At 37.0% G+C, this 72089-nt stretch overlaps 1 protein-coding gene across 5 annotated transcripts; it reads right to left on the reverse strand.

The window, feature by feature from the left end:
* Nucleotides 1-18439: 18439 nt before the first annotated feature.
* On the reverse strand, nt 18440-40893 carry LOC121372224. Of its 5 annotated transcripts, none has more exons than XR_005957900.1 (4): nt 38839-38979; nt 36375-36473; nt 22893-23090; nt 18440-18827 (listed from the first exon to the last, which is right to left on the reverse strand). XR_005957900.1 is itself a non-coding variant. In XM_041498513.1 (3 exons), exons 1-3 carry the CDS (start codon nt 40876-40878, stop codon nt 18716-18718), a joined length of 342 nt encoding a protein of 113 aa, XP_041354447.1. In that variant the 5' UTR covers nt 40879-40893; the 3' UTR covers nt 18440-18715. The 5 variants fall into 5 exon arrangements, 1 of the variants encoding a protein (XP_041354447.1); XR_005957901.1 differs by lacking the exons at nt 36375-36473; nt 38839-38979 and adding exons at nt 25877-25935; nt 33908-34061; XR_005957898.1 differs by lacking the exon at nt 36375-36473 and having other exon boundaries at nt 38839-38989.
* Between the last annotated feature and the right edge of the window lie 31196 nt (nt 40894-72089).

The raw sequence follows: 72089 nt of genomic DNA on the forward strand, positions 1-72089 counted from the left end.
ACGTGACTTCTGAACCTAAAGAGTAGTCTACACCATTACCTGGTGCATCGTCGATGACGTAACAGGACAACGTATTACTAAACAGTTGTGGTTATTTTTTTCTAATCACGTAACCGGTTGAGGTACAGTTATTCCACTAATTTGTTTTAAGTCAGGGATGTTTCCAAATGATTCCGTAGGTGTACTAGCCTTGTAAAGGCATTTTGCAAACATGACGTCACATGTAGGCTCCCTAAATACAGAAGATCTCTAGACTTAGACACGGTTTTAACGTGTTCCTATACCTCTATGGTTTCGAACACGCCTACCCCGAGTCCGGTGGTCTGACTCGGGGCAGGAAAAACCTAACTATTATGATAATTTAGAAATTTTGAAATTTAATGCCAAAATAATAAAAAACGAGATAAAGGGAAATTAATAACTTTTGATTGCGTCCTTAAAAAAGATATAACCTTATTCTACAATAATTATCAATAGATTAATTTGACGCAAATTTAGATGGGTAAGTCTAAAATTAAATAAATTACCTATAATTTTTATTTTATTTACTCCCCAGAGGTAAGGAGGAAGGGTAGGAGGGTAAGCCCAGCCCACAGAAAAGTTGTATTAAATTTAATATTAATTATTTCAATATAAAAGATTATTATAAAAGATTACCAATCCTATTTCGGGCCTTAGTGTGACCAGGAGGGGAGAGAAGATCTCTAGTACTCCTAACCATTGATAACATCTCAGCAGACAATGTATGATGTTCTGATGAAAACTAATCAACACCACAAAGTCTAACAAAAATGCTGTGTGCTATTCCAACTTCAAGCATACCATTCACTCGAAGATGTACATTTCTAAGAGGCGTGACATCATGCTGATGACAATAAGATACCGCTGTTTTTCTGAGTAATGAGAAGCCATACAGTCGTTTTGCAGTCCAGTGCGTATCAATAAGAAAAACGATGTCAAACAGGAGCATGTGACCCGAAATGCTCATAAGCAAGCTATGCGCATAAAGCGTGAATAGCACGTGCAACTGACGAAACGCCTTTAGAATATCGAGTGAATGGTTACACAATCATCTTCATGACCAGACTTCAAGTAAATGCAATTCTGTATACATTCATTTGGTGCACATGGACGTTTTTCCGGTAGTATAATATATATAATTTGTTATTACATACCCATTCAATCATAAGTCGTAAGAAAACGTTTTGTACATCACCTTTAAAATAAAAACCAAAGCAGATATAACATTATTATATTATTTATATGGGTGAGATTTAGCCCAGTCGGTTGAGTGCTCTCCAGAGGTGCTTGCGTCTCAGGATCGAACCACCTCGGTGGATCCTTTCAACTGATTTGGAAGTTTTCTTGTTCCAACCAGTGCAGCATAGCTGGTCAAAGGCCGTTCTATGTGCTTTCCTGTCTGTGGGAAAGTGTATATCCCTTGCTGCTAATGGAAACATGTAGCGGGGTTCCTTTGATAACTACGTGTGAGACTTACCAAATGTTTGACATCCAATAGCCGATGATTAATTAATCAATGTACTCTAGTGGTGTCGTTAAACAAAATAAACTTTATATTATCGTCGTTTTAGCCTTTTCGCGGCCAACCAAAAATCATAAATGTGCTCTGCTGAGAAAACGTACTTAACCTGGAAGTGTTACCCAAACTTTTTCTGAAGGCCTTGGCATATAGAACAAGAAAATTTAAGTTAACTCTCTAAAAGATAAATGTATGCGAACTACCCGCCAGATGATGATGATGATGATGATGATGATGATAACTAGTTTAACGTGCCCATATACCACTAGGGTTTCGAACACGCTCATCCCGAGTCCGACCTCCGATATGATCGGTGGCCTGACTCGGGATGGGGGGGGGGGGGGGGGGGGTTGAAAATGGGCAGAATTTTGAAAATAGCAATTAGTAAAAAAGTTAATAGATTAAATAAAAAAATAAAAAGGTTACAAGCCAAAAATAAAAAAGAATTGACTGCTCGGCCGAATATTTACATAATTTGGAGCATTTTAGAAGGACAGTCCAAAATTAAATAAGAGAAAGAAGAGAGGATCGGACTATTTAATAATATTTAAAAAAAGAGAATAATTTCGACATAAAATTTTGAACGCAGATCTAAAAGTTTAAAGTCCGATCGATATGTCCACGCGAGTGGCCTCGTTAAGGCCGTTTGGGTGCACAGCTTAAAGGGACGAGATGGGTTGCATCCCGTCAAGAAAACCCCTAGATTGACAGTCGATAGACGTTGAAGGTGTAGTACTGTGCTGAAATACAGATCTTGAGAAGCCGGATCCGTCTGAACGAGAGAGAGTATCAGACTAGGGTATAGTCCAGTCGTCATGGGTTGGTATAGTGGTGCGGACGGGCCCGACTCCGGAGGATACGAGATGGTATCACTATAAAGCAAGGTAAAGTCTAGAAAAAGAGTAGTAGGGGCCGACCCCACTTCCTATTTCTTCTTAGAGTGGGGAGGTCAATCTTCCAGTGCTGCTAGGACAAGCTCGGACATGTAGAGACTAAACGCGAACAATCGTGGCGTTCTGCAGAATGGCCGTCATACGAGTCACGAAAAAAAACAAGTCGACAGTCAGACGGAGAAATAACGTGGAGGCAAGGTATCTCGCTAAAAACAGAATCCAACCTGGTGGTGCAGGCTGTCGAAACGAGAAGCGTTCTAGCGTTCAATCAGTTCCAATGGCCGCATACATCCCAGTAGAAAACTTCATTTCGCTGACAAAAACAACGAAATGAAGGACCCCCAAGTCGAGCACACGAAAGCACGTGCAGTGTGCACAAGCGAAACAAACACGTCTTACCGCGTGGAGCTCCAGACTGGGAATGCACCCGCCAGAGCCAGGACTAATACGTTGTTTTCGCTTCCTTTTTATTGTACGAGTTTATTTGGCGCAAGAACATACCATTCGACCGCTGGTATATATTTTTGCACAAAATAAACTCGTGCAATAAACAGGAAGCGAAAACAACGTATGTGAAGTTCTGTATATTTATTGCTTTATGACTTTGTGAGAAAATTCCAGTTAGCTAGTATATCAAATTTTACAATATTACAACAGCAAAAAATAAATTAAAAAAAATAATATATATATATATATATATATATATATAATAATAATAATAATAATAATAATAATAATATAGATTTTATTTCAGATCGGTGATCTATAGAACAAATTTAAACATCACATACAAAACTTATTACATAATGTACAGTAGCTTGTGCCAGCGATTTACACATACAGATTTGACGTACACATTTGTACACCGCAGGTGTGCAAGTTGGTCGTTTGAGGTTGTTTCGATTCTGCTCTTCAGCGTATATGCTGTTGAGCGAAGTAAAGCACCAAAGCTTTTCACTCGATGACTGACAAACATCTTGCTGGCACTGTATGGTCGTCGTTGTCCGATTATCCATCGCTATGCATTGTTATAACATATATTAAGATCTTTCATGGTATTCTGTGTAAATTTCACTCATAATGCACACGCGTACAAATTACTACAATAACTCACAAATAATTGTGTTTTAACAAATTCTGAACATTTTGCAAATCGCCGCAACAACATATTTGCACGTACACAAAGGCCTCTATACTGTCGTTTAATGTCTTTATCGTCTTTCATGTTTTTGCATATAATATGACCTAGATATTTATAGTTGTCAACAACTTTTAGTACATCACCACACAAATAAATCGAAGGAACATTAATCAACTTCAGAGTTTCTGGTTCAATACACATACAAAAAGTTTTCATTATATTATATATACTATCATAATCTTCTGCAAATTTCTCGCAAATCGTTAACATTTTTCTTAATGCTGAAATAGATGAGCAAAGATGTGACATATATTATCATCAGCAAAACTGAAGTTATTCAGAAAACCCCCACCAACATTACACCCAACTGCACATTTCAACAACTGTAGGTTAAGGTCATCAATATATATATTAAATAATAAGGTTGACATTACCCCCACCTTGCCAGACGCCATTTGTTACATTAAACTTACAGGAAATATATGCACCCCATTTTACACAAAGCAATTGGGTTAAATATCATGCCTTGATAAAGCGAACTACAAAAGCCCTTTTTCGAAAGTGTCATATATAATGTCCAGTGATTTACTCGGTCAAAGGCATTTTTCGTATCCAAAAAGCAAACATACACAGGACTACCTTGTGAAATGTAAAAGTTAATAACTTCCTTAAAAGCAAATAAACACATATCAGTGGATGTCCCACTTTTAAAACCAAACTGATAGTCCGATGTACTCAGGTCTGTTCGTTATAACAGTACATTTAATATTTTTGATATCACAGTTGCTAATGCATTTGGACGGTAATTGTCTTTATCTGTTACGTCTCCGGTTTTGTTTTTCACAATAGGAACAAGACTAACACCTGTCATACTACTAGATACATGCCCGTGTACAAGCATGGCACTGCAACAAACTGACAATAGAACAAATAATCTCTTAGACGCATATTGGAGGTGTTCCGCTAACAGACCGTCATTCCATGCTGATTTCCCACCGCTAAGTTTAAAAACGAGCTCCATTTACGTTCATTTTAGCAACATAACTTGAATCATTAGTAATATACTCTTCAACATACGCTCGATGATGCTGACCCGTCACAGAATTCAGAAGTTTTTTTAATAATGTTCTTTAAACACACCTGCAATATTCTCTTCCCCGGTCACACCATCCACAGTTGTTGCCAAGAGAATTCGTTTATTATTTTCTATAGAAATATTTTTCCTATTAACGTCCGGATATTAGATATATACTTAAACGTCTTTGCAGTTCAAACGCCATAACCTGTCCCGGAATATCTTTGTTAAATCAAACAATACATTCAATTACCACCTATAAAAAACCAAAAAAAAACCCCCAAAAAACCCAACATTTTCTGTAAAGTTTAACACGCCATTAAAGTGAACCTAACCATAAATATCCTTATTTATATCACAATAATATGGCAAAATGTTTAAGAATATTCACGAACATTTACGACTCCGCTTTTAACGTCACAACCAGGAAATCAAAGTCAACCTGTCTGTCGAGTGTCTCGTTATGTTAACTTTACTTCTACGATATTTTAAAACGATTGCCCTGAATTGGCAGCCATTGTTAGGCGCGGATCCAGGATTCTTTAATAGACGGGGCCCAAAACCCGTTTTTCGTTGTTTTAAAAAAACCATATTATTTAAAGGTCATTGACAGGTGGACGGGATATGTTTGCATTTTGTGGTGTATTCTGTATTGTTTGACCAAAAATAAGTGGAGCGTGCCGTGCCCCTTGGTTTAGCTTAGTAACTGGTTTAACGTGTCCATATACCACTAGGGTTACGAACACGCCTATCCCGAGTCCGGCCTCCTCAGTTGTCCTCTAAAACAACACGATTAAGTAATTTAGAAGACGCGGCGAACACTTTAATCTATAATACCTAGGGCAGTAGTCGAGGTAATATTAACCAAGCCACTACCAAAGGCACAGACCAGACACCTGCCCGGTTAAATTACATAAAAATATAAAATAATTAAAATATGGATAAAATATACATATACATCAAATTAACCTATCAAATTTATTTACCAAAAAAAAAAAATCAATAAATCAATAAATCAATCAATAAATAAACAAACAACAACAACAAAAAAACACACACAAAAAAAACAAACAATAAAAAAAAAAAAAAAATAAATAAAAATTAAAAAAAAAAAAAAAAAAAAAAATAAAAATAAATAAAAACAAAAATAAATAAATAAAATAAAATAAAATAAAAGGAAAAAAAACCCCAACAAAAAACCCACACAACCAAAGCCAAAATTAAAAGATACACATATTTATAACATGCAATTTTCCGGAAGGGGGAGGGGATTACTGCCAGATAAGCCCCCACCCAATACCGAGCAATACACTTATACTCACACACTTGCATACCAAAAACATATAACATATATACACAGCTAAAAGAAATGTTCCCATCCAGCCACCATAAAAGTTTGGTAGAGCTGGTAGAGACATATAAATTGATTAAAAAGAATAAATATGTTAAATAATATCTTTAATTATTAAAAAGCGATTAACCTGGCCCCGGAGAAACGCAGCCACGCGCGACCAACCAGTTACCAAACATATGTTGACATAGCCGGCAGAATCGTACGGACTGCCCGGCCTCGGGGACATAGACAACCACTTATATAAATAAAGATAATCAAAGATTTTAATTTTTTTTTAAAATTGAGTTAAAATAATTAACATACAACGAGACACGCGGCCGATCGATAGCTGTAGGGCCACTTGGGCCCCCCTCCTGAATCCGGACCTGATTGTAAGATGTTTCCGACTAACAGAGCCTTTTTGTCCACTAAAATTACATATTCCTTACATTTGTCTTTGTTGAGAATATCAATGTGTGTACATCCAATGTGTTTGCGATAGAGTGATAATGTTTGTAGCAGACACTGTTGGTGTATTCCTGATATATATATATATATATTTGGATTTCGAAAAGAATACCTGAGCAATAAATGTTTTTGTTGTGAACAGCAATAGATGGATGATTGAAAATGACAACAAACAAAAAAGGATGCACAATCATTGATTAGTTTTAATTTATCTACGTATGAAATACATGTGGGGTCACAATGGAAAGTCAATAGCGCGTATGAAGGTTATTCATTTATGGACGACGTGAGATGCGTTGACCAAGGTAATCCCAAAGATTCTCTATTGGCAATAAATCAGGAGACAACGCTGGTCATTCAAGCAAAGGGACATTATTGTTCGCTAGATACTGTGTTGTAACGTGCTGCGTGAGCTCGGGCGTTGCTGAAATGTATGCATATCCCGATGCTAATAAAAGAAGGGAATGACGTAATTTTGCAAGACGTTATCCCGGTAGTAAATGGCATTCATTCTGCCACGGCAAACATGGAGTGCTGTTCGGCGATGATAACTGATCCCACCCCACATCATGACACTCCACCCCATCGATCCGTCTGGACAAGGCAGTCATTGTGGTAACGTTCTCCACGCCTACGCCACACCCGCAACCAACCATCAGCATTCCTTAAATGGAAACGGGATTCGTCAGAGAATAGCACACCATGCCACCGTTGTAATCTCCAATGACGATACCTTCCTGCCAAACGTCGACGCTCATTTCGATGTCGATCAGTCAGGATAGGTCCAACATATGGTCGTTGAGCACGCAGCCCAGCAGAGCGAAGACGACCCCTCGTCGACTTTGAACAGTTGATGCAGTCTTGGCAGCTGGCAGCATTCGATCACGAATATGGAGGCAAACAATTTGGCGATCTTGTCGTGGTGTCGTAACACGTTGTTGGCCTGGAAGTGGACGGTCCCTGGTGGTTCCTGTCTGCTGGTATCTCCTGTGAAGTCTAGTGATTGTTAAATGGTGGCATCCAAACTGCTGTGCGATGACTCTACTCGAAATACCGACTTGAAGCATGCCTAAGGCACGTTCACGTTCCTAAGCTATCAACCTTGCCATCACTTGTTTAAAGTTCCCTCAAAGACTACTTCATAAATGAAAGTGGCTTTTCAGAGACCATCTTTTATAGCCCTAATCAGCATGATTTGCACATTCAATTTACGTTTTTCATGCTATGCATGCAATATGTTGTGTTTTGGTGTTGTGTTTCATGGAATGTTCAGGCAATCGTTTTTGTAAGTTATTCGTCTTCATGCATGTTCTATAAGGCAGTACGGTACTTATTCATTGATATTTTTAATGCTGATATACGCCCCATTCACATTTGTTATCATCAACTGGCGGTACGTTTTCAATGTTGTTCAGTGTGTGTGTGTGTGTGTGTGTGTGTGTGTGTGTGTGTGTGTGTGTGTGTGTGTGTGTGTATATATATATATATATATATATATATATATATATATATATATATATCATATAATGGTATGGTGGGGTTTGAAAGTATCATGACGTTCAACATCTAAATGTTACAATGTACTTCGTAATACATGCAAAGTGTTTATATGGTGGTTTTAAATTTTATGTAGGTATGTAAAATTTCTTTTAGACGTCAGTATATATTCATGTCAGTATGCATACAATGGTTCGCTGCACACGAGCGAGTTCATATTAACTAAATTATGGAGCACTCATATTATTAGCTGGTCGTATAAGAATAGCAGCTCATTTAAATATGCCAGAATTAAGAGTTTTGCATATCAGACCCATTAAAAATAACTTTGAAATAGATAGCAAATATGAATTAACAGTTTCGCATATTATACCCGTTGCAAGTAATTTCAAGTGGATGTGAACAATAAATTGTATATTCTACTGATATTTTAACAACAGTAGCCGAAGACTCCAAGACGCCAGTATTAGGTATATAATAGTTAAAAAGAAAAGAAAGCAACACCCAGTGTCTCTGGGGGCAACTACGATCTCAGACTACCATGATCAGACCTTACCATCGCTTGCATCAAGGTCATAACATGTGATATTTCTGTTCTGCCTCCTTGATGAATAAAAATCCTCTTTTATAAAGGTCAAGCAGTTTGGTTGTTTTTAGATGCAGCATATCATATCGTAGGTATGAAAAGGTTAGAACATTCTTCACAGGCTTTCATTAACACTATATAGACGAAGCGCCAGATATAGATCCATGGAATCAAACACTATTTTGCCAAATGCCCATTCGACTCTGCACTGTGCAGAAATACGGTCTTGTCGTTCAGATAAGTCTTCTATTAACAAAATTACACCATTAAAATATGCACCATATAAAATCATGACATTTGTCCCTATAGTCTTCCTGGCAGACAAGCGTGTGTTGTGGGTTTTTTTGTTTTTGTTGTGTTTATTTTTTATTTTTTATTTTTTTATTTTTTTATTTTTTATTTATTTTTTGGTGGGGGGGGGGGGGGTAATTCGGACGATAAAATAGATACATCCGCAGCGCATGCGTGTTGGTGTCATCTCTTCTTCTTTGTGCTTTCCAGCGTTCAAATGATGAGTTCTTCGCTTATTAGTCTGGGTGGGGTTTTTTAAAAAGTTTTGCGCTTAACGTTAACTAAATTTAATAGAGCAGAAATAAGACAACTCATTAGAGGGAAAACTTCTCAGCCAAGCCTAGTCTGTACCGATACTCCATACCTACTCCTAGCATCTATAACAGGGGTTTCCAATGTCGGAAGTGGTACAGTTTCATCGGATACGGCAATACTTGGCTTGGTACATTTCGGTTGTCACAGGATGAGGTGTAGCCTACTTAAGCTGGGAAAGTGTTTCCCACGATCGGTTGAGCGAAATTACAAAGGTCAGTTAGCTTTTTTTAATGTGAATAACGTCTGTGCTGAAGGTTAATATGGAGTAGGCCTATAGGTATTGAAGAGAGTCATTGGCTTGCGAACATGTAGAACAATCCAATCCAGATACAAAAAAAACCTTCTCTTATGGAAACAATATATACCAAATCGAGTTTGTTTTGTTTAACGGCACCACTAGACCACACTGATTAATTAGTCATCAGCTATTGGATGTCAAACATTTGATCATTTTGACACGTAGTCATCGGAGGAAACCCGCTAATGTTTTTCATTAGCAGCAAGGGACCTTTTATATGCACTTTCTCACAGACAGGACAGCACATATCACGGCCTTTGATCTGTTGTGGTGCAGTGGTTAAAACGAGAAAAAAACCAATCAGTTGAATGGATCCAGCGAGGTGGTTCGATCCTGCGACGCAAGTACCTCAGGCGAGCACCCCACATCCACTAGATGACATTTTGGGTGATATTTTGAGTGTGCTCTAACTGTAGATGTATGCGCTGTACAGGAGCAGGACCTTTCCTAGCAATGTTTCAAGGCGATTACATTTTCAGTATCAGTTTCATGCACGTACAAGAATCTGTTCTCAAATCAAGCCAAAGGGAGGTAGGGGAGGGTTCTCAGGTTGAATGAAAACATTTTAGTGTTTGCCGTTAAAACAGCAAATCATTTATTTTATTTTATGCACAACAGACTATTAAAGCTTAACACCATGTGACATGTTTATGTGTTTTTCCCCTCCAAATCTGTACGACACAACGTTTTTAAAATCGTATCTCTGTACGAGTCGGAGTCTAAAGTATACTTTGACACGGTTATGACTAGTCCCACGACGCCTACCTCGGAATAGTACTGGATCACTGCCAGTATATTTAACCCACATCCAGGACGGATCAAAAAGTGCACGACATTTCAGCATCAATATAGTGGTTGCGGTTTTCCTTTCTACTAATATAATTTATTAAGCTCCATCCGAGACAACATGACTACAGTGCCATTAAACAACAAACAGCAAAACTTACGTTTTGAGAAATTCACTGGAGTTGCCTCCCTTTATTTGGGTCTGTGTTACCACCTCAACGATTGGTCACTGTCGACGTCGATAAAAGCGTCTATGGCGGTCAAACAACTTGAACGATATTGATAACAGTATTTGCGAAGAAAACAAGATCAAGTTTCCAAACGGTGTCAGTACAATCTATATCGGTAGAAATAAAACAACGCTTTGTCAATAAAAGTCTCCGGTTTGTTGTTCAGCTGCATGCATGGTGCTTCAACGTCAATATCTTATAAAGAAGTGGTCGATAAAGTAATTATATACTAATAGATCATTTTAGTATCTATTGAGAAACAGGACATACAATTAAAATCATTCCAAGGAAAGTTCGGAGTAAAATACGTTTTAAAGCCTAAAATAATATATTGTCCTTCCCACAGGGAACGCTTTTTTTTCATACTATGGAATTTACCACAAGTTATTTATTTCTGAGCCAATTGTTTGCTAAATTGGACACAAGAATAGTAAAAAAAACCAAATTGTTATTTGCAAAACACTTTTACTTTTTTCTTACTTCAACCCAGACTGAAATTATTTACAACAAACATTTTTGTGGCAGGATGAGAAGGGCTATAGTACTTTGTTATACTACTGTAAATGTTCTCGGTAATACAAGCCCTTAAACCATAAAGCCAGTGTTTGATGATATTAGAGGTAGAATTAAGTAGTATACTAATGCCCATTAAATACCATTTATCTTACAACTCGATGTTTTAAGAAAATGTATTCGACTCATGTTCAATCGTAAAATATGTTTCGAGACAACTCGTTAGTTTAAAGTTTGTTTTGTTTAACGACACCACTAGAGCACATTGATTTATTAATAATCGGCTATTGATTGTCAAACAGTTGGTTATTCTTACATTTAGTCTTAGACAGGAAACCCTTTTATATTTGATATTAAAGACATATTGTCACAGACCACTGACCTATTTAATGGCCTAACAAAGTATTACCTGAACCAAAATAATTCGATTTGTCCGTAAATGTACTTTATTCAACCATCTTCATAACCACCATACTCCATTTATTAATGACATTTTGTAAAAATAATTGAATTATGGCAAAGGTCCATAATTCAAAAACTAAAATTGCGAAGAGGGTTGGCATGGATTTCACTCCATCGTGGTTCAGTTAAGATGATGCGATAGCTAGATTTGGTTTCCAACAATTAATGTAATTTTTATTTATTATCCATTTTTAGAGAAATAAGGTCCTTTAACAGTATGTATGCCTTTAACAGTGTAATTTTGTAAAGTTTGACGCATAGTCTTACAGGGGAAACCCGCTAAATGTATTCCAATAGCAGTAAGGGATCTTTTATATGCACCATACCAAAGTCAGGATATTACATCCACTGCCTTTGATATACCAGTTGTGGTGCACTGGCTGGAACGAGAAATAACCCAATGGGTCCACCAACAGGGATCGATCCTAGACTGACCGCGCAGAGACAACTTGTTAAAAAACATGAGTGGTATCTAACGACGACTCTTGTAGTATTATCTTTATCTCAGTTAATAGACCCGATATTTGTGCTGTTTTCATTAATATGCGCTGTTCATTCTTTCATTCATTTGTACTTATTTTCATACTTATATCCAATTAAGGTTCAAGTTGTCCTGGGCACACACCTCAGCTATCTGGACTGTCTGTGTACTGCTGGACTGTCTTAATGACACCCCGGCACGAAACATACATCTGCTTTTGGGTGTCAAACCAAGGTAGCTAATGTCCAGGGGCCTACTTCACAAAGGCTCTGTTAGACAACAAAGCATCCTGTTTGTTGTAAGTCTTTTAGCATTGCACTGCGAGATCGCAAAGTTGCGAGAGTTTAGTGAATTAGACCCCAGGACATAGGGGGTTAGTGGTTAATTTGCGAGAGAGAAGTCAATGTAGTGACCTGACACTATCTACTAAATTGTCAAACTTGCTCTGGGTGGAAGCCGGTACCGGAATGCGAACCCAGTGTCTACCAGCATCTAAGTCCGATGGCTTAACCACTAAACCTCCGAGGCCTGTATGTTCAGTCTTTGAAAAGTGCAAATAAATACCTTATGCCGTGTGTTTCTTAACTAAAGCTCCAAACCAGGTATCACAGTACTGTAGGTTTTAACAAAACATTTCTGAAAATATCTCATAATTCCTGTAAGGAATGATTTATGTACTGTCTTTTAAAATTAATTTTATTACTGTGCGCGTTTTGTGTGTGCGGTTGTTGTCCATTCCAACCTATTCACGTGCTTATATCCAATTAAGGTTCAAGCACGTTGTCCTGGGCACACACCTCAGCACACTCCGTAGCTATCTGGGCTGTCTGTCCAGGACAGAGGGTTAGTTTTTTTTTGAGAGAAGGGTGTAGTGGTCTTACACCTACCCATTGAGTCGATAGATGTTGCTATGGGTTGGAGCCGGTACCTACGAACTCGGCACCTCCTGTATGCATAAGGTGCTTACATATTTGTCTTCTTTTCTGTATGTAACAGGTGATTAAACAAAGCGCAAAAGACGTTCAACAACAAACAAAAACAAAACCCATTATCGTCTTCTTCTTCTTCCCACATGATAACTGAGATTTACTTCTCAATTATTTGTTTGTTAAGAGATAAGGCTGATGGAGGAAAACAAAGCTAATTCAAAACGATTCATCAGACGCTGACGCGCCGATCAATAGGGTAACGCACATTTGTGGCCTGCCATTGATTATAACGGTAACTAATACCGCTCATTTGGCTCTCGTCATTTATTTAAGGTACAACAAAGGGCAAGAGTTTCAAACGATCAAAGATGACACGGCGCCGCAAAACAATGATTTTTATAATTCACGTGGGCGTGGAACTAACATGTAACGATACTGACAAAGTTTTACAATTTCAAATGGATTTGACAGAATGACTATTCTAAGCATCCAAAACAAAACTTAATGAACAGAAATTGCTATTCAAAGCAAATAACTGTAAGATTCAACCAAACATTTTGTACAATAATTGTAAAAGAATATATACCTTTAATGAAACCCTGCTAAGATGGCAAAACTTAAATATTAAAACCTTAGACCATATTAATTACTAGTACTGGCCTCGGTGGTGTTGTGGGTAGTCCATCGGACATAAGGCTGGTAGGTACTGGGTTCCAGCTCCGATACTAGCTCCCATCACCCAGAGCGAGTTTAACAACTCAATGGGTAAGTGTAAGATCACTACACCCTCTTCTCTCTCACTAACCACTAACTCTCTGTCCTGGACATACAACCTAGATAGCTGAGGTGTGTGCCCAGGACAACATGCTTGAACCTTGATTGGAAAATAAGCACAAAAATAAATTAAAATGAATGAACGAGTCTGGGCCGCAGAAATTTGCAATGACTTGGGATCTTTAAGTGCACTATTGCATTGACAGGATAGTACCAGTCGTGAAGCACTGGCTGCAACGAAAAATAGACCACTGACGGAGATCGATCCCAGATCCATCGCCTATCAGGCAAGCGATTTACCAATGAGCTACGTTCCACCCCAGAAAAAAGCGCCAGTGAGACTGTTACGATGCATCAAAGAATCAATAATCACAATCCGTTCTAACATCTTTCGGATTTACTGAACTGAACTGAACTGAACTGAACTGAATTGTCATGTTGTGTCGACAAAAGACTGGGTGAACTGAACTGAACTGAATTGTCATGTTGTGTCGACAAAAGACTGGGTGAACTGAACTGAACTGAATTGTCATGTTGTGTCGACAAAAGACTGGGTGAACTGAACTGAACTGAACTGAACTGAATTGTCATGTTGTGTCGACAAAAGACTGGGTGAACTGAACTGAACTGAATTGTCATGTTGTGTCGACAAAAGACTGGGTGAACTGAACTGAACTGAACTGAACTGAATTGTCATGTTGTGTCGACAAAAGACTGGGTGAACTGAACTGAACTGAACTGAACTGAATTGTCATGTTGTGTCGACAAAAGACTGGGTGAACTGAACTGAAATGAACTGAACTGAATTGTCATGTTGTGTCGACAAAAGACTGGGCGAACTGAACTGAACTGAACTGAATTGTCATGTTGTGTCGACAAAAGACTGGGTGAACTGAACTGAACTGAATTGTCATGTTGTGTCGACAAAAGACTGGGTGAACTGAAACTAATTAAAACGTAAACTTTCTTTTGTTTAACGGCACCACATTTATTTTATTTATTTAGCATCGGCTATTTGGTAATTTTTACATAATTATAGTCTTTGAGAGAACATGCGCTACGTTTGCAATTAGTAGCAAGGGATCTTTTACATGCACTATCCCGCAGAGAGAATAGCACATACCACGGCTTTTGATATACCAGTCGTGGTGCACTGGCGGGAACGAGAAATAACCCAAATGGGCCCACCGACAGGGATCAGCCATAAACCGACCATGCATTACCGGCGCTTTACCACTGGGCTACCCCCCCCCCCCCCCCCCCCCCCCCGAAACAGAATAATATGACAATTGCAGCATAACCAGTGAATCGGTTTATTTCAGACTATTCTTTCCGATTTACTGAATTAAACTGAACTGAATTGTCACTGTGAGTATTACTCACATACAAAGACTGTTGTGTCAACTGACTGACTGGACTGAAACTAACGAAGAAGAAGAAGTTTGTTTTGTTTAACAACACCACTAGAGCACATTAATTAATTAATCGTCGGCTTTTGGATGTCAAACATTTGATAATTCTGACTCGTAGTCATCAGAGGAAACCCGCTACATTTTCCCTAATGAAGCAAGGTATCTTTTATATGCACCATCCCACAGGCGTGATAGCACATACCACGACCTTTGATAAACCAGTTGTGGTGCACTAGCTGTAACGAGAAATAGCCCAATGGGCCCACCGACGAGAATCGATCCCAAACCGAAACTAAAGATTAAAAACAATTCTGCGGACAACAATCTACGCGAACGTGCTTCAGGGTCAGCGACATTGAAACAAAATAATTTAGCTGCCAACTAAGATCAGACGTGCCGCTTCCGATTCTTCATTAGTAATCGCGGTAATTTGAAGACATTAATTTGCTCGTAAACGTCAAGACTGGAAGACCAATCGATTAGAGACTGCATGTTGAAAGAAAATTGGAGTGATGGAAATTTATTACTATTCAAGTCACAAATTAAATGGCGTCTAATTCGTTTCTAGTCTAGTGTTTATAGATCTTTAAAGATGTTAACTGTAATATGACTCCTCTATTTAAACAGTGAATCTGTCGTTATATCCATAATATTTAATTATATTTTTTTTATTAAAAATGAAAACGCCCAGTACAGCGTTCGCCTGATGCGCGGACGGTTTAGGATCGACCCTGTCGGTGGGCCCAGTGGGCTACTTCTCGTTTCAAAGAGTGAACCACGACTGGTAAATCAAAGGCCGTGCTATCCTGTCCGTGGCATGGTGCATATAAAAGATCCATCGCTTCTGGAAAAATATGATTTATTAATCATCAGCTATTGGATGTCAAACATTTGGTAATTTAGGGAGCAAACCCGCTACATTTTTCCATTATTAGCAAGGGATCTTTTATATGCACCATCCCAGACAGGACAGCACATACCACGGCCTTTGGTATACTAGTAATGGTGGACTGGCTGGAACGAGAAATAGCCCAATGGGCTCACCGATGGGGATCGATCTTAGACCGACCGCGCATCAGCAGAGCGCTTTACCAACTGGCCCGTAAAGAAAATGTTGAATAACGGGAGTTTTATTGATTTGTATCACCTGATGAAATAGGATTTCAATTAGTTAACTAACTAAGTTAACTGTCGAGACTGGCAACAATTAAACAGTGATGCATCTAAACAGCCAATATTGCCAATATAGTACCGTAAGTATGATGCAGGTATGTCATGTGTCATCTGGAATAATGGGATTACACTTCGCTGAAAGACGGAAGGAATTTGTTGTACAATTTGTTAAGTTAATCTGATTTCTACATAATTACTATATGTAGCATAATGATAGGTTCAGACTACCAACTGTCATGCATATGCCGAAGTTGGCCAACTCGCCGATCTCTCGCTTTCTTCGACTGTCTAGTTGCTAGTCTGAGGGCTCTTACAACTTGTTTCTTGTCGTATACAACGATTAGTTGACAGAAGGAAAGAAATATTTGTTAATGACATCTCAGAGCATTTTAAAATTTCGATTATTTTGTGGAGAGAGAGAAAAAGAGAGAGATCAATATACAGACAGATAGAGACAGGTAGACAGGCAGACAGACACAGACAGAGAGACAGATAGCCAGACAGACAGAGAGATCAATATACAAACAGACAGAGAGACAGACAGAGAGAGAGAGACAGACAGACAGACAGACAGACAGACAGACAGAGAGAGAGAGAGAGAGAGAGAGAGAGAGAGAGAGAGAGAGAGAGAGAGAGAGAGAGAGAGAGAGAGAGAGAGAGAGAGAGAGAGAGATCAATATACAAACAGACACAGACAGACAGAGAGAGATAATATACAGACAGACAGAGAGACAGAGAGATAATATACAGACAGAGAGAGAGAGAGAGAGAGAGAGAGAGAGAGAGAGAGAGAGAGAGAGAGAGAGAGAGAGAGAGAGAGAGAGAGAGAGAGAGAGAGAGAGAGAGATCAATATACAAACAGACAGACAGACAGAGAGAGATAATATACAGACAGACAGAGAGACAGAGAGATAATATACAGACAGACAGAGAGAGAGAGAGAGAGAGAGAGAGAGAGAGAGAGAGAGAGAGAGAGAGAGAGAGAGAGAGAGAGAGAGAGAGAGAGAGAGACGAGACGAGACGAGACGAGACGAGACGAGACGAGACGAGACGAGACGAGACGAGACGAGACGAGACGAGACAGTGACAGTGACAGTGACAGTGTCAGTGACAGTGACAGTGACAGTGACAGTGACAGTGATAGCGAGAAGAGAGAAATGGTACAAGACAAGATTGCCATTACTAGTCTATTGTCATAAACCAATGCCTCACGACTGGTGTATCAAAAACCGTTGAATGTCTGTGGTAAAGTGCATATAAAAAAGCCGTTGCTGCTAATGAAAAAAGTCAGCGTGTTTCTTCTAAAAACACGTGCCAAAATTACCCAATGTTTGACATCCAGTGACCGATGATCATTGAATCAATGTATTCTAGTGGTGTCGTTAAACACAACAAACTTGACGGAGCAGTGATTAAGCCAGTACTTTAAGTCTCACTATAACTCAGCAGTCAGTGGCCTGGTAAGGACGGCGAGTGATCGCAATTTGTTCACCTAATGTGATATGATACGATGGTACCAGTCAAACTGTTCGCAAGCACTCGGTTTCCTGAATACACATGTATAAGCCACTTTTGTCCATTTGCGTGAACCGAGGAATTGGAGCGAAACTTATAAAAAATAATAAAATTAAAATTCATATAAAAACATATTATTCAGTTTTAAACACATACCAATTAAATAACTTTTTTGGGGGGTATAAATTTCAATGTAAATAAAACTTTTCTTTACAAATTACCATCATATTGCATAGGTTAATAGAACAGCCAAAGTACTGCATTTCCGTGTGCTGCATTATTGATTATTTCAGTGAAAGTGCAAAGTGAAACTGCATACATTGGCTGTTCTAGCATTTTGTCTTCACCCCAGTATTAAAAATGATATTTAATCTATATAATTTGATGATAATTTGTTAAGAAACTTGTTTTTATTTACATAGGCATTTAAAAAAAATAAAAATTGATTTGGTATGGATTTAAAACTTAATAATAAAATATTGTTATACGCATTTTAAGTTTATTCATTGCAGAGTTACATGGCAATTCATCGGTCTCCTTTTGACGCAAACGAACTATACACAAGTTTTTCTCTCAGAAGCCAGGACAATTTTACCACCCATTTTAATTGTTTTCTAAAAAAAACCCAGTTCTTAACAAACACACACACACACACACGCACACACGCAAGCACGCACGCATGCATGCATATACACACACACACACAGAAAACAACAGAAAAATTAAATGAAAATTCATATTTTATTGTTGTTGTTAATAATTCAAGACATTGTTTAAAATTCTTTTTATTTCATAAAAATGTATTTGTCACAATAATATGTATTCCATCAATATACAGGTTGCAGAGAAATACAAACGAAAACACATTTTCCAATTTGGTTTCATAAGAGACGGTAAAACCTTTTTTAAAAAAAAACAATTTAGTTAGTTAGTTTAGAAAAGAGTTAGAAATAAACGTTCTCGTTAAGGACAGTACTCTATGAGTTCCTGTAATGAGCACTGGTTAAAACAGCACTCGCAGGTTGCGGTGGCCCCGCTTCGTTTCTCGAGATATTCCATGGCGGTTTTCTTTTCCAAAATTATTCTTTTCAGTCTGCTTATTGCGGTCAATGGATCTGCAAATAAATAAATAAATAAATAAATAAATAATAATAATAATACGAAATACAACATAATAATAATAATAATAATAATAATAATAATAATAATAATAATAAATACAACATACTACTACTACTAATAAATACAATATAATAATAATAATTTAAAAAAAATTAAAAATAATAATGGTTAATTGACTTTAAAATAATCAAATAGAAGTCTTTCCTAAAAAAAAAACCCGAGACAACCTTCCCCATAAAAAAATAACAAAACAAACACACACGCACTCACACACACACACACTCACACACACACGCACACACACACGCGCGCGCACGCACGCACGCACACACACACACACACACGCCACCATCACAGCAACAACAACTATAATTGTAAATATTATATTGTAGTGATTTAAACGGGGTTTACTTTCATACACATTGCACTGAAACTTCGTGCTTTGCATTCACATCCACGTCTGGTTGTGTTATGTACAGCCCTGTTTATAGGAAAGTGTAGAATAGTACACCGTTAGATGTCATATATTTTACATCGAGTTGTTTGAAAACGCATCTAATAAGCAAACGCGTCTTGGTGACGTTTTAAATCAAACACCTGTACGATAAATGGTATCTGACTAATATCATTCTAATTTTTTAGGCATCCCCAAATGAAAAAGAAAAAAGGCTAAACATTTTAAAAATACAACTACATGTATTTTATAGCACATTAAACAAACGCCTCAGAGCAATCAGTTTCATTTGTGATAATTTCATTGACGTCCGGGTCATTATTGTGGAGCGGCAAGTCAGATGTATTCAAAGCAAACTCCCACACGTATGCGAAACATAGAGGTTATTACCCTCGTATTTCGGTATCGTCAATATCATATGTTAGGAATACATTATTTTTATTCCTAATATATGATATTGACGATACCGAAACACACGAGGGTAATAATCTGTTTATCATATAATCTCAAACTTAATACACCGTGTTTTTATAAACTGTGTACTCAACTTTAATTTCAGTTCGCCATTACTCGATATTCAAATAATAGCGTATAAATTCGTGACTTTGAATCTTTTTGAATGGAAACGAACATTTGGTAATTTTGACATATAGTCTCAAGAGAGGAAATCCGCCCCATTTTTCCATTAGTAGCAAGGGATCTGTTATATGCATCATTCCACAGACAGGATAGCACATACCACGGCCTTTAATATTAATATACAAGTCGTAGTGCACTGGCTAGAACGAGATATAGCCCAATGGGCCCACTGACGGGGATCGATCCCAAACCGACCGCGCATCAAGCGAGCGCTTTACCACTGGGCTACATCCCGCCCACGATAATTATGAATGTAGAGTTCAGCCAGACCGAGCAGGAAAACGTCCGCTAGACTGGTTTATACGCTGGACGTTAAACCAAATGGTCATGTTGAGAACCAATCAAATACTTCGCGAACATTAGTTAAACGTTTGCTCCTGAACTTGGGACTAGTGTGTCGTCGTAGTACGTTTGCTTACATATCAATAAAGGTAGTGCCATGATCTGATAAATTTACATCTAATGTGCAAAGTTATCAAATGCTGAAAGTATATGATATGAAAAATATCACATACTGTTATTACACTGGATACGCTATCAATTATATGATAAAACAGAAATATCACATAGTATTGTCTCCAACGGGTGTCTAAGAAGTATAAGGTAATCCTTTCCTGCAGAACGATAATTAGTTTTACTAAGGGGCGAAAATGATTTATTTTCACTTACTTTCTACATTAAGAACAATATTTATACCATGTCACACCAAACAGCCATACTGAAAATGAGCGACTTCATATTATTACTAAACTTTCTACTATAATTGCTGTAAAAGGACATCATCTAATAACTAATTACAATCTGACCATGCAACATTAATTTGACAAATACAGATATAAGAAGCGAACAAGCGGATATATTACTGGAATAAGATCTTGAACCAGACGTGCGTGAATAAATAATGTATTCTTTCCGGTGATTAGCGAAACCTGAACTAAGATGCAACGCCCACTGGAAATACAATTTGTTTTCGTATTGCAGTTTATTGATATCTGTACATGTGCATTGTGATGTACGAATTGCAATGTTTTTGCTGAATTTGTGAAAAATGAAAACAATTGGTTGTTATAAGAATATTTTCATTAATTGTTAAATTGTTGCGTTGAAAATATACGCCTGCACGGCCGACTTAAAGGCCAATTTATCGAAGTTACTGACTCTGTTTTTATGGTCTGATCATAGCGATTATTTTTGTCTTTTTACTTCATTGTGTCTTTCATGAATGTGATTCTTTTGTAGCTCTCTACACTATTTTTATTAATAATTTTAGAATTTTAAATGGATGTTGGTCATCATATATCTTGATTTTAACGCTCAAAAGCCAATGTTGTTTTGTTTAGTTGTTTTTGTGGGGTGCCGTTAAATAGTCATTTATCGTCTTCAGATTAGCATAACATGTATTTTGAGTTACTACAAACACCGGGCAACCATTCATCGTCATCTAATTAGCATAATATGTAATTTGAGTTACTACAAACACCGGGCAACCATTCATCGTCATCTAATTAGCATAATATGTATTTTGAGTTACAACAAACACCGGGCAACAACTGATAATTTACGCATAACTGAACAGTAATGCTAGAATCAGACTACCAACTATCACGACGAAGTTGGCGAACTCGCCGATTTCTCAACTTCTAGCACTGTACAGTTGCTAGTCTTAGCACTCTTGCAACTCGATTCTCGTCATATACAACTCCTACAGCCGATTAGTTGTTAATCTGAGCGCACCGGTCGTAAGTCGAGAATTGGGCAAATTACAACGCAACTGTCGAGTTGGCCAGCACCGTCGAGACAGTTGATGGTAGTACTAAACCAAATAACTTCCGGCTGGGTCAAAGTTCGAGGTGCACTTTTGACAGAGCAGTTAATACCACAAGTCCTGTGATTTGTGATAAATGTGAGTGTGCTGGTTGTAAAAACATAAATTACTTTGATCTGGGCAAAACATGTATGCAATTATATTTCATCTAGTACCACTGTGTTAAGTAGACTTGAGCTTGAAACATGTATGGGGTACCTATAAAAAATGTAACATAATTTTGTGAGGAACTAGAGTAGTCATAGACGCCACCCGTTATATCTGAAATAAGCAGCATGACCCCCAATTTTGTTTCTGATTCACTTTAAGGGTAAGTGGTGATAGTATTTATATATATGGTGTATATATCGATTTTCACGCTGCAGTTAGGAGGTTTAGCCACATATATTACTATTGTAGTCTATGGGATATGATTTTGTGATATACACTCTGACAGCTCGTGACAAGTGAACATATTTCACTCGTCACATAAATTTGATAATAACTGGTAACTCGTTAATTATTCTCAAAATATGTCTCAAAACCTATATACTTTTTTGTATCCTCTTGTTTGAAGGAAGGAATGTTTTATTTGACAACGCACTCAACATATTATTTACGGCTATAATGACACAGAAAACCCACTGTTGCCGCTCCACGGGCTACTCGTTTCGATTAGCAGAAAGAGATCTTTTATATGCACTATCCCACAGACGGAATAGGACATAGCATTGTCTTTGTTATGCTAGGGGCGGGAGGTAGCCCAGTGGTAAAGCGCACGCCTGATGCGCTCTCGGTCTAGGATTAACCTCTATCGGTGGGTCCATTGGGCTATTCCTCGTTCCAACCAGTACACCACGACTGATATATCAAAGGCCGCGGTATGTGCTATCCAGTCTGTGGGATGGTGCATATAAAAGATCCCTTGCTACTAATTGAAAAATGTAGCGAGTTTCCTCTCTATGACTGTGTCAACATGACCATATGTTTGACATCCAATAGACGATGATTAATAAATCAATGTGCCCTAGAGGTGTCGTTAACCAAAGCAGACGTGTTTGTTATTATACCAATATTTGGACCCTGGCTGCAACCAAAACTCTCCCCCCCCCTCCCCCCAATTGGCCCTAGCAAAGTTGGACTGAACTTGTTGTTTCGTACCGCTTCGTATTAGTCGTCTGTGACATAAACTGTCCAGGGTGTTGGTGAAGGAGTCGCCACAGAGTCCGTTGACGTGCACCCGTCTTAACGACATCGTGTTGCAGACTCGGGGACTTCCACCTGACCTGACCATCAAGGGGAACACGCCGAGAAGAAGCACGACAACAGACACCACTGATCCTTTCATTATATGTTAACCTGCAACACAAACATACAGTCAAAACTAGATTAAAGCTTCAAGCCAAATCATTATATGTTAGCCTGCAACACAAACATACAGTCAAAACTAGATTAAAGTAAACTTGTTAAAGCTTCAAGCCAAATCATTATATGTTAGCCTGCAACACAAACATACAGTCAAAACTAGATTAAAGTTAACTTGTTAAAGCTTCAAGCCAAATCATTATATGTTAGCCTGCAACACAAACATACAGTCAAAACTAGATTAAAGTTAACTTGTTAAAGCTTCAAGCCAAATCATTATATGTTAGCCTGCAACACAAACATACAGTCAAAACTAGATTAAAGTAAACTTGTTAAAGCTTCAAGCCAAATCATTATATGTTAGCCTGCAACACAAACATACAGTCAAAACTAGATTAAAGTAAACTTGTTAAAGCTTCAAGCCAAGTCATTATATATTAGCCTGCAACACAAACATACAGTCAAAACTAGATTAAAGTAAACTTGTTAAAGCTTCAAGCCAAATCATTATATGTTAGCCTGCAACACAAACATACAGTCAAAACTAGATTAAAGTAAACTTGTTAAAGCTTCAAGCCAAATCATTATATGTTAGCCTGCAACACAAACATACAGTCAAAACTAGATTAAAGTAAACTTGTTAAAGCTTCAAACCAAATCATTATATGTTAGCCTGCAACACAAACATACAGTCAAAACTAGATTAAAGTAAACTTGTTAAAGCTTCAAACCAAATCATTATATGTTAGCCTGCAACACAAACATACAGTCAAAACTAGATTAAAGTAAACTTGTTAAAGCTTCAAGCCAAGTCATTATATGTTAGCCTGCAACACAAACATACAGTAAAAACTAGATTAAAGTAAACTTGTTAAAGCTTCAAGCCAAGTCATTATATGTTAGCCTGCAACACAAACATACAGTAAAAACTAGATTAAAGTTAACTTGTTAAAGCTTCAAGCCAAATCATTATATGTTAGCCTGCAACACAAACATACAGTCAACACTAGATTAAAGTAAACTTGTTAAAGCTTCAAGCCAAATCATTATATGTTAGCCTGCAACACAAACATACAGTCAAAACTAGATTAAAGTAAACTTGTTAAAGCTTCAAGCCAAATCATTATATGTTAGCCTGCAACACAAACATACAGTCAAAACTAGATTAAAGTAAACTTGTTAAAGCTTCAAGCCAAGTCATTATATATTAGCCTGCAACACAAACATACAGTCAAAACTAGATTAAAGTAAACTTGTTAAAGCTTCAAGCCAAATCATTATATGTTAGCCTGCAACACAAACATACAGTCAAAACTAGATTAAAGTAAACTTGTTAAAGCTTCAAGCCAAGTCATTATATGTTAGCCTGCAACACAAACATACAGTCAAAACTAGATTAAAGTAAACTTGTTAAAGCTTCAAGCCAAATCATTATATGTTAGCCTGCAACACAAACATACAGTCAAAACTAGATTAAAGTAAACTTGTTAAAGCTTCAAGCCAAATCATTATATGTTAGCCTGCAACACAAACATACAGTCAAAACTAGATTAAAGTAAACTTGTTAAAGCTTCAAACCAAATCATTATATGTTAGCCTGCAACACAAACATACAGTCAAAACTAGATTAACTTGTTAAAGCTTCAAGCCAAATCATTATATGTTAGCCTGCAACACAAACATACAGTCAAAACTAGATTAAAGTAAACTTGTTAAAGCTTCAAACCAAATCATTATATGTTAGCCTGCAACACAAACATACAGTCAAAACTAGATTAAAGTAAACTTGTTAAAGCTTCAAACCAAATCATTATATGTTAGCCTGCAACACAAACATACAGTCAAAACTAGATTAAAGCCGCACACCCTAGTTCCATCCAGCGAAAAATAAATTATAATTTGATTAATCTACAAACCTGTAACACACTTAGATCACGTTTTTATCAAATGGAGTGAAAAAGCAGGTTTTATATCGATAAATACCATGGGAATCCCCATGTCCCAATTACTTGAAATAATTTTGAAAGTTTGTATTCTGATGTCACCGGTAGATGTCGCTCGAAGCACAACAGTGCCTACGTCACGACAAAGTTCACAGACTTGGGGTGCGTTCTTTTCACCTCTCCTGGACATGTTCCAAATGTTCTGTCCTGGTTGTATCCCCTCTCCAAATATCGTAGGACTTAGCAAATTTATTGGTTTTAAGGGTTTGTAACGTTTTGTATTAAGATACTTACTTGTCTGAACTTTGTTGTTACTGAAAATGTTCATGAACTGTGAAGAAAAATCTCACAAATGAACAACAACAAATCGGATGTTGAAACTTGATTGCGCGAACCGTGCACGAGAAAACAAATCGAACCAAAATGATAACGGTCACGTGGTATACCAACGTCTGTGACATTGAAATGGAAATATCCCGCCTAAAAATAGATTAGACTTTGTCTGCTCAACGATTTTTTCTCAAACGTGCGTCCGTTTTTCAGAAATACGAAAAATGCATTTTGTGGTATTACAAACACCAGGATTACCAGGATTACCAAAAAACACTTCAAGTGAATGGAAATGTATATTCTAAATAATAAACGGTACGTAAAGTGCAATTTTATTTGTGAAAAAATGGGTTTAATAGCGAAAAACAATGCCGTAATGGTTAACAACTAGCTGTAACTAGGGTGTGTCCGTTTAAAGTAAACTTATTACAGCTTCAAGCCAAGACATTATATGTTAGCCTGCAAAACAAACATACAGTAAAAACTAGATTAAAGTAACCTTCCTACGTGCAAGAAATGTGTTAGTAAACTTGTTTAGGTTTCAAGCCCAGTCATTATATGTTATCCTGCAAAAGACAAAATAGTCAAAATTAAATTAAAGTAAATTCCGTTCGTGCATGAGATGTCAGTAAATCTGTTAAGGTTTCACGCCAAGACATTATATGTTAGACTGAAAAACAAACATTATATTTAAAAAAAGTTCATACATGCATAAAATATGTTAGTAAATCTGATAAAGTTTCAAGTCAAGTCGTTATATGTTAGCCTGCAAAACAAAAATACAGTCACAATTAAATTAAATTTTAAATTCCTTTCGTGAATGGAATATGTTAGTAAATATGATAAAGCTTCAAGTCAAATCGTTATATGTTAGCCTGCAAAATAAAAATAAAACCGAAATTTATTTTAACATGTAACGTGCATGAAATAATATGTTAGTAAATCTGTTAAAACTTCAAGCTTCGTGACCCTGGATATATAACACAATCGTCAAAAAGATTCTACTGTAAAGAAAAAGTTAATTACAAAGAAAAACCCGTTAAGGCTGTAATATTAAATAAATCAAAATTCTATGCACGAATCTTTTCATAAATTACGTCATTCGTCAGTATCCTTTAGCTGACATCGTTAATCTAGGTCAAAAAAAAAATACTGTTTGCTATTTCAGTGCTTAAAAGTCGTTCTACAGTGGGAATTAGTACAATACATTTAATTTATGATAACTTTTTTAAACTGTTGGGAAATGACTTGTATATGTATGAAGGCCTTGGGCCCCGTTCCACGAACCGATCTTAGCGCTAAGATTACCGTAAGTGCATATGTTAGCTGTGCAGTTACGGTGATCTTAGGGCTAAAATCGCTTCGTGGAACGGGGCCCTGGACCATAGAAGACGAGAGTGAAAGCATACGACTGTAGTAAAACTGTTGGCCGTAGCTTTGTATCAATAAATCTGAACAACAAAACCGTAATGCACTGTCAGGTTCGTATCTCTGCACAATGCAGAATCCAATGGACATTTGGTAAATAGTGGTTGATTCTACGAATCTCTAACCTAGTGCCTCGTCAATAGGACAGCCAGTTTCAAGGAGATCCCTTACTGGAGATTTCATCCCTCTTAAGTCTTGCACGGCCACTCTCAGACTAGTTTGCTAAGTCAAAACTAGCACCAGATAGGTCTCATTATAATACGTACAGCTGTGGTGACATGCACTCATGAATCACTGTCATAACAGTGATGATAGCAGGTGTTCGCGAAAGGTGAGAAAGAATGCTGCAGTTTGAAGAGGTGATATTGCAACGTTAAATAAAACACCCACATCCTCCTATACCTACCTACATCACAAAATCCTAAAATGAAAAGGAAAGGGCCAAATCAATTAACGAAGTAAATTAAAAGAAAGAATCCTAGAACGTTGACGTGAAAAGTAAACACCTCCAAGAAAATAAGAAATACTAGCATCGGTATTACGAAGTTAATACTTCTTGTAAGTAGTCGGACGTTATGAGTCATCACGATTACTATATATATATATATATATATATATATATATATATATATATATATATATACATGTATATATATACAATTGAGGTTTAAGAACACTCTCCATGGCGGGTAACTCAGCTGACCGGGCTGTCTGTCTGTACAATACAATCCAATCCAATCCAATCCAATCCAATACAACGTAATATAACGTAATACAATGTAATACAATGCAATGTAATACAATACAATACATACAATACAATACAATCCAATCTTTATTGCAACCTTTGTATGTCACAAGCACGGCGGAAGCAAGTAGATATAGGGGGGAGAGGGGCTGACTGAGATCGAGGTTGCAAAGCAAAGTTTCTAGGGGCTTCGGGGTTATGTTCACTCGTAATATTTTGAAAACTAGATGTCCTCAATTGCAATTTCCTGCATTCTACAAATAAACCATAGTTTGACACCCAATAGCCGATGTATTTTTCGTGCTGGGTTGTCGTTAAACATTAATTCATTCATTCTACAAATAAAATTAATCTCTGCCTTAAGATTTAATACCAATAATATTTTTGATTTATAATTATTGTGGGGCTAAAGACCCCCGCCACTGCTCCGCCGTGCCTGTCTCAAGGACAGAGGTTTATTGGTTTTCTGAGAGAGGATATCCGCTGATAGAGATGACACATTTTACAAGATGTTTTAATATATGCAATTTCATTTCTCTAACTGTGGGTTCTGTATACAGGCTAAACTAACCATACGTACTTGTGTGCAGAAATGACAAATCTGAATTGTCCTCTGTAGACAAGTGACTGCAATACAAGATTTATTGTAATGCTGTTTTCACTGTAGTCCGTTTGCATCAAAAGGGATATATTGATTTATCCATCATCGGTTATTGGATGTCAAACATTTGGTCATTTTGATCTATAGTCTTAGAGAGGAAACCCGCTACATTTTTCCATTAGTAGTAAGGGATCTTTTATATGCTCCATCCCACAGACAGGATAGCAAATAACACGGCCTTTGACATACCAGTCGTGGTGCACTGGCTGGAACGAGAAATAGCGTCAAAAGGGAACCGATGCACTATAAACTAAATAAAGCTAAAATTCCTATAAACGGCATATTATTAAGTTTTAAACCCATACCAACTGTCACCAAAAAAACCAAACAAAAACAAAACAAACATTATATGTAAATAAAAAGATTTCTTACAAATTACTATCAAATTATGTAGATTAAATATCATTTTTATACAGGGGTGAAGACAAAATGCTAGAACAGCCAAGATATGCAGCTTCATCTGTTATTTATGAAGAAATCGATAATGCAGTACACAAAGACTAAAGGTAGCATTGCGCGTGCTTTACCTTGGCTTTTCTATCAATTGCCTTCATACCTGAATAAAAAACAAACAAAAAAAAACAAAACAAATGTAACCAATGTAATTTAATTGTAAGTTGCAAAGAAACGTTTTTTAATTAACACTGATGTTTTTGTTTTTAATTTAATTTTTTTTATTTGAGTTGGTATGGGTTTAAAACAATATGTTTTTAAATTCATTTAACTTTATTCACTATATTTAAGGATTGTCTTTTATTTCTTTTACATTCATCGGGGTATCAATAACAAAAGAATCATCCGCAAACTGTGTGAATCGGCAAAGCATAAGTTTGAGGATGAATTGTTTTGTTACTACGCAGATGAACGTAACAAAAATAACAGACAATCCTTATAATTAAATTTGTATCATACTTGCTAATAATTACACTAAAAGTTCATATTTTATTTTGAATTATTTTTTGGTTCTAAAACAATAACGCTCAAGAAAACAAATACCAATATTAAATGACATCATACAGATATGACATTCCCTGACGTTGTTATTTTTACAATGAACAAATGATGAAACTCGCGTTGCTGCGCCGAGACCAATGGGATGACGTTATATTGTAATGAATGTAACGGCAATTTAATCATAGTTGCATGCCAATTCATCATTCCCTTTTGACGCAAACGAACGCTCCTTCAGCCTCGTTATGAATTATGCTAATTGGAGAACGTCATTCATGGCCACACCATCTGAAAGCCCCAAGATACATGTCCATATACACACATTACACGTTCCCAATAATTGTTCGATGATATAACCAGGCAGTTAGAGAATAGCATACTTGCCGGATCTGCGAGTGCCACGTAATGACCAAGGCCTCTTAACCGATTACGAACATGGTTTCACATTAGAGAGACAATCACATTACGTCAGGTGCATATTATAATTTGCTTTTATGATGGTATCAAATTGAGGTCAACTACACGGACATTACCATTATGCGTTCAGCGACAGAGAACAAAAGTTAAAGTTTGTTTTGTTTAACGACACCACTAGAGCATTAATCATCGGCTATTGGATGTCAAACACTTGGTAATTTGTTTACATAGTCTTGGAGAGGAATTTGTTTTTCATCAATAGTAAGGGATCTTTTATATGCACCATCCCTCAGATAGGATAGCACATTCCACGGCCTTTGATATACCAGTCGTGGTGCACTGGAACCAGTGCACCACAACTGGATAAAGAACATGGTATGTGCTTTCCTGTCTGTGAGAAAGTGCGTATAAAAGATCCCTCGCTGCATTAGGAAAACTGTAATGGGTTTCCTCTGAAGACTACGAGCCAGAATTACTAAATGTTTGACATCCGAAAGCCGAAGATTACTTAACCAATGTGCTCTAATGGTGTCGTTAAACAAAACAAACATTAAACGGCTATGAGAATGTGTGGAATGCAATACAATGGCACGATTTGGCATCTATGTTCAGCGCTGGAATTAAGATGCATAATGCTATTTTACTGTATTCCTTAGTCTCATCGTCCTCTAGTGTAGGTGTCGGGCACTCGTGTCCGGGTCGAGTTTTGCCTTCGAGTATTCGAGTCTAATATGTTGGAGTAGTACGAATCAAATCACTTCACTGAAGTATATGCTTTTGTCAGGTGGCTGCGTTTTTATCATTAGTATTCCTTCAATAACAAATAATAATAATACAGTTCGTTTTGTTTAACGACACAACTAGAACACTGAATTATTATTCATCGACAATTGGATGTCACCAGAAGACGGCGGAAGTAGATTGGTCATGTGCTCCGAAAAGACGACACATCTATCACCAAAACTGCAGTGCGCTGGACCCCTGAAGGGAAAAGAAAGAGAGGACGTCCGAAAACAACATGGCGCCGAACAGTGGAAATAGAGATGAAGGAGACAGGACACAGTTGGGGTACCATCGAGAGACTGGAAAGGGATAGACTGGCGTAGAGGAACTTCGTCACTGCTCTAAATGCCACTAGGCATGACAGGAAATGATGATGATGATGATGAATTGGATGTCAAACATTTGGTCATTCTAAAATATAATCTTAGAGAGGAAACCCGCTATTTTTTTCATTAGTAGCAATGGATGTTTTATATGCACCAGCCCACAGATAGGATAACACAAAACACGGTCTTTGATATACCAGCCGTGGTGCATAAACAATGTAGACCCACTGACCCATCTTAGAATTATTACCTTTGTCTCAGGGCCTTAGCCACAAATTGTTCACTGAAGCATGGAAACTGTTGAATTTTTATATTGATGTTGCTCATCACTTTAGTTTTCTCTTTACCATAGTTTGACACCCACTAGCCGATGTATTTTCGTGCTGGGGTGTCGTTAAACATTCATTCATTCATTCTGAAGCATGGAACGGTGGTGGTTGTGTTAGTGTTAGTGGTAGTGGTGACAGCTGTGGTCAGTGCAAGGATTCGAACCCAGCACCCTCCAAATGACTTACAAGCCATTACATCATGGCGAACCGCAGAGCCGACACATCTAATGAAGAGCACGAAACCGCACGTCATTCAGAAGCGATGTTGTTTATGACGATGTATATCAGCGCGCATCACAACTAGCTGACACCGCGTGGTATACACACATTTGATAAAGGGCACGGTGCTGCAACATGATTCGCTAATGAGCAACATTGACGGAAATGCCATAACGCCTCTTAAGGATGTCAGTAACGACCGGAATAAGCACGGAAAATTGCACAATATGCGACAAATAGCAAACTATTGACAACGTTCTATTACACGAGTCCGAAATGGTAAGTTGAAGTTCAACGAACTAATGTTACTGATTGATCACAAGAGAAAAACTACAAAGGTTTTGTGGCGCTAGAGGCTCGCTTCACCATAGATTTCTGTGATTGAAACTTAATCATTATCTATGAAGGGTCCACATCTTCACGATCTTCACCATTAGTCCGTGAATGTTTACAAAGCAAATGACACCTACGACTACTACTACTACTACTACAACTGCTACTACTACTGCTGCTACTACTACTGCTGATGCTGCTACTACTATTACTACTATTACTACTACTACTACTACTACTACTACTACTACTACTACTACTACTGCTGCTGCTGCTACTACTACTACTACTACTGCTGCTGCAACTACTACTACTACTACTACTACTACTACTACTACTAAGGAAGGAAATGTTTTATTTAACAACGCACTCAACACATTTTATTTACGGTTATATAGCGTCGGACATATGGTTAAGGACCACACAGATATTGAGAGGAAACCCGCTATCGCCACTTCATGGGCTACTCTTTTCGATTAGCAGCAAGGGTTCTTTTATATGCACCATCTCACAGACAGGATAGCACATACCACGGCCTTTGATATACCAGTCGTGGTACTACTACTACTACTACCACCACTAGTACTACTATTGCTACTGATACTGCTACAACTACTACAATTAGTACTGCTACTATTGCTACTGCTATTACTATTATTATTATTACTACTACTACTACTACTACTACTACTACTACTACTACTGTACTACCAGAGAGAGAGAGAGAGAGAGAGAGAGAGAGAGAGAGAGAGAGAGAGAGAGAGAGAGGGAGAGGAAATAGGAGAGAGAGAGAGGGAGGGAGGGAGGGAGGGAGGTAGAAAGGAAACGTATATGCTACTCCAATCGAAAAAGCAGTAATGATATCTTATATATACACTTCCCATAGACAGTGTGAAACTGGTCGTTATTTAATCTTATATAATTATTTCAGAAATATTCTCTAGACGCTACTTCTATTCAGTTAAAAACAAGGGATGGTAGATATCCCCTTTTCCTTAGAAAGCGTAGCAGACACCATAGCACTTAATATGACAGTCGTTAAGCACATGTTGGGAGTAACGTAAAACCAACGGCACTTTTGAGTGCGCTGGCACGTCAGGTGATCGCTCTATCATTGAGATCAATCCCGCCCCCTCAGTGCTCTAAACAGCTATATATTTTATACACTATTTTACACCCAGCAGTCGCAGATTAAAATGATGAGTTTAGGTATTGATAAACGCGGATATCAATACAGGCGCGTGTGCAGGCATTTTAGTGAGGTAAGGGTCTATACTGGAGTCAACATTTATGGGGGGGGGGGGGGGGGAATTTGACAAAACAAATATTGCTAAGGGTGGGTGTGGGGGGGGGGATTCCACCTCCAAAACCCACCCTCTGCACACGAGCCTGCAATTATAGTTGAGTAAAAGTAAAAGTTTGTTTTGTTTAACGACACTACTAGATCACACTGAATAATTGATCATCGGCTATTTAACGTCAAACATCGGTAATTCTGACACGTAGTCATAGGAAGAAACCCGCTGGATATTACAGTTAGCAGCAAGGGATCTTTCATATGCACTTTTCCTCAAACAGGACAGCACATAGACTACTACGGATTTTGATACACCACTCTTGAGGCACTTGTTGGGACGCGAAAATCCCCCAAACCCCAATGGGTTTGCTCCTATGACCCAAATGCTTCAAGGGAACGCGCTCTATGAACTGAGTTAAATCCCGTCCATATTTGAGCGAAGTGCTGTTTGAATTGGTTTTACAAATGACAGATTACGTATACTGAAAAGAAATTGAAGGAAAAAAACCCCCAGAAACCCCCCCCCAAAAAAAACAACAACAACCCCACAACAACAACAACAAAAAACCAAGCAACAACAACAAAAAAACAACAACCCCAAAACGAAGAAGAAGATAAGAAGAAGAAAAGAAAAAGAACCCGCTAAACTCGGAAATGTGTCTTCTTCACCCGTCTCTGTCCTCAGATCTGCAATGTTGTCCTTAAAAGATGGCTTAATAAATATTCTTCCACATTACTAATACATATATACATGCCAGCAAAATACATTTCTGTTAAACAGTCGATACTAACAACAAAAAGTAGAAAATAATAACATACAAACCTTTAATTTGCACAAAATATGCATAGCAAAATTATTGTTGAAGGAAAAACAAAAACTAAACGTGATTATTAGAAAAGTGACAAAATTCCTGCAAAACAAACAATCACAACTTAAATTGCATATTATTATTATTATTATTTTACAAAATAAATAATCATTAACTTTTTTCGTAAATTTTTAACCAAATAATATGTCTGTAATAAAGAAACAAAAATATCCGCACCTCCTAAAAGCACTTCCTTGAACACTTGACGGACACTTGACGACAATGGATACAGTACGATAATAGATCCAAACTGTCTACCTTCCAGGTGGGTTTGTACTTTTAAAGTCTGTCAGTGACTCTTATTATCGCCTGCCGGCATCGTAGCCCGTCACTGACAGGTGAGAGAGAAAAAGATCTTACTTTTAGACCGCTCTATCCGTTACCGTGTAATTTATTACAGTCACCAAACTAGGCATCGATTTTGTCGCGACGTATCATTATTTTAGGTAGTCCCCCTGCCGCGCGCCCATTGGCTCGTCGTGTGGAATTCAATACAAGGTGAACGTCTTCAGGAACATCATGTTAACGACGTCATCGCATTGATTATATTTGAATACAGTGGGAGCACTTCAATATTTATCAATAATTTTATTACCGCTGCTGCTACTACTGCTATTGCTGCTACTACTGCTACTGCTGATAGAACTAGTAATAGTAGTAGTTGTAGTTGTAGTTGTACTACTACTACTACTACTACTACTACTACTACTACTACTACTACTACTACTACTACTACTGTCACTACTACTACTATCACTAATATTACTACTACTATTACTACTATCACTATCACAACTACTAATACTAATATCAGTAATTCTACTACTACCATCACTACTACTACTACTACTACTACTATCACTAATATTACTACTACTATTACTACTATCACTATCACAACTTCTAATACTAATATCAGTAATACTACTACTACCATCACTATTACTACTACCATCATTACTACTACTACCATCACTACTACTACTACTACTACTACCACCACTACCACCACTACTACTACTACCACTACTACTACTACTACTACTACTACTACTACTACTACTACTACTACTACCATCATTACTACTACTACTACTACTACTACTACTACTACTACTACTACTACTACTACTACCATCATTACTACTACTACTACTACTACTACTACTACTACTACTACTACTACCACCATTACTACTACTACTACTACTACTACCATCACTATTACTACTACCATCACTACTACTACTACTACCATCACTACTACTACTACTACTACTACCACCACTACCACCACTACTACTACTACTACTACTACCACCACCACCACTACTACTACTACTACTACTACTACCACCATTACTACTACTACTACTACTACTACTACTACTACTACTACTACTACCACTACTAGTATTAATATACTATTACTACTACCACTACTACTATGCTACTACTAAATATTACTACTACTACTATCACTACTACTACTACTATCACTAATATTACTACTACTATTACTACTACTATTACTACTATCACTATCACAACTACTAATACTAATATCAGTAATACTACTACTACCATCACTATTACTACTACCATCACTACTACTACTACTACCATCACTACTACTACTACTACTACCACCACTACCACCACTACTACTACTACTACCACCACCACTACTACTACTACTACTACTACCACCATTACTACTACTACTACTACTACTACTACTACTACTACCATCACTATTACTACTACCATCACTACTACTACTACTACCATCACTACTACTACTACTACTACCACCACTACTACTACTACTACTACTACCACCACTACTACTACTACTACTACTACTACTACTACTACTACTACCACCACCATTACTACTACTACTACTACTACTGCTACCACCATTACTACTACTACTACTACTACTACTACTGCTACTACTACTACTACCATTACTAGTATTAATATACTATTACTACTACCACTACTACTATGCTACTACTAAATATTACTACTACTACTATTACTACTACTACTACTATCACTAATATTACTACTACTATTACTACTATCACTATCACCACTACTAATACTAATATCAGTAATACTACTACTACCATCACTACTACTACTACTACCATCACTACTACTACTACTACTACCACCATTACTACTACTACTACTACTACTACTACTACTACTACCACCACTACTACTACTACCACCATTACTACTACTACTACTACTACTACTACTACTACCACCATTACTACTACTACTACTACTACTACCACCACCACTACTACTACTACTACTACTACTACCACCATTACTACTACTACTACTACTACTACTACTACTACTACCACCACCACCACTACTACTACTACTACTACCACCATTACTACTAATACTACTACTACTACTACTATTACTACTACTACTACTACTACTACTACTACTACCACCATTACTACTACTATTACTACTACTACTACTACCATCACTACTACTACTACTACCACCATTACTACTACTACTACTACTACTACTATTTTTACTGCTCCTACCCCTTTTACTGCTACTGGGGGCAGGATATAACTCAGTCGGTAGAGTACTCAACTGTAGTACTTGAATCGTAGGATCGAACTACTCCGGTGGACCCACTCTCCATCCCAACCAGTGCTGCACGATTGGTATGTGCTGTCATGTCTGTGGGAAACTGCCAATAAAATGTTTCCTCTTAGACTATATGTCAGAATTGTGAAATGTTAAACAAACTAATTATACTTCTACCGCTACTACTACCAGGGCTATATCTATCTTAACCAGCCACGAAATTTATAAAAGTGTGCCATTTTGGTTTAAAAGTGCCGTTTATCTGAAGACGTCACTATATAAAATAATACACACACATTAAAGTAGGTACCATTATCATCATTATCATTATTATTATCATCATCATCATCATCATCATCATCATCATCATCATCATCATCATCATCATCATCATCATTATTATTATTATTATTATTATATATCTCATATAACCATTCTATACACTAGTACTAGTAGTAAATTTACGTGCCTATATCTTTTCAAGGTTCAGGCACATCCATCACAAACCAAATCTCTGGTATGACCAGTGCTAAAGATTGAACCATATATGTTGAATGTATGCCATTGTGTATGATTCATATATGAAATAAACTATTTGAACTTGTATTACTATGCCCTAATGCTTTTTGTCGCTAAACAACTGCATCCCTAGTCATTTTAGTATGGAAAGGAATGATTGGATGTTTACTGACACCCCAGCACAAAACACATCGGTTATTTGGTGTCAAACAAATGTATATGATGATCAACATCAACATCAAAATTCTAAAATTCTTATTAAAGATAGCGCCAGAAACAAAATAATATGTAACCGAATTATTTAGAGCACCCCCCAAAAAAACCCCAAACACAACCCCCCAAAAAACAACAACAAAAAAAAACAACAAAACAAAAAAATAAATAAAAAACCCAACCCCCCCAAAAAACAACAACAACAAAAACAAAACCCCCCCCCCCCCCCCCCCCGAAAATGATACTTTTAAATCTAGATGGTTGTGTAAAGTGAACAATATTTTAGATCTAGCTGGTCTAAGCTATATTTGGTTAAACCAATTTTATATTAATGTCAATAGAAAATGTTTAGCACAAAAAATTGAAAGAATTTATCGCGATATGCATATACAGGAATGGAACAGTTCTCTAGAAAATTCACCAAAAGGTATCATTTATAGATTATTTAAAAATGAACATTCAAATGAACCATATCTAGACATACTCCCTTTGAAACGAAGAATTGTAATTACCAGATTTAGACTTGCTAACCACAGACTACCCGTTGAAATAGGAAGATGGACAATAGGTTGTATTGGTGACGAATTTCACTTATTTGAATGTAAAGCACTAAATGATATTAGAGTACTTTATTTATCTAATTATTATTATATACAGCCAAATGTAAAAAAATTAATATACTTTTTAATAAGCAGAGTAAACATGTATTAAAAAAACTATGTGATTACATTAAACAAGGTTTAACAAGAATGTGATCTAGAAATGAACGAGTACATGTATTTACTATATTATTTATTTATTATACTTTGTTCTTCAAATGTTATATGTATATGTTTGTAACTTGCTCACTTTGTAAATATTATATTATTATATTACCTCATGTACCATGTATATGATCTGAGTGAATAAAGAATTGAAAAGAAAACCTCCAACAACACCCTCTTAAACAAAATCCCACACACAAAAAACCACCCACACAAACAAAATGCATTCTGCGGCGTTACATACCGCTAAAGCAATACATGTCCTCTACCGGGCTCAACACATTTTCGTATATGATAAGTTCAAAAATGACTATATCGCTTAAAATTCAAACTTGATTTGTAACAGCACATGATAAAGCTATACATACAAAGTTCCAGCTCAATATAAAAAAAATTGTATCGTCTATGTTCAAGGGTCATAACTCTGTCAAAAATGGGTATATCACCATAAACGTGAACCGTGATCTGTAACAGAACGTGATGAAGTTGTACAAAAAAAATCAGCTCAATATCTCAAGGCATTGTGAAAAAACATCCGGAAAACTAAATGTGTGACGGACGGACGGACATATGGACAGATAGACAGACAGACAAATAGACAGAAGGATGGAGATGAAACCTATAATCCCCTCCGGTTGGACCAATAGGGGACTAAAAACCAGAGTTGAAAGTAAACAGCTGCGAAAGATCAACTAAAAATATCAAAAGTAAACTTTTCAAAAACACAAAAATAAATTAGTTCTGCTGCTATTACTTCCTATTATATTTATACAAAAACAACAGTTACTTCTACTGTACATCAACAACAACAACAACTACTACTACTACATCAACATCATCATTAACAATAAAAACAAAAACTCTACAACATCATTAACAACAACAAGAACAAAAACAACAACAACAACTACTACTACTACTACTACTTAAAACTACTACAGATTATAAAAATAGAATTTGATTTAAACTTACCTGTGTTTATATACCAATCTTTTTTTTTCTCACCCAGCTGACCCGTTAACAGGTTGTTAAAAAAGAAAATTGTAGCGAGTGCATCGCATGTATGTATACGAGTACACGAGAGTACGATCGAGTCAATGACAGTTTGTTTGGGAAGGGGGCAGGTGTTTTTCACGCTGACTGACACTGGAGTTTATGATAACAGTCCTTGAAAATTCTCCACACTGGGCAGCTCTGGCGACAAACACACGAACTTGCATAACTGACACTAGGACTTGAAAGAAGGATTAAGAGATTAGGAATGTAAAGGCTTTTTAAGCGCGTCTTAGCAAATCCAGTATGAGAAACATAACCGGCGTCGGTGGTGCTGTGGTTAAGCCACCAGACAGAAGGCTGGTAGGTACTGGGTTCGCAGCCCGGTACCGGCTCCCACCCAGAGCGAGTTTTAACGATTCAGACCACTACACCCTCTTCTCTCTCACTAACAACTAACGACTAATAACTAATCCACTATCCCGGACAGACAGCCCAGGACAGCATGCTTGAACATTAATTGGATATAAACAAAAAAATAAGTTGACATGAAATAAATGAAATGAGAAACATAAAAAAAAACAAGTGTTTTGTTTAACGACACCACTAGATCATATTGATTTATTAACAATCGGCTATCGGATGTCAAACATTTAGTATTTTTGAAATATAGTCTTAAAGAGGAAACCTTCTACGTTGTTTTTTTTCATCAGTATTAAGAGATATTTTATATTCACCATCCCACAGGCAGGATAGCACATACCATGGCCTTTAATATCTCAGTCGTGGTGTACTGACTGGAAGGAGAAGTAGCCCGACTGATCCACCGACGGGTATCGGTCCCAGACCGACCACATATTAGGCGAGTGCTTTACCGCTGGCCTCTAGAGAAACACAAGAAGACAACTTAAAGGGACAGACCCTAGTTTTTAAACATTAATTCACATGTTTCACTATTAGAGCCGTTTATCATCACTGAAATCAAACATTACTTATATTTTATTGTTTAGATAATCCATTTCCCTATAACCGAAGTGTTTCTGGTCATCCTGGTGTTTCTAATACCACAAAATGCATTTTTCATATTTTTGAAAACGCACGTGCGTCTGAGAGGTAACGATTGTGGAGTCGCATTTTAGCCTATTTTAAGGCTATTTTAACATCGCAGACTCTTGTTTCACTCTGTTGTACAGGTTTGTAAATCAATCAGTGACCATTTTTTACGGATTGAAATTAGGGTCTAGGTGAAAAATATACCTCAGTGTTTACAAACTAGGGTATGTCCCTTTAAGTCTACTGATACTAAATTGTATCCACTCATTTTTACAAACTCCGCTTCTGTATGCTGCCTACGTGGAATTTTGAAGGGAGTTTCCTGGTATGCTGCCAATGAGCATAATCAGCTATCACATAAATGTGTGGTTTGTTTTTATCAAAACATGACGTGTGTGTCATCGAGTGACCGGTGGATGAAAACACGGTGCACTGTTTCACACATCACAAACTTAAATCACAGCACGGCATGTTATATTTGCTGAATTTCATGAAATATCTTTCTCAAATTTCGGATAGGTGCTACCGATAGAGCTATTACTGACACCGTTGTACTACTTTAACCACCCATGGGGTACAATAGATTTTTGTATTTGATTACTGGGTAAATTGCAAACGTATAATGTAATTTTTATATTAGGTTAATCAGACTTTATATATTGTATTCTTTATTAGCCGTAAACATACAGTTTATAGGCATTATAAATATTTGTATATTATACACGTACAATAAATATTTCATTCAAAGAGAAAAGAAAGTTCACAGTGTATAAAAATATGCAACATAAAATATAATAATAATCATCAGTGTAATAAAACATTGTATGATACTCCACTTATATATATGAACTCTGCGTAGTTAACTCCTAGTAAATATCTGCACAGTGTTAATAGCTGCTTCACATTATTAATGAACAATAGCTGTAAAAATTACTTAAACTGGTATTCAGTCATAAAAATCTTCATGTGAACAGACAACAATCGTCAGTAAACGTGTACATGTTCAGCGGTAAAATCAGGCCTCTGTTCACTGAAATATAACATTCGCGAACTATTTGACTGGTCCCCGATTTCGTAATTTGATTCGACGAGAAGCGCATCAACGAGTCTCACAAACGCTTTTCCTGCTCTGGCAGATTTTCCCCCTGATTATTTGTAAATATGAATTTTACAACTTTCACATATGTATATATTTCACTGTTATATGTACATTAATTGATGTATTGTTACGCCCTCATGACTAATAAATGTACGTGAGTTATGAGGTCAATATCCATAACTATTTGTATCAATGTTTGCCTAATTTAACGCTAGCTATCTAAATCAGTCTGACTGTTAACTAAATATGCAAATAGCTGCTTCTTTCTTCAAAGACGGGAAACGTCACGCCAATATTACGTTTTTTAATAACATAAATTTAACACTGCTATAACGACCACCTCTTCTACACTGCCGCTTGACTTGAAACATTAACAGATTACAAACAGACCTTTAAGCAACACACTGTCTTAAGAATATTATTTTAATACAAACTGTGCCGACTGCTTAACACATGTTTTTCTGTATGTAGTAACTGATATAAAATTGTTTTTTGAATACCATAAAGTTAAAGTTTCTTTTCTTCAACAATACCAGTAGAACAGATTGATTTATTAACCTCAGCTATTGGATGCCAATAATTGGTAACTTTTACATATACATAGTCGTAAAGAGGAAACGCGCTACATTCTTTTCATTAGTAGCAAGAAATCAATTATATATGCACCATCCCAAACAGGACAGAATATACCACGGCATTTGATATACCAGTCGTGGTGCATTGGCTGGAACGGGAAATAGTGCAATTGGCCCATCGACGGGTATTGATCCTAGACCGACCAAGCCTCATACGAGCGCTTTACCACTAGACTACGTCCAGCCTACACTTGAGGTAGCAACAACATGATACGCAGTCACCCAGCCATCCATCTGGCACGTGCTTACGTCTTCTGAGGGTTCAAGAACGTCAGTCTTGGGCTTCCCGGCGGATGTGTCCAAGACAGGATGTCAAGCGGTAAAATTACGAACATGTCAAGTAAACTACGTAGGCGTATTAATATGTTGTTATTCGTCGCTCACCAGATCTTGAGCGGTCAGTGCAACAGTTACAGCACGTCATCCAGGTGCGGAAGCAGTATTTTTTCCAGGGAAGGGTTGCAGTGTTTAAACATGACACGTAGCGTATTCATGGAGGGGTTGCAGTGTTTAAACATGGCACCTACAGTATAATGGAGGGGTTGCAGTGTTTAAAATGGCAACTACTTTATTCATAGAGGGGTACAACGCTTAAAAAATGGCACCTACAGTATTCATGAAGGGGTGCACCTACAACATCAAAAGTACATAGCATGCATTATGGCAACATTCTCACAAAACACCAAGCTGACGAATATACTACATTTTCTCCAACTAATCACAAATTTATTTATTTATATTAATTTGCTGCACACTAGATTTTTCGGGGCACTTCGAGTTTCGAAGGGGGTTGGGTGCGTCTTTCAGCATCCTCCTCCTGGATCCGCGCCTGTTATTGGTACGAAGATCGTCTCGAAGAAAACAAACACGGACCAAGGTCGGCTGAATGTCCAATAGCATTGTCCCGTCTTGTCCTAATAGACTCGATGGAAGGAAGGAAGGACATGTTTTATTTAACGACGCACTCAACACATTTTATTTACCGTTATATGGCGTCGGACATATGGTTAAGGACCACACATATATGAGAGAGGAAACCCGCTGTTGCCACTTCATGGGCTACTCTTTTCCATTAGCAGCAAGGGATCTTTTATATGCACCATCCTACAGACAGGATAGTACATACCATCGCCTTTGTTAACCCAGTTGTGGAGCACTGGCTCGAACGAGAAAGAGCCCAATGGGCACACCGACGGGAATCGATCCTAGTTCGATCGCGCATCAGGCGAGCGCTGTACCACTGAGCTACGTCCCAAAACCAACTTAGTATATGATAATAAAAATACATGCAGACCCCCTCCCCCCCCCCCCCCCCCACCCCACCCACACACATTAATTAATACATTGAATACACTGTTTGAAAATTGCCTACCAAATAGACATTACTAGTTAACCTCTGATTACATGTGATAGAGTATAAAAATATGTGCTAAATGTCGTTTGGTGTGTTTTATTTCTGAAAATCCGTTACATCTGATGAACTCAGTACCGCGATAGGTCATGACATTTGAGTCTAATTTACTTACATTAATTCGAAATGGTGTTTGATTTTGGTTTAAAGTAGACTTCGTAATTAACGTTCACGTTTGATTTCTTCGTCAAAGAGTTGTCCAACATTGTCTGTTTGATCTTGTGGAACTATCAGACGACTTTTGATCATGGTTTCACGTGCGTGTGGTTGATTCATATACACGCAACTGGAACCATCTGGATCTTTTCACAATGAAAACCGTTGTTTACCTCCGATTAAAAAGACGCTGTGAATACTAACAGCAAGTTTCTTAACGGTAAATTTTAAACGACACCACTAGAGCACATTGACTTATTAATCATTGGCTATTGTAATTTAGTAACTTTGACATATAGTCTTAGAGAAGAAACCCGCTACATTTTTCCATTTATAGCAAGGGATATTTTATATGCACCATCCTACAGACATGATAGCACACACCACATACTTTGATATACCAGCCGTTTGCACTGGCCCAGTCGGCCAACCGATGGGGATCGATCCAAGACCATAACTAATGTATGAATAAAAATTATTGCATACTTTCGTTTTGGACAGCCTATATTCTACAAAAAACCCTCAAAAAGCATCTAAACGATATCGGACCTGATGGAATGTTAAAAAAAGGATGGGAAAGAAAAGTTTAGGTTTTTTTAAAGACACCTCAGCGCATTTTAAACTAGGCCGTGTCGCTATTTGGTATCTGAGATAGTTAGTTCTACACTTGATCTATAGTTTAGAGAATGAAAGAGAAAACACTTTCCTTCACAAAAAAAAAAAAAAAATTAAAAAAAAAAAAAAAAAAAAATCCAGAAAGCGGTTTTATAAATATACATTTCCCCCAAAACAGGACAGCACACACCACAGACCGCCTATCCAGTGTCCAGTTAGTTCTTAGGGGTTAGTGATAGATAAATCGGTATACTGGTCCTAAACCTGTCCACTGAGTCTGTTAAAACGCAACCTGGATTGCAGCCGGTACCGGGATGTGAACTCAATATCTACCGGCCTCAACAACTATGGCTTAACCGCCGATGCAGGTATACTAATTAAAAAAAATAAAAATTGTATGTGATTTATTCACTATCGACTTTTCCATGTGAAACACTTGACATATTCTAAGAGGAAACCCGTTCCTTTTTTTTACATTAACGGTAATAGTACGGAAGCCAGGTTGATTTATCTATGTCGGACAGTCAGGAAGGTTTGAACATTGATTCTTATGTAAAAATATGTGTAGATTTCAGATCTGCAACTTTTACTTGCCTAAACCTGTACGTTAATTGGGAATTTTTGTTCGATCTGCTGCTGCCCCAAAACAACAGTCCACGGGACAGACACAAAATTTCAGTTATTGGGGAGATTAAACTCTTTTAAAAATGTTATTTTTTTCACGCTTAATATGCAAACTTTCCATTTTGATTTGCTGGATTTTCATAATTGGTAAATTTGACCTACATTTACAAGGTCAAATGAAAGTCATTGTTTATATATATATATATATATATATATATATATATATATATATATATATATATATATATATATATATATATATAATATGCTGTAAATGACAGTGTCAATGTCAGTGTCCTGCTTATATCCAATTAAGGTTCAAGCACGATGTCCTGGGCACACACCTAAGCTATCTGGGTAGTCTCTCCAGGCCAATAGGTTAGTGTTAGTTATTATTGGTTAGTGAGAGAGAAGTGGGTGTCGCTGCTTTACACTCGCTAGATAATGGGTGGGAGCCAGTACCGGGATATGAGCCCAGTACCTACCATCCTTATGTCCACTGCACTACCGAGGCTGTTGAAGTCTTACGGTGTCTACTACTATTTAATACGTGAAGGCTGAGATCTATTAGTGAGCTAATTATTTCATTTCATTTCAACTTATTTTCGTGCTTATTACAGTTCAAGGACGCTGTCCTGGGCAGACACCTCAGCTATCTATCCAGGAAAGTGGGTTAGTTGTTAGTTGGTTAGTGAGAGAGAAGAAGGTGTAGTGGCCTTACAATTACCCATTGAGTCATTAAAACTCGCTCTGGGTGGGAGCCGGTACCAAGCTGCGAACCCTATACCTACCAGCCTTATTTCCGATGGCTTAACCACGACGCCACCGAGGCCGGTGAGCTTATTAATTACTAGACGCTTCAATGTCGAGTGTTTCCGTAAACCACGAGTCCTCACCGTGTTCAGACACGTGATCAGATCACCTTTTTTATAATAGAGGAAGCGCATCTGGCTGAGCAGGAAGTTGTCGATTCTTCATCTTCCCTGTTACATGGAATCCTAAATATTTACTTGTCGTCTGTTCTATGACTATCTGCGATCTATCAGTGACAAATAAAATATAAAAACATCTCAACAATAGCCCGACGAGGCTATCAATAAAACATTTTAATACGGGTAACGATTAGGTCAATACGATATTCAGCCGATATTACTGACCACAAACAACCTATGCGTCACGCCATGGATTGTTTAGTATCGACTGACTAGATAAACAACCCAAAATCATTAAGCTTCTCACAAAAATATATTTGTAGTAGGTGATGATGATAACTAGTTTAACGTGCCCATATACCACTAGGGTTTCGAACACGCCCATCCCGAGTCCGACCTCCGAGAAGATCGGAGACCTGACTCGGGATAGGGGGGGGGGGGGGGGGGGGGGGGGGTGAAAATGGGCAGAATTTTTATATAATTTGGAGCATTTTAGAAGGACAGTCCAAAATTAAATAAGAGAAAGAAGAGAGGATCGGACTATTTAATAATATTTAAAAAGAAAACCCCCAGATTGACAGTCGATAGACGTTGAAGGTGTAGTGCTGTGCTGAAATACAGATCTTGAGAAGCCGGATCCGTCTGAACGAGAGAGAGTATCAGACTAGGGTATAGTCCAGTCGTCATGGTTTGGTATAGTGGTGCGGACGGGCCCGACTCCAGAGGATACGAGATGGTGTCACTATAAAGCAAGGTAAAGTCTAGAAAAAGAGTAGTAGGGGCCGACCCCACTTCCTATTTTTTCTTAGAGTGGGGCGGTCAATCTTCCAGTGCTGCTAGGACAGGCTCGGACATGTAGAGACTAAACGCGAAGAACCGTGGCGTTCTGCAGAATGGCTGTCATACGAGTCACGAAAAAACCCAAGTTGACAGTCAGACGGAGAAATGACGTGGAGGCAAGGAATCTCGCTAAAAAAGAATCCAACCTGGTGGTGCAGGCTGTCGAAACGAGAAGCGTTCCAGCGTTCAATCAGTTCCAATGGCCGCATACATTCCAGTACAAAACTTCATTTCGCTGACAAAAACAACGAAATGAAGGACCCCCAAGTCGAGCACACGAAAGCACGTGCAGTGTGCACAAGCGAAACAAACCCGTCTTACCGCGTGGAGCTCCAGACTGGGAATGCACCCGCCAGAGCCAGGACTAATACGTTGTTTTCGCTTCCTTTTTATTGCACGAGTTTATTTTGCGCAAGAACATACAATTCGACCGCTGGTATATATTCTTGCACAAAATAAACTCGTGCAATAAACAGGAAGCGAAAACAACGTATGTGAAGTTCTGTATATTTATTGCTTTATGACTTTGTGAGAAAATTCCAGTTAGCTAGTATATCAAATTTTACAATATTACAACAGCAAAAAAAAAAAAAAAAAATTGAATTATGGCAATGGTGTCCATAATTCAAAAATTAACATTGCTGAGAGGGTTGACATGGATTTCACTCCATCGTGGTGTAGTTAAAGTGATGCAATAGCTAGATTTGGTCTGTAAAAATAATAATTTGGTCTGATTTATTATTCGTTTTTAGAGAAATAAGGTCCTTAAATCTGTGACAGTATGCCTTTAAACAAAACCACCGTCTGCTTTTATCGAATATTCATCTTTCCAATATATGAAATGTCACTTGTAAAAAATCCTGCAGGTTATATAACGTATGTACATCATACCAACTTTGGAAGTGTTAAACAAATATTTGATATAAATTGCTTCAGCAGATGAATCAAATAAAGCGAACACAAAGAGTTTTAATGGGCCCTATCTAATTATGGCTCACCAATGGCTGAACTATTCCACAGCTCAGTATTCAGTCCACTTCTATTTCAATTTGCGTCAATAATCTTGTTCATGATCTTAACTGTATAATTATTCTATTTTCAGACGACACTAATGTGGCAGCATTTGTATATGACTTAATAATTACAGAAATTAACATTAAAAAAATAATAATTATGAAGCCTACTAATGATAAAGCCAATAGCTATTGACGTAAGACAAAAAGGTAAAAGTGTTTTGGGGATAATAAAAAACACACACTATTTTGTGTGCAATTTAGAAACAAGCGGCTCAGAAATAAATAAGTTGTTGCAATTTTTAGTAATTTTCAAGAAATTAATATGTACATGTATTTTAATATTATACATATATAATGATTTTCCTCAGCGGTGGTAAATGTTTTTTTACTGTCAACAGAATGCTGGCTTGGCCCTCTTAAACAAAAAATGTATCACATAATCTTAAGAAACTTCATTACTTTATATATATTTATTTATAGTTTACAATACAGTAGTCAATACAATACAATACAATACAATACAATACAATACAATAAAATACATACATATACATATAATTCCATTTTATAATTACTGTTTTGTAATAGGCGTCCTGATTGGTTAAAATGCTATCACGTGATCTAACAAAAAAAAACCCGTTCATTCTCCCATGAACGTGAAAATTGCACATTTTCGGTAAACAAGGGAATCCCCGAAGATTCCATCGTTTCTATTTTTATCCCAAGTTCGTCTACACTGTGAGTGACGGTGACAATTCAGGCTTTAAACAACTCCGGTTTTGAACTGAGACACATAATGTATATCACAGGCCACAAAAAACGAACCTTCTATTAGAAGTTATAGCAGAGAATGCTCAACAAATCAAAAGAGAGACATGAGCATAGCTCTGTCACATTTAACAAAAACACCAAACCGACAACTTACACGCGCGAAAACACATAAGCCTTCGTTCACAATTCCGCGACCTTTCCTTTCCGAGAATAATATCACACAATCACAAACTTCCTCTGAAATCCACACACACAGTAACACTGAAACCACTTTATCCCTTTCAAGTCAGTCTTCACATTCATTTTCACTAATTCAACTTTTGAAAACTGCAATTTTAATACAGGTAGTAGATAAATCTTCTAAATAATTCATCGGATTTTTTTTGTGTTATCGGTTGATGTTCTGTTATTTAAATTTTTGTAACGTTTTATCCACATTTGATTCAGAAAATTAAAATTTAAAAAACCTTATGTAAATCGATATAATGAATAGGAGATTTGACGAAAAAACACGAATGTAACTTTCTAAGGGAATTCCTTTATTTGTGTATTGATACACATTATGGAATAGAGTTCGATTGAGCTTTTAAATATAGTTTTGTATAATGGCAATATTAATGTATTTGGAATTATAAGAATTGAACGCTAACGCGCTACGCCATTCATACAGTGTGTAAAACGGTTTTTGTGTTTATCATCACATAAACGTCAAAAATATAACGTTCAATTCTTAAATACATATATACATACATACATACATATATATATATATATATATATATATATATATATATATATATATATATATATATATATAATATATATATATATGTATGTATGTATCAGAGATGGGGCGACTACTTGACAAAAGTAATCGATTACGATTGGGAATACATTGACCAGTAATCATGATTAAATTTCCACAAATATGCACAAATAGTGAAATGATGTTACCAACATGAAATTATTCACTTTATTTCACAGCCATACTGATTTCATTCATTGAAAGACATAATGGATAATTTTGGATTATTTATTAAACGATTAAAAAAAATTTATGAACGTATGTATACTGCAGGGAGGGAATCAGTTTCCAAAACCAGATTTATTATTCTTAAATTTGGATTATTGACGAAAAGGTACTCATAACCATAGGTATAATTATTGTACCAATGCATAAACCATTATTTTTAATTATTGAACTAAGTCATGGCATAATTAGTAACTGCAACCATTTGATCACTATTATTGTTTGCATTTTTTGTAGAGCGTATACCATTTAATACCATCCACAAATTAGTTTGTTTTGTAATCTATAAATGAAGAAATAATGAAAGAATGAAAGAAAAGAACATACAAGTAAATAAATAATTAAACTGATGTCTGCATACATGTACATGCATATGTGCACAAGTTGCTCATTGCATTTAATTGTTGACATTTTAAAAATGACTATAATTAATAAATCGATTTTATTAACAAGTTTTTGCAATCATGCTTTTATTAAATTATACATAAATAAATGCATACATACATCAAGCAAACGGTGTTGCTAGTTTACATGTATCTTGGTCTGGGTGTGTTTACATACGTACGTACATACATACATACATACATACATACATACATACATACATAGCTCAGAGCGTATCGTGGTTAGCCTTGCAATTTGCGGGCGAATCGGTGCCACAGGTTCAAGTCCCAGCAACGACATGGGACAATTTGTGAGGCCAGAAAGGATTTAATGAGAGAGAGAGAGAGAGAGAGAGAGAGAGAGAGAGAGAGAGAGAGAGAGAGAGAGAGAGAGAGAGAGAGAGAGAGAGAGAGAGAGAGAGAGAGAGAGAGATGGGGTAATCGTAAGCAGTAAATTGTAATCGATTACAACAATACCCTGTACTCGCAATCATAACCAATTACATTGCTTTCGTAAAATATACACGTTTAATTTTTCATTATTTATGCATATTTGTGGAAATCTAATCATGATTGTAATCATGATTACTGTACAAGGTATTCGCAATCATAATCGATTATTTTCAATTTGCTTGTAATCGTAATTGTATTCATAATCAGGACATTCTTAAGTAATCGTAATTGATTACTTTTGTCAAATAATCGTTCTATCTCAGATATATATATATATAAATATTTTAGATTAGTGTTTGACCAAAATACAACCAAATTTGTTTTAATAATAGATCTAAACTACAGGGAGATAGAGTGTATCCTTGTTTACTTCACCTTTCCAGATTAAAACTAACGAGGTTTGGAATTGATCCGGACGAAGATGTCTTGTAAAATGTTTGAAATGAGTCCCACTCATATTTGATATTTTAAAATTTGAACTGTCTAATCACTTTTTTTAACACAGACCAATATACTGAAGAAAATGCTTCTGTACATTTAACTAGTGCTAAATATCCGGTATATTCAATACAAGCATATAGTGTAATCCTTTTACGAAACCTATTTCATCTTAATGTAATTACTTTTGTCAACCTATTTTCATTACACTGATGAAATAGCATGATTTTATTAATAAAATTCAGATATATTAGCTCAGTTATTATTTTGATTTCTTACACACCCGATGGTGAGAATATCAATCATTCATTATTTTTGATAACACATACTGTTGACATATATACGACTGGCCCCCCCTAGGTGATCACCGGGGCGCTCCTACCATACCATTCAATGAAAAAAGGCACTGTCAAAATATATTACTTTGTGACGTAAGATAACCTGAAATAGATTTCTCTGTGACAAATAAGTTCACTGCAAGCGCCGTAAAATAGTTTTTAGTCGGAAAAGACGTTTAAAATGGTATATAACAGCCACTCATTGAGTATTCTCTATTAAATTTATTTAGCAACGACTCAGACTAACAACTGTCAATACGGAGATGGCCAACTTGCCGATCTCACAGCTTCTACGACTGTTCAATTGGTAGTCTGGGTACTCTTACAACTCGATTCTCGTCGAATATAGCTACTACGACGGCCGTCTTATCCAATTAAACAATGAATTTGTTGCTGGTGAGTGCGTACTACAACTCGGCCTGACACTCGGCAGTCAACCGACCAATCACAGAGCAGCATTAGGCCACGTGACATCATCCAGTGGAGTACCAAACGGTTCTGTGTTAGATGATTTTGGAAGTCGGTAAAATAGCCACTTAAGATAGATGACTGCTTATGTATAAAAGACCCCTTGCTGCTGACCAACATAATAACATTTATCGTTCTAGCTGGTTTCATTTAAAATAAATAAAATAACATTAGTTTTGCCCTAGCAGCGGAGCTATATGACTGCAGGGCAGCTTTTTTGGAACCATTCTTGGAAACAGTAAGAAAATAATTGGACAGTTCTTCTTAAATTAGTAATTAAAAGGATAGACACAATTTTTTAGCAATGAATTGTATTATTGAAAGTAATTAAGTTAGTATTATTTATTATACCATTAATAGTATTTTGTAATGTTCTTTAAATATTTACAAATGATTTTCCAATTTTTTTCGAAATAAATTACTTTTCAGTTTTTTTTTACTCTTATCTATCACTTCTTGGACTTTCTTTTGTTTTCTTATAATGAATGGTTTTGCTCTTTTATTTTTGTTTACCTCATATATCTTCATGAAGATACTATTTCTGTTCATTTACATTTCCTTTCTAGGATCCAAATATGTTACTGTTTTCTGTCTTATTTCAATTTATAATGTAAAGAAAAGAAAAGAAACAGAAAGATAATTACTATACACTGTATTAATATCTGAAAACAAAAGTTAACGTTTTATGTATTTAATTAAAATATTTCTTTCATAAGTTTTTCTTTAACATCTTCATATGTTTTTCAGGTTAACTTGTACGTCACATCTAGTGATAGATTTCTACCGTGCTTGTCCATTGGACAGTATGACATTGGTGACCTGGTCATCATCTAGGTACAGCCAGTCGTATGTCTGTAAAATGTCACCACACGTATATGTGTTAACAAGTAAGTGTTATCACAAATAACGAATAATGTTCTCACCAACGGGTGTGTAAGAAAGAGTTGTTATGCAGTATATACAAGACGTTGAACCCAGAGCAGGGTACCTCCAAAAATGGAACTGCAATTTTTACCAAAAATAAGGGTTGCTCATAAAAACACGAATCTCTTAAATGTTATGTAGCTCCTCACTCCCTCCCCCCCCCATATAAATTAAATGTGAGGTGCCACATGTTTTAATGGTGTACTGCCTGTGTGTGTTAATAGACTGCTTATATCAGTTTTATCAGTAAACGTTAACATTATATTATTGGCAGTAGGAATTGGTTTGGTACATTGGAACCTGAAAATTGAGTTTTATGCTGAATTTTAAATTAATACGGACAATTCTCACTGGAACTATGGGATAAAGTAGTGAAAAATGGTATAACAAGTAAAAGTTTTAATGTTATCCACAGTATGTATCAGCATATTAAATAATGTGTGACTGTTCAAGGTGTTTATACAGATTATTTTTCATGTTGTATAGGCGTGAGACAAGGTGAACTTTTTTCACCTCTTCTGTTTTCATTATTTCTTAATGACATTGAAGATACTTTCAAAGCGCATGGCTGCAATGGACTTAGTTTTGAAAAAACGATATCTGACGATGTACTACATTTGTGTACTGTTTTATTTGTTTTATTATATGCTAAAGACATGGTACTCCTCTCAGACAATTATGATCATATGCAACATTTATTAGATGTTTTTGATGTGTATTGTAGTACATGGAAATTAACTGTCAATTGCACGAAGACTTAAGGTTTTAATTTTTGGTGATAGCAAGAAGGACTATAAAAAACTATTTAATTTAGGAAACATTGTTTTAGAGAATGTTGAGATCTACAGTACCTTCGAATAATTTTTCATGAGTCTAACAAGTTTGCTAATACTAGAAAAGCTTTGTTTTCACAAGCCGAAAAAGCTATGTATTTCATTTTAAAACAAGTAAAGCAGTATGACCTTTCTGTACAAGTCCTTTTGAAATTGTTTGATTGTTTGGTACAACCTATTTTGTTGTATGTTTGCGTGATTTGTGGTTTTGAAAAGTTGTCTTATTTAGAAACGTTACAAAATCAATTAATGAAGTTTCTGTTTTCAGTTAAGAAATCAACGCCTGTGAATGTGTTATATGGAGAACTGGGGCATTACCCAGTCTCCCTTGATGTCAAATTAAGAATGATTACTTTTTGCTTTAAACTAATAACTGGAAAACACACAAAGTTATCATTCTTAATATATGAATTATTGCTGAATGATTATAAAAATGGAATATCTGATCGTAAATGGTTAAAGTTTATCAAATCTGTCTTAGATGACGTTAGATATAGTAATTTATGGACTGCACTGTGTAACCAGTTACCAGATGTAAATCTATTAAAACAAAGAATTGTTTTAAGATTACAGGATCAGTTCTTACAAACATGGCACAATGGCACTGTTAACTCATCTAAAGCATCTTGTTACAGACTGTTTAAATCAAATATTGTGTTCGAGACATATTTAACCAATTAAGAGAAAAATATTGGTTACATTTTCGACTCTCGAATCATTATCTTCCCATTGAAAAAGGCAGATGGAAAAACATAATTTTAACAAACAGAACATGTTTTCTGCGTACAAATAACAAAATTGGTGAAGAATTTCATTATATATTGTGTTGTTCTTTTTTTAAAGATGAAAGAAAAAGACTTCTGCCAGTGTTGCCAGTCTAGACCAAATGTTTATAAATTTAGAATGCTATTTGACAGTAAAAAAACCCCAGTGTTCTCAGAAAGCTAGCAGTTTTCTGTAAACAAATTATGCATATTCTTAAGTCCCATGGCGGAAATCTATGTGTTTACAATTTCATTTTTTTGGTACCGTATATACAATGTTTGTCTTCAAATGCAAGTATGAACCCATAGATATACACTTGTTTTTTTTTTTTGTTTTTTTTTTGGGGGGGGGGGGGGGGGGGGGGGAAAGTGGGTTTGTTTTGTTTGTTTGTTTTGTTTGTGTTTTTGTTTGTTGTGTTGTTGTTTTGTGTGTGTGTTTTTTTTTTTTTTTTTTTTAGGGGGGGGGGGGGGGGGGGTGTGTAATATATATACCTTTTGAATATCTGATGTACATTATTATGACGAATGTGCCATCAGGTCATTTATTTATTTAATTATATTTTTACAATGTACGTCATATGCAGTTTAATTACGGCCAGAGTGTAAATAAAGTTCAAATCAGTCCTATAAGCAGACCATATAATAACAGTCGATAACTGCAACAATAGACGCGTGAGACTTAACAGATTAAACGTGAACAGTTGATTACTTTCTGTTATTAGTAATACAAGCAATAATATATGTTTAGAAATCATCACTGAATGAGTGTAGCCACATCTACAGATTTATTTTATTATGTTTATTTTTATGTTTTCTTTATTGGAAGATGAAGAAAAGAAGAAGAAGAAGAATGAGGATTTTGTTTAATGACGCACTCAACACAATTTCTTACACACCCGTTGGTGAGAACACCATGTGTTATTTTTGATAACACATAGTTTTTTACACACGTATGTGTGTTAACAATTTCAAGACATACGACTGGCTGCTCCTAGGTGATGACCAGGTCACCAATGCCATACGTCCAATAAAAGTAACCTGGCAATCATGGGAATGTGACGCGTAAGGCATCAACAACTGCAAAGGGTTGTAAATATCTTTTAGTCGATAAAGATGTTAAAATTTGCTTAAAATCTGTTTTTAAGGATATGTAAGAAATAGAATAATACATGAGTGGCCGTTAGATGTCATTTATCTTACAACTCGTTGTCTAAAAATGTATCAAACTCGCTTTCGCTCGTTGGATACATTTTAAAACAACTCGTTGTGAGATAAATGGTATCTAATGGCCACTCATGTATTATTCTCTATTTAATAAATCATCAATGAATGAGTGTAGACACATCTACAGATTTATTTTAAAGTGTTTTCTTTATGAAGAAGAAGAAGAAGAAGAAGAAGAAGAAGAAGAAGGAATGTTTTCTTTAACGACGCACTCAACACAGTTTAGTTACGGTTACATGACGTGGGACATGGGCTACTCTTTCCGATTAGCAGCATGGGGTTTTTTGCATGCAACATTCCAAAGACAGGATAGTACATACCACGGCCTTTGTTACTCCAGTTGTGGAGCACTGGCAGGAACGAGAAATAATACAATTGGCACACTGACTGGGTTAATCGGAAAAACTAGCGCATTGCGTGGCAAAAGCGGTTTTTTTCTCTCATTATATGTCCGACGCATTATAACCGTACTTAAATGTAAGCGCGTCGTTAAATTAAACATTCCTTTCTTCCTTCCTCAAACTTTATATAAAGGTTTAAATACAATCACGACTGAGGCACGGGTTCGGGTGGGTTCGAGTGGGTTCGGGTGTCGACCCCTCTGCTCAAGCAATTTAAAAAAAAAAAAGATTTCACGGGGAGCATGACTGGAAATAAGGGATCACACACAAATAGTTACTGCGACCAAAAGCCTCATTCATAGTGACAGAAATCGACCATGTTACTGACACCCAATCCCACATTACAACTGTGTACGGAATACAGACATTACATTTAATAGTAGTGAATGAAATGTGATCTACAATTCACGTGTTCCCTCCCCCCCCCCCCCCCCATCAGTATACTAATTGTGACGGTACATGCTCTTAATTTCTTTTCGCCTGTGGCGATTATAATTGTTTTAGAGGGCCGTGTGCAGTTCCATATGCACTTAAGCCCAGGTGGCCAGTAGTTACGTAATACCTCCGCGAGTGCGGTTTTTACAACCGTGATTAGGCGACTAGGCGTCATTAAGTATACCGCTTGGTTACTGTGGAAATATACACATCATAAGATTCGGTTCCGCGTCCTGTCTCCGGACCAGTCTGGGATTTTTATAATAAATAGCTAAGGTTTTAGTGATATCGGGGAGAAACATATTGGAAGGCGTCCAGGGGGAACGTTAGTCCGCTTGGACTTGGTAAATATCATTTCTGCTCTGTTGTATAACCTTGATGTGATTGATGTGACTTTAAATATTTTAATACTGTATTATACCAATAGTATTTAGACGGTGCTGCCGGTCATCTGACGCAGTATACTGTAGGCTCACTGGTCTAAATATATATAAAGATTATCCAGTCATCCTAGAGGACCTAGGTAAACTGTAGGTTATTGTCTTTATTGTGATAGGTACCAGTATTAATTCTGTGTTACAAGGTTACTGAATGAGTAGTTAAGGGTTAATTAAAAATTAACCAGTTAGGAATAGAGTTGTAATTCCTTTATTAAGTTCCCCTGGAAGCGTTTCTCAATTATCACACGTTACTGAACGAGTAGTAAGGGTTAATTAAAAATTAACCAGTTAGGAATAGAGTTGTAATTCCTTTATTAATTAAGTTCTCCTGGAAGCGTTTCTCAATTATCACACGTTACTGAATGAGTAGTAAGGGTTAATTAAAAATTAACCAGTTAGGAATAGAGTTGTAATTCCTTTATTAATTAAGTTCTCCTGGAAGCGTTTCTCAATTATCACACGTGTGGGTGTTGTGTCACGGTGAAGTGATTAGCATATTGTGTAAACTAGACACCTAGAGATTAACTAATTAAGTGATCAGTTCTGGCTTGTTATTATTTGTTGTTGTTAATTAACTACTGCGGCAGTACATTTGTCAGCGTAGGTTAATACAGATTCCAAAGTGTATTGTGTTTTTGTTGTGTTTTCTAGTGAACTAAACGTGCTATAATAATATATACTTTATATAAGATCTTATCTCTGATCATACCTAGACGAGCCACAAGCGGGTATAACTGCCTATTACAGAGAGATCTAATAGATATACAGTTAGGAGATATATTTGGACAATCGTGTTTCATTCAGTTACGGGTATTATAGGATCCCCGTGACAGGAGTGAAAATTGGGGGCTCGTCCGGGATCTGAAACGGGACATGCATATTTAAAAAAGTATTGTTTGTAAATGGGGGCTTTATAAATTATTTTTACAAATAATTAGAAGTAGCAACGTTGTTCACTAGAAAATTAATTGATAATAAGTGCGTCATATCTAAACATGGATAAGAATTTGCTGGATAGGCCTACGCTCAGTGTAGTGGAGATTAAGCGAGCACGTAAGGCCGAGTTAGCTGAAATCACGGGTGAGCGAGAAATTGATTTAACATCAGCTAAAACCTTAGGTGATATAAGGACAATTATTATCCAGGAAGTTTTTGGTGATAGTCCTGTTATGGAAGACAGTGAGATTGTTCCAGAGATAGAGATAAATGACTTGAGTATGGAACAACAGTTAGCTTATAAAAAGCTTGAGTACGAAAGAGAAGAACGTGCATTAGATAGAGAGAGAGAGAGAGAGAGAGAGAGAGAGAGAGAGAGAGAGAGAGAGAGAGAGAGAGAGAGAGAGAGAGAGAGAGAGAGAGAGAGAGAGAGAGAGAGAGAAGAGAGGGATAGAGGAGAGAGAGAGAGAGAGAGAGAGAGAGAGAGAGAGAGAGAGAGGAGAGAGAGAGAGAGAGAGAGAGAGAGAGAGAGAGAGAGAGAGAGAGAGAGAGAGAGACAGAGAGACAGAGAGAGATAGAGATAGAGAATTCCAGTTAGCAAAATTAAAAGTGGAACATGAGTTAAAGTTGAATACTGAAGAAGTTAGACGTGAGGCAGGAAATGGTTTTAACATGTCGGAGGCTTATAGATCAGTGCCTGTATTTGACGATCAGGAGGTAGATATGTTCTTCCAACTTTTTGAACGGGCCGCTAAGCAGCTAAATTGGCCGCAGTCTAAGTGGACATTGTTAGCCGTGTCTAAGTTTAAGGGGAAGGCTAGTGTAGCTTATAATTCAATGAGTGATGAGCGAGCAAGTCAGTACGACCTAGTTAAGGCGGTAGTGTTGAGGGCGTATGAATTACGACCTGAGGATTATCGTTTACGGTATAGCGAGTTGAGAAAAACGCAGGGTCAGTCTTATAGTGAGTTTGTGGCTAAGAAGGCAGGGATGTTTGATAAATGGGTGGTGTCTCATCAGGTAGAGTCATATACCGAGTTACGGGAGTTGTTGATCTTACAGGACATTAAAAATGGATTACCAGTTAGCTTACGTATTCATTTAGAGGACCGTGATGTCAAAAAGATAGAGGAGGCAGGCATAATGGCAGATGATTACGTGTTAATACACAAAGCTCAGGCAGTACAGGGTAGCTCTTTACAACAGGATGATAAGAAGAAATTTCAGCCAGGTTTTTCCCAGGAAAGTAACTATCGGGGAGAGTCATCTAGTTGGTCAGCTCGTCAGGCAAGGAATGTACCTGGTGGGCAAAGTAAGGATAAGCCTGCATTATCAGCCAATGCACGAACTTTTCGTCCACATTGCAGTTACTGTAAAAAGGATAACCATCTTGTCGGGGACTGTTTTAAAAGGAAACGCGATAATGCGCAAGTGGTCGGTTTAGTGAGGTCAGCTCCGCTAGCAAAAGAGTTAATGGTTAGTCCCATGGCAGAGAAAGTAAACCCGTATGTGTCCACTGGTATGGTTTGTGATGTGAAACAAGAATTGAGTCCTAAGGCAATATCAATCTATCGAGATACCGGCTGTAGTCAGTCGCTGATAACGCAAGCGTGTTTAGCTGGTATTGAAAATTCTGAAACAGGACGTAGTTTGGCTTTAACCTCAGTTACGGGAGAAAAAATGGTTGTCCGGTTACATAACGTTTTCTTGTGTTCGAAGTTTGTGACGGGACCAGTCGTTATGGGTGTTGTGAAGGACTTGCCTGTTGAAAACATAGGAGTTTTGTTGGGTAATGATTTGACTAGTCAGTGTTGTCAGCCGAAATGTGACCAATTGTTAATTAAAGACAGCCCTTTACCAATAGAAGAGAGTGAGGTTCATGAGATTAGATATCCTGCGTGTGTAAAGACTAGGGCTATGGCCAGTAGGGTAACACGATACCCAGAGGATATTTGTGATTTGTCTGATACGTGTGTGAGCCATGAAATTGGAGTGGATGAGGTTATCAGTAAATTGGTAGATAAGTCAACTGACGAATTAAATGTGGTGGAACCTGTTGATCTCCCGCAGAGGGGAATTGAACCAGTTGTGTTTGATAGAGGGGACTTACCTTGTAATAGACAAGAGTTAGTTCTAGAGCAGGGGGCTGATCCAAATTTGTTGGCAGCTCGCACTACATTGTTAACTGAGAGAGTATTAATGAATAAGAGAGTTGGAGATAGGAGGTTCCCGGTGACCGAACTAGCTAAGAAGCAACTGAGCCATGCTCAGAGCAAAATAAAATCAGTGTGTGATAGGAAGGCTAGGAGTCGGAATTTTAAACCAGGGGATAAGGTGCTGCTGTACCTTCCCATTAAACGAGGTTTTGTACAGAACAGGTATTTCGGGACCTGTGTTGTGCGCAAACGGGTTAATGAGACCGGGTATGTAATAAACACTCCTGATAGGGTTAGGAAAAGTAGGTATTGTCACATCAATTTGCTAAAAGGTTATTTTGACAGACTACCGATAGTTCCAGAGTTACCGGTCCAAATTGAGAGTCACTCAATTTCCTGTGATGACGTCAAGACTGCAGAGATCAAATTAACCAACAGCCAGATTCTAGCAGACTTGAGCCCCCAGCGAGCAAAGTTGACTACGTTGAAACAAGACAATGTTTCCATTTGTCAGAACCTTCCAACGGTTACCAATACCTTAAGCCAGGATGTGCGCTTGGAACCCAACGCTACACCGATTCGACAGCATGCCTATCGAAGAAAACCTGGAAAACGTGCGACGCTGAAAAAGAAGGAAACAGAGTTCCATTGGCCAGATGAATGCGAGAAGTCATCCAACCGTCTCAAGCAGATGCTCTGCTCATCTCCCGTGATGGCAGCACGAAAGTACCGAAGGCTTTTCAAGCTAGCTGTGGGTGCCAGTGACGTGGGTGCTGGAGCTGTGCTATTCCAAGAAGACGAAGACGGACTGGACCATCCTAATGAAAGCCTCCAACCAGAGAGTTTTGAGATGGAGTCTTCTTCTGCAGGGATTTCCAATTACCATTGAACATATCAAGGGCACATCCAATGTAATCGCTGATGCCCTGTCCCGAAGCTGAACGTTATGATAATGTGTTGACATTCTTGATTTCTGTTTTGTTCTTATATATTTTATTTTGTATACCAGGAACTCAGAGACTCAGTGTGATTACTGGTAGTCACCTTATTATTACATGTGTTATAAATGCCCGGATGCGTCGGTTAACGCACTTTTTGTTTTAATGTAGTATATTTCCCTATTCCTAGAGTAGAGGAAATATCCTTTTTGAGGTGGGGGTGTGTGACGGTACATGCTCTTAATTTCTTTTCGCCTGTGGCGATATTAATTGTTTTAGATGGCCGTGTGCAGTTCCATATGCACTTAAGCCCAGCTGGCCAGTAGTTACGTAATACCTCCGCGAGTGCGGTTTTTACAACCGTGATTTGGCGACTAGGCGTCATTAAGTATACCGCTTGGTTACTGTGGAAATATACACATCATAAGATTCGGTCCCGCGTCCTGTCTCTGGACCAGTCTGGGATTTTTATAATAAATAGCTAGGGTTTTAGAAATATCGGGGAGAAACATATTGGAAGACGTCCAGGGGGAACGTTAGTCCGTTTGGACTTGGTAAATATCATTTCTGCTCTGTTGTATAACCTTGATGTGATTGATGTGACTTTAAATATTTTAATACTGTATTATACCAATAGTATTTAGACGGTGCTGCCGGTCATCTGACGCAGTATACTGTAGGCTCACTGGTCTAAATATATATAAAGATTATCCAGTCATCCTAGAGGACTTAGGTAAACTGTAGGTTATTGTCTTTATTGTGATAGGTACCAGTATTAATTCTGTGTTACAAGGTTACTGAATGAGTATTTAAGGGTTAATTAAAAATTAACCAGTTAGGAATAGAGTTGTAATTCCTTTATTAATTAAGTTCCCCTGGAAGCGTTTCTCAATTATCACACGTTACTGAACGAGTAGTAAGGGTTAATTAAAAATTAACCAGTTAGGAATAGAGTTGTAATTCTTTTATTAATTAAGTTCTCCTGGAAGCGTTTTTCAATTGTCACACGTGTGGGTGTTGTGTCACGGTGAAGTGATTAGCATATTGTGTAAACTAGACACCTAGAGATTAACTAATTAAGTGATCAGTTCTGGCTTGTTATTATTTGTTGTTGTTAATTAACTACTGCGGCAGTACATTTGTCAGCGTAGGTTAATACAGATTCCAAAGTGTATTGTGTTTTTGTTGTGTTTTCTAGTGAACTAAACGTGCTATAATAATATATACTTTATATAAGATCTTATCTCTGATCATACCTAGACGAGCCACAAGCGGGTATAACTGCCTATTACAGAGAGATCTAATAGATATACAGTTAGAAGAGATATTTGGACAATCGTGTTTCATTCAGTTACGGGTATTATAGGATCCCCGTGACACTAATATATAAAACGAGATTACAATCTTGAAATGAGTTTCGTAAAATCATGGCGAATGTGATAATTTATTTACTGGTGTTATTAAAAGTCAAGTGTGTGGGGAAAACAACAATGTTTTTCTATCTTTTCATGCACCGTGTCTGTCAATGTCACTGAACTGCAAGAATGCCCAATCACGATATATATAAGGTGACGCATGAATGACACACCAGTTATAGCATCGTTTATTCTTAACTACATATTGATATATTGATAACATGCTCTAATATATCACCGTGAACATCCGTTCAAGCCTGATTACACAAGCAAATTAGTTGCAGTCACTTATATTATTCCTAGGGGGCGTGGCGTAGCCCAGTGGTTACACGCTCGCCTGATGCGCGGTAGTTTTAGCATCGATCCCCGTCGGGAGCCCATTGGGCTATTTCTCTTTTCATCCAGTGCACCACGATTGGTATATCAAAGGCTCTCTATTTTAAAATTTCAAAATGTTTGGCATCCAATAGCCGATAATTAACAAGTCGATATATACTCCACGAGTACTCGGGCACGGGCCGAGTCTTGCAATACTCGAGTCCGTTAACAGCACTCTCATTTAATTATATTGTTGACGTCATTTTGCAATATGCGTGTCGCCGTGGTGCACTGGCCGGAAGCGAACGCATATCAAGTGAGCGCTTCGCCACTGGGCTACGTCCCGCCCCCGCTGGAATTATTATGCATAATGCTATTATACTTTATTCCTTAGTCTCATTAACATCTAGTAAGTATCGGGTATTCGGGTCCGGGACAAGTTTGACCCTCGAGTACTCGAGTCCAATATTTTGGACTCGTGGAGGCCCTATCTAGTGGTGTCGTTAAACAAAACAAACTTTAACCGTATATTAGTCTTCTTGATAATATACTCCTCACAAAAAGTTAAGCAACAACCAAGCAAGTATGAATATGAAGCATTATTTAGAAATATTCCTTTAATGATTTGATATTAGTTCCAGTCACTTAAATTATTCTTGTTGATAATAGATAATATACTCCTCTCAAAAAGTTAAGCAACAACCAAGGAAGAAAGAAAATTAAATATTATTTGAAAATATTCTTTAAATGTTTTGTTATTAAACCTTCAGTAAACATACCCAAACACGCCATTGCCGCCGTGCTACGAGCTGCGTTACATTTATCTACCCTTGAATACAACACTCATAGAAATGCACGTGCAAACTGATCAGCAGAAAAAACACAAGGAAATAAAACCAGTGTTTCCTAAATAAGTCAGTAATTGGCCTTAATATCATGGGCAGCCTTGACAGTTGTAATTTCAACTATCATACTACTACTACTACTGCTACAGCTGCTTCTGTTGCTGCTACTACTGTTGCTGCTACTACTGCTGCTACTACTGCTACAGCTACTACTACTACTACTACTACTGCTGCTGCTACTACTACTACTATTACTACTACTACTACTACTACTACTACTACTACTACTACTACTACTACTACTACTACTACTACTATTACTACTACTACTATTACTACTACTACTACTACTACTATTACTACTACTACTACTACTACTACTACTATTACTATTATTATTACTACCACTACTACTACTACCACCACCACCAGGGCCGTACCTAACCTAACTAGATCTGGGGTGGAGGCTGCGAGACCAAAACAAATTATATATATATATATATATATATATATATATATATAAAATTAAATAAAAAAGTATATATATATTTTTTAAATGACGCGTGGTATTTTTATGTGGAAAAACTGCCGCTCAAACTCCCATTCCACCCCCACTCCACCCTACCACCACCTCTGGGTAATCCAGCACCACCATTAGTATGTGTGTGTGGGTGTGGGTATGGGTAATTTTTGGCATGCTTCCATCAGAGAACTGTTCAAGCACGCCTGTCATGGGCACAACCTCTGACTTTGCCAGGGAGTTCTGTCCATTACAGACACCATTAGTAGTGTCAGTCAGTACTGATGTCCTCCCGTGCCACTACAGTTTGTTCTAAAAATAGATGTTTACCATAGTAACAAACCATGCTCGCACATGTATTATTGTTAATATTATTATTAACATACACAGGTGTATATTATACTTAAGTACTTACTTTTACTCGTTTTGTTTTTCACATGCGTCTCATCTCTGGCTCGGGCTGGTCAATAACAAACATGCTTTCGTCCGTGCACTGATTTCAACGGTCACACGGCCAGGTGAAGCGACTCGAGCCTGGCAAGAGACGCTAATCACCTCGAGGTTGGCAGACCAGCCATTATTAGCGTCGGCGATTGTCGACAATTAATTATAGCTGTCGTCTCAGTTAATTGTAACCCGAGACACTGGTGGCTAATTAGACAATGCAAGTTGTGGTTACGCTCCTGTCTAAGTTTACTAATACCTCGGTGTCTACAAGTCGGCGGATTATTGTCATTAGCACATGAAAGACTGCCGCCACCTACGATTATTTCTATAATTACATCAATCTGGTGTTGCTGCGGAAACTACTACTGCTACTACTACTACTACTACTACTACTACTACTACTATTATTACTACTAATGCTGTCACTACTACTACTATTACTACTACTACTACTACTACTACTATTACTATTACCACTACTACTACTTACTAGTTGCTACTACTACTACTACTACTACTACTACTACTACCACCACCACCACTACTACTACTACTACTACTACTACTACTACTACTACTATACCACTACCACCACTACTACTACTACTACTACTACTACTACTACTATTACTACTACTACTACTACTACTACTACTACTACTACTAGACCAGTTTACTTACCTCGGATTAGGCTTTAATTATAATGGTAAATTTACGCATGCGATCAATTTAATAACAGATCAGGGACGAAAAGCCATATATGCATTAAAGAGAAATACAAATAAGTTAATGTTAAACCATAGGTCTTCTTTGTCTCTATTTGATACATACATAGCAAGTATATTGTATTACTGTTATGAGATTTGGTGTTTTTACAAGGCAAATAGCATAGAGAATTTATATTTAGAATTGTGTAAAAATATTCTAAATGTTAAAAGTTCCACTACTACTATTACTGTAAACCGTATTAATATTGCGTGTTTTTTTCGCGAATGTATACCTTAGCGCATGTTCGCGGCGTATAAATTTCGCGAACGACCGTTGACAGCTCCAAAAAAAAGTGGATAAAGACAGCTCACTGTAATTGTTATAAAGTTACTGTCTGTAAATCAATATCCTACATCAAGCAATTGTGCCTGGTACAGAGTCTATAGAGGGGATTAGGCCCTACCCACCTCTCCTATATTAGAATCACAACTCACAGCTTCAGTTGTTAACTGTTAACACCCTTTTGTAGATAAAACAATAAACGATTAGTCTCCATCGATTGAAGTTACATAAAACAATTAATGATTAGTCGCCATCAAGGAGAGCTCGTGTATAGGCTGTGCCTGTTGAGTGACTCCTTTTGTGAATTTTATTCTCAATAAAATATTTCAAAACAAAACAAATTAGTCGCAGTGTATGTTAGCTTGTTCAATAAACATGTTATTTTTGCATGATTTGAGTTTCATTTCTGAAACGAGAGTACTGATATACATGAAATAAATACAAAATGTTTATCAAATGGGCACCCTCCTGCCCCATTATTTTTAACTTTGGCTCTGTTTTTAAGTGGTCTTACCACACTATTAAAAATTGTCACCTTCACCTCTCTCAGACACTCCCCCCCCCCCCCCTCCCGCCCCAGAGTCGGTCACTGGCGTAGTCAGAGGCTGAATCCGGGATGGGCGTGCCTGAACCCTTGTGGATAGGGGCACGTAAAAAGAGTTTCCCAGTTTCTCCTGCCCCGGAATTGGTCACTGGCGAAGTCAGAGGCTAAATCCGAGGTGGGCGTGCCTGAACCTCTGTGGATATGGGCACGTAAATAGAGTTTCCATCCCATCCATCAAATGCGCTTGGAAATTTGTTGTTGCAACATGTATCGCTATCTGCAGAAAACGAGCGGTGATCCTAAAATTGAAGGCCACATTTTTATTTCTGATCAGTGTTAGTTAGCAGTTATTAACTTATTTGTGTTACCTTTTGTAAAATGAATATTCTAATACAACTTTCAATAAATTGAATTATGACTGTATTTTGTTTGTGTTTTCCTTTATGGTTTACTAGAAAATCGAGACATCACTTTAAGCACACTTCAAACTGGAAAATAGTGCGTGCGTATTAATTTCGCGACATAAGGTTGGACGCGTACGACGCGAAATTTATACGCACGCATTTTTTTCACGGTTTACAGTATGTTATATTTTGAATTAGGTAGATATCCTCTTTTATATATTCTTAAGTACCGTATGATAAAATACTGGTTTAAATTACTGAATACCAATAATTGTATATTGCACTCTGCATATGTGGAACTTAGATCAAAATGTGATATAGTTAACAACTGGGCAAGACAAATAAGGCTAATACTGTGTTCATTAGGTTTTCACGAACTGTGGTGCAATCACGAAGCATTAAATTGTAATTTTTATCTGCCATTAATAAAACAGAGAATTATGGACCAGTGTAAGCAAGATCTTAGTGGGCTTCTAGATACGTCTATCAAATGTTCATATTTGTATAAATAGTTAGTAAACGAGCTTATATTACAAAATTATCTGATGAAACCTATCCCAAGTTTATAAAAAAAAATGCATCACAAAAATAAGATTATCATCACATAGCTTAGCTATTGAAGTTGGTCGCTATCATAAGCATATGTAGATATAAAAGATTGTGTGTTTTGTGTAACTTAGGTGAAATCGAGGACGAGTTTCCTGCTATATTATGCTGTCCTTTTTTTAGCGACTATAGAGTTTTATATATCAAGAAATATTACAGAATCCATCCATCTATGTTTAAATTGACAGAATTGCTATCAACTAACAATGTTAAAGACTTATGTAAATTAGGGATATATTTATTCAATATGTTTAAAAGACGAGAATCAACAGTTAAATAGTCTCTATTAATACAGAGTTTTATAGCATTTATATTCTCTGACCGGCCTCGATGGCGTCGTGGCAGGCCATCGGTCTACAGGCTGGTAGGTACTGGGTTCGGATCCCAGTCGAGGCATGGGATTTTTAATCGAGATACCGACTCCAAACTCTGAGTGAGTGCTCCGCAAGGCTCAATGGGTAGGTGTAAACCACTTGCACCGACCAGTGATCCATAACTGGTTCAACAAAGGCCATAGTTTGTGCTATCCTGCCTGTGGGAAGCGCAAATAAAAGATCCCTTGCTGCCTGTCGTAAAAAGAGTAACCTATATGGCGACAGCGGGTTTCCTCTAAAAACAGTGTCAGAATGACCATATGTTTGACGTCCAATAGCCGATGATAAGATAAAAAATCAATGTGCTCTAGTGGCGTCGTTAAATAAAACAAACTTTTAATATTCTCCGTGTCCTTTTTATGTCGACACCTTCCATTATACCATTATACCATCTCTTGTATATGTACATGTATCTGTATGTAACACTGATGAACTGTAAATGTTCAAAGTTAATAAATAAATTGATTCAGTACTAACAAAGGGCCTTTGTTGCAAGCGACTGGAGCGTAAACGCGCCGGAAGTAATTTTGTGGATGTTCGGGTCGTTTAGCGCACATGTAAATCAAGGGCAGAGAAGTATGTTTCTAATAGCGGCTATACCGGTCATACGTTTACGTGTGCTTGCCATCTATTTCATGCAGATAATTACACCATTACTTTAGATGGACCATTTTAAAGACAAACGAAACTTAAATATGTATACTTCAAACTATATTTATTGTACTTTTAACATTACGTTTACGTGCAAAACTAGGCTTACGAGGTTTTGTGAAATTGGACCACACGCACGCACACACACGCACATGCATGCGCGCGCGAGTGGTTAAGCCATCGGACTACAGGCTGGTAGGTACAGGGTTCGCAGCCCGGTACCGGCTCCAACCCAGAGCGAGCTCTTAAGGGCTCAGTTGGTAGGTGTAAGGCCACTACACCCTCTTCTCTCTCACTAACAATTAACCAACTAACAACTAATCCACTGTCCTGGACAGACATCCCAGATAGCTGAGGTGAATAAGTTGAAATGAAATGATATGAGAGAGAGAGGGAGGGTGGAGGTATATAACAACGCACTCAACACATTTTTAATTGCCATTGTGATATGGCGTCAGACATATGGTTAAGGACCACAGTAAGAAACGAAACCCGCTGCGGTCAGTCCATGAGCTGCGCTTTTCAAATAGCAGCAAGGGATCTTTTACACGCACCCACATGCACATTATAAAAGTCTCGTTTTTCGGTTTTTGACTACACTTCCAAGAGAGCCTCCTGCAATTTTACTACTTACATTAACAATTTATTTATGTTTTGAATCGACAGCGATTCGAACCAACACTGGATGAAAATAGTTAAAATAACTTGAATAAAACAATGACGGGGTCAACGTTAAAAGATCTTAGCTTACGTATAAAATAGAGTCTTTGTTGGCATTTACCGTATTTGATACTAGTGTTGGCCCTACGATTAAATTGAAAGAAGGAAGGAAATGTCTTATTCATCGACGCACTCAACACATTTTATTTACGGATATATGGCGTTAGACATATGGTTAAGGACCACACATACATTGAGGGAGGAAACCCGCTGTCGCCACTTCATGGGCTACTCTTTTCGATTAGCAGCAAGGGATCTTTTATATGCACCATCCCACAGACAGGGTAGTACATACCACGGTCTTTATTACACAGGTTGTGGAACACTGGCTGGAACGAGAAATAACCCAATGTGTCCACCGACAGGGATCGATCCTAGACAGACCGCGCATAAAGCTACTGGGCTACGTCTCGCCTCTACGATCACATTGAGTGCATAAGTTAGTTATTAACTTAAGGTGATCTTAGTGATAAGATTGCTTCTTGGAACATCCCGATACGTATCGGGGCGTTATGAGAACCCTCCTGTTGACCAGCGAATCTGCCCCATGTGCAGTAATAAATGTGTTGAAGATAAGTCCATGATTTAATCGAGTGTTCAATGTACACAGACTTACGTTTTAATTTAACGTGTTTAGCAGGTTTATTAACAGAGAATATGAGGTTTTAAATAATGTTAAAAAATATTGTTTTTTAATGTCTAGAAAGAACCTAGTTTTTAGTACTGGCAAAACTCTATTTTTAAAGTGAACACGTCGCCAGACACTTTCATATTCTTAACTTAAATGTGGTTATGCGTCCTTCTATTATTTTTGTGTAATTTATTAATATTATTTATAATACAAATTTGATGATAACAGTTTGAAACTTTTATGTAGATGTATCTTTTACTTGTGTTATGTATATGTAGTTCATTTTTATATTTTTATCTATTGATAGTCTCTCAGTTCCTATAAGGAATGGCTCATGTATTTTTATACTTATTTTAATTGCACTTTATTATTGTGTACATAAGGTAAGACTTTAATCAAATATCTGTATGTCTGTCTCTCTGTCTGTCTGGAACGCGACCCAGGACATAAAATGAAGACAAGATATTGTTCATGCAATACAATGATTTTGATTACACCTCGTTTCGTGTTTGAATGTGACATTTACCCCCCCCCCCCCCCACCCAACCAACAAAACAAAACAAAACAACAACCTAAAAATCCTTAAACAAACCCATATGGTTAGTTAATGAATATACTTTGCATCAACTAATCTTTATTACAGTTTTGTTCCATTTAAACACAAACTATGGTTATTAGAATTAATGTTTCGTTGTCAAAGGTGAATATATTGCCATACTTAAAAACCCATTTTACCTTTAACTTATTTTGAGTAGTATATTTAAAGGAACACTAACTAACAATACTTGTAGGTGGTTTCTTGGACTCTTGACACACAACATAGGCAGATGGAAAGTAGGAAACATATCTAATCATATTATTTAGTGTGTGTGTGGTTGTTTTGCTTTTGCGGTATTTAGTAAATGAAATTTTGCTTTTACTGTATAGTATGTTGGTATGCGCCACTGAATCGTTCGTGGAGATGACTCTTTTTGTATTGACGTTGATTATTCAGCTTCGTCCATATACCTTTGCTTAATATTCATTAGCCGATGTGTTATTAATAGTGGGGTGTCATTAAACATTCAGCGATTCCCATTTTATTTGTCTTTTACATTCATAAAAGCTGTTTAAACAACAGCAGCAGCAGCAAAACCAGCAACAACAATAATATATATGTATGTATGTATGTATGTATGTATGTATGTATGTATGTATGTATGTATATATATATATATATATATATATATATATATATACTAAATAGTGATAACAATAGTGATAACAAATATACTATACTATATATATATATATATATATATATATATATATATATATATATATATATATAAAATCAGTAATCCATAGTTAATAGCACATATTCATATCGACAAAGTGGGTTTTTTTTCTTGTTCGTGCAAGAATGTGACAAATGACATTGGACTGTAATCCATTGTTCACTCCACCTGGCCATTAACAAGATAATTACAAATATTTCGTTATCGAGAACACGTCTTAAAATATCAGATGACGATCAAAGACAGTCATATACTGGCATCTTGTATCGATCTCAGCGCTACAATGTCATTTGCTGTCAGGCGTAAACATATGTCGATCCAATACGTCCACTGCAAATCTATTCACGTGATTCAAAATCAGCGGGTGTAGGGTCGTGGTGGTAATGGGGGTTATAAATATCAAGTAAAGAACACGTGTGAAGGTTACTGCGTGTTAGGTTAAGGTGAGGTTGGGGCTGGGTGGGTGGGTGCAGGCTCACGTATCTAAAATTAAGCTTATTTTCTCAGGCCATACTTCAACAGCCTTTGTATGTCGTTCATTGTATAAATATGATGGCACATTCGAAATAATAACCATGTACATCAAATATTTCAACTTATAAAAAAAAGGTGTATAACAATATAGTACATTGTATTTATAAGTACACATTTATGCTTGTAAACATCCAGTGTATATGTCAATAAAATAATTTTAAAAATATTTTAAAACAACAAAATTCAGTACATTGGGTCTTATATATTCGTAAGTAATAGGCAGAAAACTGCTAATATTCTGAGAACAAATTTTTCCATTAAAAAGGACAACACATTATACACTGGAATTAATCAACAATGTCGATACTTGTGGTAATATAAAGCATCTATTTTGAATTTTATTTTGTTTTATTCCATCTGACTTTTATAGTTATGAGTAGGAAGGTAGTGATTCGAGAGGCGAATTGTCTCATTGATAACCAATGTTTTTTTTCTAGATTACCCATGTTGGCGTTACGAGCTATATAAAGAAAAATTACTGCCTGAACATTATTTTAGTTTTCTTCCTGAAAAGCTGTGGTCAGTTATCATAAATAAAGGCTGGACACAGGATAGGCGTGTTCGAAACCCTAGTGGTATATGGACACATTAAACCAGTTACTAAGTAATTGTTTTCACAATTCAAGGGTTCAGTATATACATTCATATTTGTTATAAACGACTGAGTGTTTATAAATTTAAAGAATTAACGAACAGGAAACAAATCAGAATATTAAAGAAATTAGCGTGTTTTATAAATCTAATTATTAGTATCTTTAAACGTCCCTAACCAAACCAAACCAAACAAAACAAACATATATTATTATTATAAAGTTAAAGAATTAACGAACAGGAAACAAATCAGAATATTAAAGAAATTAGCGTGTTTTATAAATCTAATTATTAGTATCTTTAAACGTCCCTAACCAAACAAAACAAAACAAAACAAACAAAACAAACCTATATTATTATTATTCCACTGTGACATATTCGTTTATAAGTACTTGGGCACATACGCAGTATATCTAGATTATATCTATATCTATAGGAATACCAATCCGGGGAATGTGTATAACGATGTTCTTAAATATGTACCAATCTGATTAAAATTAGCTCTACTGGTCTAACCAGTAGATCTAACAGCATTGCGTGGACTCCCATGTCCAGGTGACATTTCATCTATGAATAACAATTTGGAATGGAATGGAAACTCTATTTACGTGCCCATATCCACAAAGGTTCAGGCACGCCCACCCCGGACTTAGCCTCTGACTTCACCAGTGACCAATTCCGGGACGGGGGGGGGGGGGGGGGGGGGGGGGGGGGTAAGTTTGAGGTGGGCGGAATTTTGAAAAATTTAGTAAGTTGAGAATAACCATGTCTGGAATCAATTAGACGCCAAACAAAAATTAGACTGCTCATCCAAAGTTGAAGGTGATTGGAGCAATTTAGACGGACTGCCAAAAATTAAAGGGTATCAGACTATTTACAAAAAAATAAACAAAGTTTTTGAAATGACGGCCGAAAAAGTTAAAGTCTGATTAAGTCCATACTCACAGAGGCAGAGGATGTTGGTGGGGTGGATGACGTCTAGGGAGTCCC

Source organism: Gigantopelta aegis, chromosome 4, assembly GCF_016097555.1.
Source record: "Gigantopelta aegis isolate Gae_Host chromosome 4, Gae_host_genome, whole genome shotgun sequence".
In the NCBI taxonomy this organism is placed as follows: Eukaryota; Metazoa; Mollusca; class Gastropoda; order Neomphalida; family Peltospiridae; genus Gigantopelta; species Gigantopelta aegis.

What these genes read in the sequence shown, in the direction of transcription:
- LOC121372224 (XM_041498513.1), bottom strand. Translation starts at nt 40,878, where the DNA reads ATGAAGATTTTTATGACTGAATACCAGTTTAA. An exon ending in ATGACTGAATACCAGTTTAA is followed by an intron (nt 23,091 to 40,846) that starts GTAATTTTTACA and finishes TTTGTGTTGCAG; the next exon opens with GTTAACATATAATGAAAGGA. An exon ending in CAGACGACTAATACGAAGCG is followed by an intron (nt 18,828 to 22,892) that starts GTACGAAACAAC and finishes ATTTATTTGCAG; the next exon opens with ATCCATTGACCGCAATAAGC.